The sequence below is a fragment of the Orcinus orca genome, chromosome 12 (genome assembly GCF_937001465.1).
Source record: "Orcinus orca chromosome 12, mOrcOrc1.1, whole genome shotgun sequence".
Lineage (NCBI taxonomy): Eukaryota > Metazoa > Chordata > Mammalia > Artiodactyla > Delphinidae > Orcinus > Orcinus orca.
The window spans coordinates 57,320,480-57,381,427 of record NC_064570.1 but is presented as its reverse complement, the minus strand read 5'-3'; the positions used below and the strand labels follow the sequence as shown (position 1 = coordinate 57,381,427).

Here is a 60,948-nt window from a genome sequence, read left to right as displayed (position 1 = left end):
GACACCTAACCGTGGGTGGGTCCCACTGGGTGTAGGAGCGCCTCCCCTCCCCCAGCAGCCCCTCAGGGGTGCTAGTCACAGAGGTCCGGCCTTTACTTTTGCTCCCCCTTCCCTCCCTCCCGCTCCTTCAGGACCCGCGTGGCTGGAGGGGGCCTCGGTGGGCAGAGGGTCAGGCCCGGGATCTCAGCAGGTTCCTGGGGGTCCAAGTGGGCAGGGGAATCCTGGCCACGCTCCCTTTTGATCCTCTGCCCTCCCAGTGGTTCCCCAATTTCTCCCTCCGGGCATGAGATCCCTTCCCCTCCCCCAGTCGCCTCTCAGGGACGCCAGTCGCATCTCACCTCCACTTCTCCTCCCCCTTTACTCCCCGCATGCCCCACGTCGTACCCAGTCACTGGGGGTTCCTCCCATCCCTAGGTGTTCGTGGTCCCCCACAGGTGCCTGGTAGGTGCCCTAGTTGTGAGGAGATGCGAATTCTGCATCCTCCTGGTACGCCATCTTGATTCTGCTCCCCCTTTACTAATTCTTAAATCTTTAGTCTTTGTTCAGGAGAAACTATATTAAGGAAATATGAAATAGTATTATATAAGAAAACCTTAAGAATAGAAGCTACAGGGGCTTCCCTGGTGGCGCAGTGGTTGAGAGTCCGCCTGCCGATGCAGGGGACACGGGTTCGTGCCCCGGTCCGGGAAGATCCCACATGCCGCCGAGCGGCTGGGCCCGTGAGCCATGGCTGCTGAGCCTGTGCGTCCGGAGCCTGTGCTCCGCAATGGGAGAGGCCACAACAGTGAGAGGCCCGCGTACCTCAAAAAAAAAAAAAAAAAAAAGAATAGACGCTACAAGCTAGAAATAAATTAATATACAGCAATTTTTATTCATTGATTTATATTAATCAATCAAAATTTAAATGAGTCACCTAAAATTGAATAAGCATAGAGGAGGGATACAGTTATGAGTTTACGTAATGAAAAATACCCAAGTATTAATTAGATATATGAAACTGATCATTAACTTCTCCTGAAAGTAAACATGTATACGTATCATGAGCAAAAATACAAAACACATAGAGAATCTCTGACAAACCACCTCTGCAAATCTGCATATATATGCTTATGCATAGAAAAGCTATATAAAGGCACTAAAATAAACTTACTAGTCACCCTTTTTCTTTTATACTTTGATTAAAAGCTAACTTTTTTTACAACTCTTAATAAATATTAATTAAAATAATTCACTGACCAATTTATATACTGGAATTGTTTGAGGCCTATTGGAAATGTTATTTTAAAAATGTCTGTTGCTTTAAAACCATTTAAAATTTTAAAATCATAATATTTTTTGTATTAAAAAAGACAAAGGAGATAAACCCTTCAATTTCTCTTCAATTATCAAATAATAACTTCTGTTTATGACCCATCGTGTTGGGTCCTCAGATGTCAGGGTTATTCACTGAACCCTGACTGTTGTACCTTAGAGTAGCAAGAATGAAGGCCCCTGGAATTATAGCCATGACACAGCTTTTGATGGAAACTATAAAGGAGCATACAGCCTCTGTGTGTAGCTCTGCAGACCTCAGTTACAGAACTGAAATATCTCAGCTGTGCCCTGTCTCAGTTTGTAGTTCTAATGCTGTTTACACAACCTTTCATCCAGATATGAATTTTGATATTACCGTGTTCCAAAATGGTCTCTAAAAGATCTAGAACCAAATGCATCGGGTTAAAAGTCATTTGTCTTGACAACTGAGATATAAAAATGGAGATCAGGTTATTAGAAACCTGGTCTCTGTGACTCTTTTATATAAAGGGCTGATGAAAAATCAGTTTTATATGCCCATGAAGCAAGCGGTTTTATATATTTAGATGAGGGAGGTGGGTTTACAGATTCATCCCCAAACAAAATAAAATATTTACCTTGTTGAGAATATAGACTTTAAAAGCATTTTTTCCTTACTGTATCAAAGTGAATGTTTTATACAAGCCACAAAAGGAAAAGACATAATGAACATCTGTGAAATTAAAAACGAATTACTTTCTGCAGCCTTGACTAAACATCCACTGTAACCTAAAGAGAATGTGTCTGAGTGTACTTGACGTCCTGAAGAATACTATTATACTATTAAAATGCAGATGCTGGTTTCTATCATTTGTAGGTATGAGAACAAAGCTAAATGCAAAAGAATATGCGTAAACTTATTTCTTTAAGAATATGAACTCATTTCTTTCAGACTTTAGTTCTTTTCCTGTAGGGGTGTAGGAGAAAGCAAAAAAACCAACAACAACAAAACCCAATTATTGGCCCTTTTCAGTATGATAGGTACAGGTTGCCAAGGGGCTGTAGTAAAAAGACAGAAACAGGCAGACCTGGATTTCAGCCCAGCTCTTATGTAGCTGTGCAGTGTTAAGCTTATCACTTAACCTTTCTGAGCCTTAGTAAACTGGGGTAATGCTTACCTCGAAGGTTTGTTACATGTAATCTTACATGTGGTATGTGTTCAGTACATGCTAATGGTCATGCTAACAGATGGAGTTGATTGTTGAAGGCATTAAATTAGACCCTATGAAACTGACATTTTTGTAGATTAAAAAATGGCCATACTTCAGATCTCATTGTAAGGTGGTCCCCTCTTAGGAGCCTCAAGGGCGCTGTTACAGTGGGGCCACAGTGTAGACGGCAAGGTCAAATTCCTTGGTGAGTTTTCAGTCGATGGTCAGGGATGGCCATATTCATCAGTGACTAGTTTATAAGATGCTGAAATAACATCCACAACCATGGAGCTCGGGTCTCTTCAGCTATCCCACTGCCTACTGCCTACACAGACAAATATTTTATGTTTCACCTAAGTTAGCGTGTTAAACTCACTGCATTTGAATGGTTACAGCACTATTCTAGAGTCACAAGGGCACAACAAGAATGGACACCAGCACACCGTTTTGCCCACCCTTTTTAATAACATCAATAACATAGGCAAGCCTGTCTAGACTTTTGATGATCCATGTACTCTCCTTAAAGCTCTATTTCAAGGTGCTTTCCATATTGTTGATTTCCTTCTCAGTCACTCTCCTTTGCCCTTGAGGCAGACGTTTCCAGAAATTTCCACTCAGCAGGATGTAGAGGAAAGGGTTGATGCTGCTGCCGGCATAGCTGAGACAGATGGAGAGGTAATAGCCCATATAGAAAGCCAGCGTGGGCTGCTCTGTCTGTAAGTTCACCAGTTGTATCACGTGATAGGGGGCAGCACTCAAGATAAAGACCGCCACCAGCACCAGCACCGTCTTCGTCAGCTTCATCACTCTCTGCCTTGGAACACTGGGATTGTAGCTGTAGTGGAAACATTTGGAGAGACAGGACACAAACAACCATAGAAATTATGGGACAACAATGTCTCAGAACTTTCTGGACAGTTCAGAATGGCTATGTAGTGAAATGTGAAGCTCATTTTTCTTCTTACTTATTTGGAGCACTGTGAAAATACTCTTTTTCAGCCCTGTGAAAAATTGCCTGAATTTTCCAAAGCTGGACCATTTCGAGAAACAAAATAAATTACATAGCAGTGAATTATAATCCAAAGTATCAAATAAAGATATATGAATCTGTACTGATATAAATGATTGAATAACATGGGAGAGAAGCGACAAACCTTCTTTACAGAAAAATTCCAAATAATATATGTAGATACTCCCCTTTCCAGGAGACACAGCTTAATTCTCACCCTCCTTTCCCTCTTGAGGGTGGGCTATACTTAATGACTCGTTTCCAAATAATGGAATAGAGAAAGGGATAAGTAGTCATTTTGAAGTGAAGAAACCTCGTAAACACTACCTTAACCTTAGAGTCTCATCGTGATACGTTATCGGACAAACCGAGACTGGGGGACATTCTACAGGATACCTGACCAGTACTCCTTAAGTACAGTACTTAAGACTACAAGGTTATGAAAAACAAGGGAAGAGTGAGAAACTGTCACAGACCAGAGGAGACTGTGGCGATGTGTCAACTAAATGCAGTGTGGTCCCCTGGATTGAATCCTGGAGCAGAAAGAGGACTTTAATGGAAAAACCAGTGAAATCCAACATAGGGTAGAGTTTAGTTAATAGTGGTGTACTAATGCCATTATCTTTGTTTTGACAAATGCAACATGGTAAGATGTTAATGGGGAAACTGGAGTGAGGAGTATATGGAAACTCTCTGTACTACTTATGCAAGTTTGACATTTGACATTTAACATTTTTCTAAAATAAAAAATTCTTAAATTTCCCAAATTTCATCATGTTATGTCATATTTAGACATTTACTAGAAATTTCTCTGGGACATGACAAGCAGATGAATAAGCCTGGGAAATGGCAGCTGAAAATCACTCTAAGATAATGATTCTTCTGCAGTTCATCAGAGTAGGCACCATCATTCCTCTAACTTATTGCATTTTTAGGGATAACTGGACTGTATGAACTTTGTTTTATAAGATGCTCTTAGCATTTCTGAGAAAGGTGTTGGGAGCAAAGTGATCTGATTTGGAGAACTGTTTTAAAAGGGTTCAAGCGTCCTCTCCAGCTGTCGATGTTGTAATATTCCATATGATTCCATTTCAACCTTCTCACCCGTGATACATTTAGAAGCTAATTTTTGTCTATAACTGTGGTTGCTTCTCTTTCCCATTCTAAATAGACCACTCTTTTTTTTTAAAATATAATAGTGTTTATTTATTTTTACTTGTTGACAGTTTGCTTTATTTATTTATTTATGGCTGTGTTGGGTCTTCGTTTCCGTGCGAGGGCTTTCTCTAGTTGTGGCAAGCGGGGGCCACGCTTCATCGCGGTGCGCGGGCCTCTCACTATCACGGCCTCTGTTGTTGTGGAGCAGAGGCTCCAAATGCGCAGGCTCAGTAATTGTGGCTCACGGGCCCAGTTGCTCCGCGGCATATGGGATCTTCCCAGACCAGGGCTCGAACCCATGTCCCCTGCATTGGCAGGCAGATTCTCAACCACTGCACCACCAGGGAAGCCCTAGACCACTCTTTAATAATGTAATAATTCCAAAGAATTTAAAGAAATCAGAAAAAATGTCATGGGCCAATAGAACACCTAAACCTTTGGTACCAGGGTTTGCCACAAATTTTGACTAATGGTGGTTACATTTTTCACATATTCTTTTTTTTTAAATCTTCACAGTGTTACATATGGTGTGTGGGGAAACCCCACAATCTTGTCTTCTCAAAAAAATACAGTAATTTATTCTAAAGACAAATTTTAATAATGATTTTTTAACCTAACATGTTGTATAATCACTGACTCATTTGAACAACTTGATATGTACAATTTCAAGTGGAAAATAATTTAGATTTATTCATATAGTTTTAGAGACAAGTATCATTAAAGGTCCTTCCTAAGTTTATTGTCTTTAGGTAAGTCTTTGGTTTTATTTAGTCCTAATTAACCGTGTTCTAAGTATTCAAATATTAATGAGATCCTCCTCCCCACACTACAAAAACCCCACAAAAATTAAAAGGTTATAAAATATACACAACATCTAGGATATTTACATATGTACACAACTCTGCAAAATGTACAAATAAAACATTTAAATAACAATGCTGATGACAAATACAAAATTATTCTTTAAACAGAGTCTTGAGTTCTGTTTACATTTTTATGAAACCATTACATCAGTGATTACAATATTTATCACTGAGAGATCCTCAAATAGCTGCTTCAGAACATGACTTATTTTCAGAAAATGCCTTATATAGACATTAATGCCCATATGTCTGAGCTTGGCATGTTTCAGGTGACTAATGCTTAAGCTTCTATTGTAGACATCTTAGATCTCTGAATTGTTCTTTTAACAAATAAAACAAAATAAGGCATACACTTACCATCTGGCAACCTTATTCTGTTGATACATCTCCCAGGTATAGCATAAAATTAAAATATAGCACACCAAAATCAAGGGCAAAGGGAAAAAGAAAGTTGTTATCGTCAAATACAGAGTATACCTGTAAAATGAGAGAGAAGACATGACTGTTACATTCACAACGCTAGGGACTTCTACAGTTTATGATTCTGTGATTTTTCAGGGCCCAGAATAAAAGTGCTTGGGGGAAAAGTTAAGGCTCTCTGGGTACTTTCACATACAGAAGTTCTGCTTTTCATTATTCATAGACAACGACTCTTCTCTAGCCAGCTCTTCTCAGTAGCCAATGCTACTGCAGAGTGAGTACTGCAGAGTGGGTGAGGGTGCTTATTATCATTATATTTAGTGTTATTAACAACAACAGGCAACAGGTGGCATTTGTTATGTAGTAGGCACTATTGAGGGTGCTTTACAGATTTTAACCCATTGAATCTGTGCATCCCCAGGAGTACAATGCCATTAGCATCTTCATGTTACGGAGGAGGAAACTAAGGCACAGAGGGGTTGAGCGGCTTGCCCAAGGTTACTCAGCTAGTAGGTGGCAGAGGTGAGATTTGAACCCAGATACTCAGGCCAGCTCCAGAGCTCACGCTTGTAACTGAGACTCCAGGTGGTCTCTCAAAGGGCACAGAAGAGGACCTGTTGTCAAATCAGCCGGTCATTTTCTCAGTGCTCCACCGGGGGGAACCCTTGGGTGGGCCAACTCTGTTTCTGCCCAGACACCGGGTATCCTCCTTCCGGGGCAAAACCCTTGTGTGGAAGAAGGCAGCTGGCATTGGGTGGGTGTGGACTGGGTGGCAGAGAGAGCGCTCCGGAGCCAGAGGGCCTCTGAACGTAGCACACGAGTCCCAGTCTCCGTTCACCGTAAGGACTTAATTCTGGCAGGAACAACAGAGGCCAGAACCTCAGAATATCCCTTACCATAGCCAACCGAAAAGAGCAGGAACAGCTGTCGCTGCAAAAGAGTCTCTGCTTATGTGACACAGGCCAAAGTCATGTAGTCATATAGTGAGCTTCAGGTCCTGCTCTCCTTTCAGACCGGGTGCGGCCAGGTTAATTTATCAGCCCGCGGTGATTAACTATCATTTCACCTTTAGATGAGCTGACGCTTTCTGTCTGTGAGTGGAGCCACTGCTGTTGTGAGAAATAATGAATAAACAATCATGGTATCGACGTTGCACTCCTCTGGAGACTTTTTTGTTGCTGGATTTGTAGCCTTGCTGGGCCTCTACCTCCATCCCTCTCAGACTGTGTCTATGTGATGCAGAAATGACTCATCTATTTGACAAGTGGTAGACTGGGAAAAAGGGATCTGCCAGACTGACTTGCCATAATGTATGTTAAAAGCACCTAGCACAGTACCTGACCCTTAGCAGGCGATCGAAAACTCTTAGTCAGAGATTCTAATGCTGTGTTCAAAATTTCAATCAGAAAAATTTCGACTTAATTTTTCTTTTCAAATTAAAATGTAATAAATGACTATGTTGGTTGCTGTACTAGTTTCCTGGAGCTGCTGTAACAAATTACCACACACTGGATGGCATAAAACAACAGAAATTTACTGTCTTACAGTTCTGGAAGCTGGAAGTCTGAAATCAAGGTGTTGGCAGGGTTGGTTCCTTTTTGGGGTTTTGGGGAGGGAGTATGGGCTCCAGGACTTTTCTCCTAGCCTCTGGTGGCTTCTGGCAATCCTTGGTGTTCCTTGGCTTATAGACACGTCACTCCAGCCTTTGCCTCTGTCTTCACATGCATCCTCTCTGTGTCTCTTCAAATCTCCCTCTCCTTATCAGGAACCAATCATCAGATTTAGGGCCCACCCTAATCCAGTAAGACCTCATCTCAACTTGATTATATCTGCAAAGACTATTTCTAAATAAGATCGTATTCACAAGCATTGAGAGTTAGACCTTGGATATATCTTTTCGAGGGACGCGAGCTGCGTCGAGCAAACTCCAGCTGCATATCGATAAGGTGTGAGTCTCATAACTCCTAGACCCTTTTGGAAAGTCTGCCCCTCCCTTGGTTGCTGTGCTCCTATAGAATCTGGCTGCCATGGATCTTTAAAATCCACATTTAAATATATTTGCACCCACTGAGGTTACATGATTAAACTCAGAATCTTCTTCTAAAGGTTACCCTCTCCTTAAAATCAACCTATCAACTTGATGGTGGGAAGCAGAGAACTAAGTGGGGAGACCTGCCCGAAGAGGATCCCCAAGGACACCCTTCGCGGTTGCTCACGTGTTGACAAGGAGTATGAAGCACTTCAAGATTTAATTCAAGTCTATTCTTCTTAAGTTTTAACAACCTACTAGAGTACATCGTCAGGGGATGTTAAATCAAAGTACAACTCTCAACGCCGTCATTAAATCTGATGACCTTCGAGTAGACCCAGTCAGGCAACGCAAGAATAAAGGAAGCTGCCCAAAGGCCCAGATTGATGCGGCTTGTCTTGTACCTTGTTCTCCAACTCGTCAGTCTCGGTTGGACGAGAGCCAAGTACCTGCAAAGCCGGTTAAGAAGGGTTTGGGAACAATCAATAAAAGCACTGAGCTCCAAGGATGAAAGGTTCATGACAAGAGTAAATTATTAGTATTATTATCCTCCCTGAAGCACACCTCTATCAGGGTGAAAGAAAGTTATGTTTTTTAAGAGCTGGCTGGTACCTGTAGAGAAAACAATTCTTGACCCCGTAAGTCTGAATAAACCACTCACTGATACACAGCTGTCACTTACATGAAGACCCTGAAAATGGTAAGATTCTGCTGTGCAAACTTTTTCTTTACAGAGGTACTTTCCTTGCACAAGAGGCTCTGGAAAACTTTGTCTCTGAATGGGGATTTCCTCCAGGAGGGCAGGACAGGAGGGAGGGTGTACCAATGTGGGACAGGAGGGACGGTGGCTGATGTAGGACAGGAAGGAGGAAAGTGCGTTGGCTGGTGGGAGAATCCCCAGCAGCATGAGATTCAGGCACCTGGGACAGACATCTTGCTCAGATGGCTTTAGAGTTAGTTCCCCAGGCTCTTGGGGGCTTAGTTCACAGAAATCACAGTGAGAATTAACAAACGTGACTAGCAGACAATACAAATTCCTCAGGAAACGTAGGCTGGAGGGGGTATGTGGACTAATTTCATGGGGAAGGGGTTCTCTCTTTTCTTTTTTCTATTTGGATCCAGAAAAAAGGATAATCATTAATCAACCTTGAAATCCTGATATATCAAACATATTTGGTCCTCCAGCAAATCCAAGAATAATTTTTCAGACACAGCTGAAAGCTAAAGCATGAAAAAGAGAGCTCAGATCCAGAGGAGGTATTTGAGAAAGCACAGTTTTGCTGGCAGTCGGGGGTGTAGGAAAGCAGCATTAGTAGACATTAAACAAATGTCAAATGTGGTCAATGGTCCTTTAATTTTCTCCAAGATTTTGTAGAGCTACTTAAGGAAGATTTATGAAAATGGAAAATTCTCCGTCTCCTTGCTCTTTCAATTTTGCACAAGAGGTAGGACGTTTTGCACTCACTTAGGGGACCCCTTGCCATGCAGGGACAGGCTTGTGACCCCGGGTGCCTCAGCCACCCCTCCTTCCCCACACTGCACCTGCGTTACCTGTCGCCAAGGTGAGAAAGCTCCCTTCCCTTCCTGCTGAGGAAGGGAATGAAGTAGTGATTGTACAGCAACCCTGCCATCATTCTGTCTGGGATTAAAGATGATGGAGTCATGGCATCAATCGGTTAGGGAATCTTCTCTCATCATCTCCCCAACTGAAAACCCTTCAATGGCCTTTCTTTGTCTTTTAGATAAAATTCAGAATTCTCACCATGACCCTTGACGTCTTTCTCCCTCCGGCCCTCCCTGTCACTCAGGCTGAAGTTCGTGCCAGTCTCTCCCTGGCCTTCCTTCAAACTCTGTCTCTTTCAGCGTCAGGTACATGCTGTTCTACCCGCCTGGCAGGACGTGCCTCTCCTTCCTCCTGCTTCTACTCTGAGTCCCCATTTAGGTCTCCCTCTCGGAGAAGCTTCCCCTGACCACTCGCTCTATACGAGGGCCCATGACTATAAATGCGGATCGTGGGGCAACTCTACTTTTCCTTCTAGTAGGTATCATTGTGTGGAAATACACATTTACCCGTGTGACTCTTCACGGTGTAATGTCTGTCTGCACCTCTGGAATGGAAGCCCCATGAAGGCAGGAGCCTTGGCTATTAGTTTAATGCTGCTGTACCTCCTGTGTCTGGCATCGTTCCTGTCATACAGTCTGTGCTCAATACATATTTGGTAAATGAATGAATGGGGAATTTTGGCTCCTACTTACTGACTTTGTTGTTATTCTAGAAAATTTACTAAAGAAAGTAACCACTAATGAAAGTCTAGGTAGCTTTCACCTAGAGGCAAATATTTTTCATATTTTGGATGTTTATAGAATTTTTTGGTATTGCTTTAAAGATAGGAGCCCTCTCTTAAAATATTCCACACACTTGCAGTTATTAATTAATCAGAGAAAGAAAAATGAAAGAGTTATGGGAAACACTTGAGTTTTATGATCCATTAAATTGACAATTCAAATAAATGTATAAACAATAAGGCATACTGGTGGCACTGACATTAAGTGCTGGCATTACAGAGAAAACTTCATTTCTGTTTTACAGAATTATAGATTTTGTTGAATTTTTGTGAATTTAGTAGAGTTAGAACTGCAAGAAATGCCACGGGCTGGGGGAAAGGTTCAGTTTTACAAAATCTTTATTTGTCTCTGGCCACGTGATCCTCTAAAGTGAGGGCAGGGAGAAGGATAAAGGCCTGAATGTCTTAATTTGAAAGTAAAATTTTAGCATTCTGTGTCCATAAGGTTAAAAGAAAAATACACACTATTCAGTTGTGTAAGATACACACACACACACACACACACACACACACACACATACACTCAGAAAAAACCTGTGAACATTAGCAAATGTTCTGTGGTCTGTTCTAAGGCAGACAATGTTCTTTCACTGTATTTGCAGTAAGAGGTTTACCGAAGGGGTACAGTTTCCCCTCTTTAAAGAAAAAGCCGATACTCTCCTGCCTTCATGGTAGGTACATGGTATGAAGAAGCTTTTCTCCTTCTGAGAATGGGATCACAATGGTGAGGACTATACTTTAGGTTGCTTTTCTGCAGTGGTTCCTGCCCCGCGCAGGGCTCTGGTGTTGGAACCCTGGCAAGCTCACCAGGCTTTACTCCACACACCATCAGCATTGGTGGCATCAGCTGAACTAACCAGATCGACCTACCCGGCACGCAGATTAAAAAATGTGAAGCTAAGTATAAGTTGAGAAGTATACTCTACATATTTTGATAATTCTTTTGTAGAAAAGCAGCAGGATATAAAAACTGCATTAAACGTTACCATCATTATTCACGTCTGAATAATAATGATCCAGGGAATGATGTGTATGGACCCCGCTATCCCTTTGTTTATCCATCTGAAGAACTGCTCATCCCTTCCCGATCCCAAAGGCCCACTTGGAAGGGTGAGAGAGGCAGAGGTCAGGAAAGAGTCCTTGATGGACTCAGGGAAATTTAACACAGCCCTCAAGACTGACATTCACTCATTCATTCATCAGTAGTTTTTGAGCACCCGTGTGCCAGGCACTGTTACACAGACACTAGTGTAGTGACCAAAGACCCTGCCTTTGTGGAGTTTACATTTGATGATCAGGGAAGGCTAGACAAAAACAACACACATGCATATCTTTGTACACGAAATATATTAACATATGTAATATATTCGAAGCAAGGGAGAAAGAAAAAGTAGATCAGAGCAAGGGGGACCAAGTGTGCTGGGTTGGGCTTGGGGTGGGAAGAAGGTGGATAGAGATTTCAAGTGGGTTGCTCTGTTGTGCTTTCTACTGTTGTCTTCAGGGCTTGTTTCTGTTTGGGGAATGCTGCTAAGAGCTGGTGTGGAGGTCCTGCCATCTGGGTGATGCAGGGCACATCCTAGCTTGCACGCTTCCTAAAGAAACCAGGTGGTGAGGTAGTTGCCAGCTACCTGCCATCTCCAGAGTTGGACAGCCTGCCTCTGAACTGGGCTCCATCACTCACTGGCTCCACAGGCTCTGGCCATCACCATTATCTCCTTGAATAACATTAGCTTACATAGGTGGAGAATCTGGCTTTGGCATGTTCTGGGATACAGTCCAACAAATTTCTAATGATGTCAATGGCAGTATTTGCATTAACCAATCATAATGATGAGTATAAAGGATGGTCCTCCTGGTATTCTGACTTCTCTTCATAGCTGTTTAAGAGCCCACTACTCCACTGATTCCTTTAAGCTGCTAGGTGATAACAAGGGTGTGTGAGACATTGAACTTACCAGAAAGAGCCCTAGACAAGGAGTGAGGAGACCTACTTCAGTTCTCAGCTCTGCCACTGACTCTCTATGTGCCTTTAGCAAATCCCCTCACTTCTCAGGACCTCTGCTTCCTTCTTGCAAGAATGATGGGTGGTGGTGGGGCATTCATTCTGGTCTCCAATATTTCATGATTTTATGGTCTTTTTTTTTTTTTTTACATCTTTATTGGAGTATAATTGCTTTACAATGGTGTGTTAGTTTCTGCTTTATAACAAAGTGAATCAGTTATACATATACATATGTTCCCATATCTCTTCCCTCTTGCGTCTCCCTCCCTCCCACCCTCCCTATCCCACCCCTCCAGGCGGTCTATGGTCTTCTTTTTTCTTGCAGTCAATTGTAAATAAAACTGAGATAGAAAAAATGATTGGGAAAAAGGAGATGTTTAGTGTTTTAAGTTTTCCATGAAAAAATTGACCTCTGTGAAAGTTGGAAAAATATTACCTGATCTGTCCTACAATGAAACAAACAAAGGAAGAGGAACTTTGCTATTACAAACCAGCACTGATGTTGCTTAAGTTGGGATGACCTTGGGGAGGTACAGGCATCTCTGAATTATTATTAATTCATTAATATTAATGTATTTATTTATCATTAATGTATTTATTAATTATTATTAATGTATTTATTATTAATGTATTTATTAATGTATTTATTAATGTAAATATTAATGTATTTCATAGTCTCTTCACTTACCTGTCCACACTCATTACAGTCATGATGGCACTACAGGCAAACTGGTTGCAGGTATCCAGGGATGTGATGTTGGTGCAGAGAGGACCCCAAACACCCACTCTCCTCCCCGGGCCCACTGGTGAATAAGAAAAGGCATTCCCATGATGTGGACCAGATCAGCCACAGCCAGGTTGCAGATATAAATGTCAGGAATTGGTTTTTTTCCTGGACCTGAAAGAAATGGAGGGAAACCCGAGGATTGACATTGAAAGTACACACCTTTAATTTATGCCATCTCTTACAGATTTTCAATTGCTAACATTATTTTAAAAGTTAAAAGGAAACCGTCACAAATGCACATATGAATGCTTGTGTATATTCAGACGTTTTGAACTATTTGATAACTAACTGCAGTGGTTTAAAAATATGTCCACAACTTCTTTGATATTGCTTTCAAGAGCGGGGGCCTAGGGCTTCCCTGGTGGTGCAGTGGTTGAGAGTCCGTCGCCGATGCAGGGGACACGGGTTTGTGCTCCAGTCCGGGAAGATCCCACATGCTGTGGAGCGGCTGGGCCCGTGAGCCATGGCCGCTGAGCCTGCATGTCCGGAGCCTGTGCTCCACAACGGGAGAGGCCACAACAGTGAGAGGCCCGTGTACTGCAAAAAAAAAAAAAAGAGCGGGGGCCTAATTCCCTCCCTTTGAGTGTGGGTTGGACTTAGTAACTCACTTCTAACGAATAGGATGTGGTGGAATTGACAGTGTGACATTCAAAATTTGGACATAAAGGAATGGTGGGGTTTTCTCCTTGCTCTCTCTTGTATCACTTTCTCCGGGGGAAGCCAGGTGCCGTCTTGTGAGGTTACTCAACAGCACCATGAAGAGGTCCATGTGGAAAGGAACTGAGGCCTCCTGCCAACAACCAGTACCAACCTGCCAGACCTGTGAGTGAGCTCCCTTGGAGTAGATGCTCCAGACCTAGCCAAGCCTTTAGATAGTCCTCTAAAGATGGACAGACAGCTTGACCAACTTTTTGAGAGACCCTGAGCCAGAACAACCCAGCTAAGCTGCTCTTGGATTCCTGACCCTCAAAACTGTGTGAGAGGGACTTCTCTGGTGGCACAGTTGTTGGGAGTCCACCTACCAATGCAGGGGACACGGGTTCGAGCCCTGGTCCAGGAAGATCCTACATGCCGCAGAGCAGCTGAGCCCGTGCACCACAACTACTGAGCCTGCACACCTGGAGCCTGTGCACCGCAACAAAGGGGGGCCGCCACGATGAGAGGCCCGTGCACCGCAGCGAAGAGTGACCTTGCTCGCTGCAACTGGGGAGGGCCCGCGTGCCGCAGCGAAGACCCAATGCAGCCAAAAATAAATAAATAAAAATTAAAAAAACAAACAAACAAAAAACTGTGTGAGATAACAAATGTTGATTGTTTTAAGTCACTAAGTTCTGAAGTAATTTCTACATAGCAACAAATTATACCAACTCTAAACTCACTCAGGCAAAAGACTTTGTCTTTACCTAGCCCTAGCACCAAATGTAGCTGAATAGGGAAAATAAATGTTTCCATCTTGCAATGTTTTTTTTTCCCCCACTGAAGCTGTAAGTTCAAATCCTAACTGAGGCCATTGTTAAAACAATTTTCGACCATTACTTAGAAATATTCCAATAAAATTTAACTCAATAGAAAAGACTATTAATTAAGACCCTGAAATCCAGAGTGTGGAGTAGAAATCTGAAACGAGTGAATTGGTGGAGGGCACTGAGAAACATCTCCTGTCAAATGTTGGGGGAAGTGAAGGCAAAATAATTTTCTGAGAGCAGAAATTGAATTTAAAATTCAGTTGCTCCCTATCTTCAAAGAGTTGGGGCATTCAGTAATAAACAGGTATCATCTTTATCTGGGAGATGCTATTTATTAATTCAACAAACGTTTTATTGAGCACCAATTATATGTCAGGCATAATATTGTGCTTTGGGCTGCAAAGCTAAATCACCTAGAAAGTCTAACATCAAGGAGCTTATAGTCTAGATGTGTAATAAATGATCACGTTATAACGTGATGAAAGAAAGCTAGAGAAAGCACAAGGAGCGCATACAAATGGGCCTCTACCCCCTCCCCTGGGGGCAGTCAAGGCAGATTTCTTGGCAGAAGTGACATCTGTATTGAGGACAGATAAGAATTTAAGTAGCACATAAGAATTAGCCCTAAGATTGTGCCACAATTATTAGTTCACCCTGGATCCGGGTCTATTGCTCTGTTGTTTGGAAGCTAGTGTGTGTCTTCATTATTCAGGGACTGCAAATTCTACAGCCTGTGAACTTAATATTTAAGCCATCAAAGGCTCATGTGAGGCGTCAGTCAGGGCCAGGATATTTTACCCAGGCCATGGCAGCACACACTATATGGGGGAGTTACTGCTGTGAGTCCTTATTCAGCAACCACACTTTGGGCATTGTTGATGCCACTAATACAGCAGGTTGGTTCCTTGTCCCCAGGACGTTGGTGGCTCATATCAGAAAGACCAAGAAGGAGAAGAGACTTGAGAAAAAAAACATGTCAACCAAAAGAGATGCTAAATGACTGTCCTTGGTCTCTAATCCTCGTCCTCACCAGACCATTGGGAGTAGGAGATGGAGAGGGCTCAGGGGAGAGGAACTGATATTAGAGGTCAGCTGGAAGGAGTTCCACGCTAAAAAACAAAAACAGAAGCAAAGGGACTTCCCTGGTGGCGCAGTGGTTAAGAATCCGCCTGCCAATGTAGGGGACACAGGTTCGAGCCCTGGTCCGGGAAGATCCCACATGCCGTGGAACAACTAAGTCCGTGCGCCACAACTACTGAGCCCGTGAGCCACAACTACCAAAGCCTGTGTGCCTAGAGCCCATGCTCCACAACAAGAGAAGCCACTGCAATGAGAAACCCGCTCACTGCAATGAAGAGTAACCCCTGTTCGCCAGAGCTAGAGAAAGCCAGCGCACGACAAGAAAGACCCAGCACAACCAAAAATAAATAAATAAAAATAAATTAAAAAACACAAACAAAGCAAAAGCAATAATAAAAAACCCTATAAATCTTTGCCTATTAAGTAGATGTTATTTCCATTTGAATTGGGGTATAAACCACAAGTGGTCGCTTAGGTCCTAACTGCAGCAATTAGATCCATGGCCCTTGCTCTCCTCCAGGTAGGCACCCATCATTTACTGATAATGAATTATGGAAATTCCTTTGTTGAGGACAGTGCATGCCATTAACCTGAAATACAAAAGAATAAAATAAAAGTGTTTCTACATGATACTCTGTATAGCAAAAGAGAATTCTGAAGCCAATGATATATTTATCTGGGCATAAGGTACTAGGGTAATAAAACTAACACATTATATTTATTATTACTTTTTTAAACTGAAAGTGACTGCATAGAAATTAAAAATAATTAAATAGAAATGGTAAAATTTCTAACTATACCACTTGCATTCTTTTCTTAGGTCTAATTTATCTTCAGATTTCATGTTGCCAGACTTCATTAGATTTCTGTCTCTCATGAACCAAACACTAAAAAAAATATGTAAATCAGTGATCATTTCAGCTAACGTGTTTTTCATATGGTTAATATGGCCATATCTAAATGCTATGATAAATTAAGGTATACCACAATCCCATACAATAAATGATAGAGTTGTTACAAATCATACTTTGGAAGAATATTTAATCAAATGGGAAAGTACTTATTAACTAAAAAAAAAAAAAATCAACTATGTACGTAGTATGACCCCAAATTTATTTAGACATTTGTCTAAAAACATGCTGAAATAATATGTCACAGTAATCCCAGTGATTATCCACTTGGTAGTAGTAGTATGACTGATGGCGACTTTATTCTTTGTATTTTTTAATGTTTAAAAAGATTCTATTAAAAACATGTTTACCTTTTGCAATCAGAAACAGCGATATATGCAATGGGTTAAATAAAACTAAAAAAATATATATAACCCCACACAAGCAGGATGATGCCTTGCTGATCAGCCTACTCTCAAGCCCACTTTTCACCCTTCTGCACTTTGTTCCTAGGTCTTCTTGCCAACTGGCTTTTGTTTTGTTTTGGCCAATAGGAAGCACTATTGGAGGGAAATTGGAGGGTAAGATGAGAGGAGAGGCCAGGGTATTTCCTTCCCCTCTCTGCTGTTGGCATCTCTGGCAGTGGCTGCATCCCGCTCATGGCTCCACCTTCCTCCTGCAGTTCCCGCTCCATGGTCCCAGATCCCACTGTGGCTACAGCTTCCACCAGGCAGCCCAAACTTCCAAGATCTGTAAAACCACTTTTTTTCCCTCCATTCAGCTCAGGGCCAGGAGAAGGGTGGTGGTGTTGGGGCAGAGGATGGTGGTAGGACATGGTAGTACCTTCCTAATTTTGTTTATCTCTGGGTTGCCTCACGAGTCCTTGTTTGGCATTTAACTCTAGTTAAATTATATTCCTATTGTGAGTGTAAAAATTAATAAACAGAAACCTCAATTAAAATGGAGTTGGGAGGCCAGAAGCGGGGAGCTCTCATGCCCTACGATAGCAGAGATCAACAGAAGAAAGACTTCTTGCCTGGCAGGAGCTTAGCCAATGAGAGACTGTCACCACTCAGCCAGTGACAAGCCACTATATTTTGAACTCTCAATTTCTCCAATGGACTCTGTTTACTACAGCCCTCCCAACTTCCTTTTCCCCCTCTGTAAAAGAATCCTCCTCTCTCTGTTGGGTGGCACTTGCATGTGGCTTGCCATAGTTGCAGATCCCCAATTGCAATACTTTGCTGATCTTGAGTAAACTAATTTCTGCTTCAGAAATAACTGGTAGTTCATTTGTTTAAGGTCAGCATGAGGCAACACCAATGGATTAGTAGTTATTTCATAAAGCACTGTGCTGAGAAGAATTGTGAGTCATCACACAGGCGCTACTAAAGGACAGATCTGTGTGATTAGACATGACTGCCAAGGGTGGGAGAGTTTAGAGTAGAGTGACGTATTTGCCAACCCTGCTCTAGATACACAGTGTAAGATATATAAAGAGAACCTAATTGGAAATTCTAGTTTCATTTCTGTGCCCTCACTTATTGTGTCCTTGGGGAAGACATTCAACCCCTTTATACTCCAGAGCTGTCTTGGTGCATTGGACCATAGCAACAAGGGTCTCCAATCAACTTTCCAGTTCATTTGAACAGATGTGACTGGGAGGTTTTGTAGCATCTAAAGCATAGGGTATGTGTACAGCAAGGGTGTGGGTCAACTCCAACTCCAGCTGGCACCCTGAGAATGGTATAGGGCTGGGTCAGAGGGAGCACTAAGCTGAGTGGGAAAAAAGAAGAGGCCTTGTTCTAAGCATTTCCCATCTCTGTCTTAGCAACTGGTATTCCATCATTAGACCATTAGTATTCCTTCAGGAACACTCACTCTTCTTCCTGTAATCTCTGTATAAAATGTAGACACCATGGGGAGGGGTTAAAAAGTAAGATGTTTCAGTAATTCATGATTTAGTGTAAATTAGTTGACTTGACAGCCAGTTGAGGGCAGGGAATGAAAGAATGGGAACGTTTTGTTTATAGGGAGACAAGACATCCTTTAGAGAGCCTCTGCCCACTCAAAGCCGTCTGTCAGTAGACAGGAGAAAGATATGTCCAAAACATGGGGGTGGGGGACTAACGGAGAGAAACATCATCGCCTTTATTGAACGAGTTTCCCAGGACCCACTGTGGCCATGGATAATAGTTGAGTAATGGGGGTGAGTTCATAAGTCTCTCTCCCAAGAGCAAAAGGGGAAAATTTTACGTTTTAATTGGCCCAGTTTTCCTCCTACATTTTAAAATCTGGCTTCCTTTAGACCTGCTGTGAATTTAAAGTATGACTGAGTAGTAATATCTGGCTTCACTACTTTATAGTCACCCTCCTAATGCACAAATCGATTCTTAAAAAAAAAAAAAGTCACATAGGACACCTTATTCTGGAAGCTCCACCTTCCGTAAATCTATTCTTTCATACATTTTTGTAGTCTTCCTTTGGCAAAGTCAGAAGTTAGTTCATTTCTTGCTTTCCAGCATCACTAATGATCTTACTATTGTTCTATTCATTCTCTTTTGATACAAGTATTTATCATAAATGGGAAAGTCCTAAATCTTCTTTAAATGCATCTAGTTCTCCTTATTTTTAGTGTAGTCTTCATAGTTTGAGCAATCTATATGTTAAGAAGGTAACAAATAAAAGATCATGGCATAGCCAGACTCATCAAGAAAAAAAGGGATAAAACTCAAATCAATAGTTAGGAATGAAAAAGGAGAAGTAACAACTGACACTGCAGAAATACAAAGGATCATGAGAGATTACTACAAGCAACTCTATGCCAATAAAATGGACAACCTGGAAGAAATGGACAAATTCTTAGAAATGCACAACCTGCTGAGACTGAACCAAGAAGAAATAGAAAATATGAACAGACCAATCACAAGCACTGAAATTGAAACTGTGATTAAAAATCTTCCAACAAACAAAAGCCCAGGACCAGATGGCTTCACAGGTGAATTCTATCAAACATTTAGAGAAGCGCTAACACCTATCCTTCTCAAACTCTTCCAAAATATAGCAGAGGGAGGAACACTCCCAAAATTATTCTATGAGGCCACCATCACCCTGATACCAAAACCAGACAAAGATGTCACAAAGAAAGAAAACTACAGGTCAATATCACTGATGAACATAGATGCAAAAATCCTCAACAAAATACTAGCAAACAGAATCCAACAGCACATTAAAAGGATCATACACCATGATCAAGTGGGGTTTATTCCAGGAATGCAAGGATTCTTCAATATACGCAAATCAATCAACGTGATACACCATACTAACAAATTGAAGGAGAAAAACCATATGATCATCTCAATAGATGCAGAGAACGCTTTCGACAAAATTCAACACCCATTTATGATAAAAACCCTGCAGAAAGTAGGCATATAGGGAACTTTCCTCAACATAATAAAGGTCATATATGACAAACTCACAGCCAACATCATCGTCAATGGTGAAAAACTGAAACCATTTCCACTAAGATCAGGAAAAAGGCAAGGTTGCCTACTCTCACCACTATTATTCAACATAGTTTTGGAAGTTTTAGCCACAGCAATCAGAGAAGAAAAAGAAATAAAAGGAATCCAAATCGGAAAAGAAAGTAAAGCTGTCACTGTTTGCAGATGACATGATACTCTACATAGAGAATCCTAAAGATGCTACCAGAAAACTACTAGAGCTAATCAATGAATTTGGTAAAGTAGCAGGATACAAAATTAATGCACAGAAATCTCTGGCATTTGTATACACTAATGATAAAAAATTTGAAAGTGAAATTAAGAAAACGCTCCCATTTACCACTGAAACAAAAAGAATAAAATATCTAGGAATAAACCTACCTAAGGAGACAAAAGACCTGTACGCAGAAAATTATAAGACACTGATGAAAGAAATTAAAGATGATACAAATAGATGGAGAGATATACCATGTTCTTGGATTGGAAGAATCAACATTGTGAAAATGACTATACTACCCAAAGCAATCTACAGATTCAATGCAATCCTTATCAAACTACCACTGGCATTTTTCACAGAACTAGAACAAAAAATTTCACAATTTGTATGGAAACACAAAAGACCCCGAATAGCCAAAGCAATCTTGAGAATGAAAAATGGAACTGGAGGAATCAGGCTCCCTGACTTCAGACTATACTACAGAGCTACAGTAATCAAGACAATATGGTACTGGCACAAAAACAGAAATATAGATCAATGGAACAGGATAGAAAGCCCAGAGATAAACCCACGCACATATGGTCACCTTATGTTTGATAAAGGAGGCAAGAATATACAATGGAGAAAAGACAGCCTCTTCAATAAGTGGTGCTGGGAGAACTGGACAGGTACATGTAAAAGTTTGAAATTAGAACACTTCCTAACTCCATACACAAAAATAAACTCAAAATGGATTAAAGACCTAAATGTAAGGCCAGACACTATCAAACTCAGAGGAAAACATAGGCAGAACACTCTATGACCTAAATCACAGCAAGATCCTTTTTGACCCACCTCCTAGAGAAATGAAAATAAAAACAAAAATAAACAAATGGGACCTAATGAAACTTAAAGCTTTTGCACAGCAAAGGAAACCATAAACAAGACCAAAAGACAACCCTCAGAATGGGAGAAAATATTTTCAAATGAAGCAACTGACAAAGGATTAATCTCTAAGATTTACAAGCAGCTCATGTGGCTCAACATTAAAAAAACAAACAACCCAATCCAAAAATGGGCTGAAGACCTAAACAGACATTTCTCCAAAGAAGATATACAGATTGCTAACAAACACATGAAAGAATGCTCAACATCATTAATCATTAGAGAAATGAAAATCAAAACTACAATGAGATATCATCTCATACCGGTCAGAATGGCCAACATTAAAAAATCTGGAAACAATAAATGCTGGAGAGGGTGTGGAGAAAAGGGAACACTCTTGAACTGTTGGTAGGAATGTAAATTGATACAGCCACTATGGAGAACAGTATGGAAGTTCCTTAAAAAACTAAAAATAGAACTACCATATGACCCAGCAATCCCACTACTGGGCATATACCCTGAGAAAACCATAATTCAAAAAGAGTCATGTACCAAAATATTCATTGCAGCTGTATTTACAATAGCCAGGATATGGAAGCAACCTAAGTGTCCATCATCGGATGAATGGATAAAGAAGATGTGGCACATATATACAATGAAATATTACTCAGCCATAAAAAGAAACGAAATTGAGTTGTTTGTAGTGAGGTGGATAGACCTAGAGTCTGTCATACAGAGTGAAGTAAGTCAGAAAGAGAAAAACAAATAGTCTATGCTAACACATATATATGGAATCTAAGGGGAAAAAAAAAAAAAGGTCATGGAGAACCTAGGGATAAGATGGGAATAAAGACACAGACCTACTAGAGAATGGACTTGAGGATATGGGGAGGGGGAAGGGTAAGCTGTGACAAAGTGAGAGAGTGGCATGGACGTATATACACTACCAGACGTAAAATGGATAGCTAGTGGGAAGTAGCTGCATAGCACAGGGAGATCAGCTCGGTGCTTTGTGACCACCTGGAGGGGTGGGATAGGGAGGGTGGGAGGGAGGGAGACACAAGAGGGAAGAGATATGGGAACATACGTATATGTATAACTGATTCACTTTGTTATAAAGCAGAAACGAACACACCATTGTAAAGCAATTATACTCCAATAAAGATGTTAAAAAAATAAAAAGAAAAATAAAAGATCATGGCAAGGCATGATAAAAATATTAATATAAATTGTCTTACATTTTTTGGAGAGCAATTAAAAAAACTGTTAGATAAATTCCAAGCTGAAAAAAATTAAAACTAATTTACTTTCAAATACTTTTGAGAGATTAATAAATTTTTGAAGAGTAATTTGCAAAGAAAAATATCAACATCCTAGCAATAAAAATAAAAATTCAGTTGCTTCAGATGTTTTTTGAAAGATTAAAGGATTCATCTTAAAGGTTCCATTAACATATATCTTCTTACTTATTATCTATAAAATTGTAATGGTGTGAAGAAGTAGCAGATTTTTTCACAATCATTGCAAATAAATTTGTCAGTATTATGGCTCAGGTTTTCTCTCTTTTTTTTTTCCAGTTTAATGACTATTTGCTTTATGTTGAGAATCTGTCTCTGGGAATTATAGCTCAGTATTGACTTTTAGAAGAATTCACATTCCACATTTCTTTTTTTTTTCTTCAAGCTTTGTCTCCATATGAGTGGGTGGAATCAGGCCATTGTCTATTGGTGTAACTTGAGGGGGACCAAGAAGTTTCTCTGGCTCCAGATATTTCAACAGCCTGTCACAGGGCCTGAATTTCACACTGACCAGTCTGCATATAAAAGGTGTCTGTAAAAATGCAACCATTTCTGGAGGGCTACACCTTCTAAGGACTTGGTTTCTCAACAGTGGGACCAAGGCTCTCAGGCATGAGGCACACTGCTTGTATCTTTAGGAGGGGACAGCAAAAATACTGAGGGGCAAGAGAGAAAGATGGAAGGAGAAGTGAGCAGGTGCAACAGACAAACAGGGTGAGCTGGAAACATTCCCAGGTCTCTGACTGTTAACTTTCTACTTCACATTATTGCCTCCTGAGGCTTTCTGAGAATATTTGATTACTTTCATCTCTGTTCCTGGAACTTGTTCTTTGAATCACCTTTTTTCACCCACTTGTTTTTAATATCTTGTATTATTTTTCAAATGAGTTAATGTATTTAAATCTTGTCTTCTCCAGTAAACCATGAACTTTTTAGAGTCAGATGCTACCAAATTTCTTTGGTATTTGCATAACTCTTAGAATAGTTCTGGGCATGCAATAGGTGTTTAGTAATACATATTGAGTGGAACTGCTTCTAGTACTTACAAAATAATTTTAAATGCTTGATATTCACAAATGGTTTTACAGGACACAGTAAGGAATGTCTGAATTCATTAAGAGTAGAGTTCCAGTATACCAAATAAATCTTCAATTATGAATGTCATAAAAAAAATGCCATTGATACACTACACTTAGCTACAGAGATAATGACAATAAAAAGTTGAGAAGCCAGCTGGGGCAAGTGACCAGCGATGAGCTTTCTCAGGGATAGTGAGTGTCATCCTGTCACTCTCCCGAGGGCTGCTCGGGCTTTTAATTGGTCCTGTGAGGATTCTTCCATCCACATGGTAACTCCAACCATCTTTCTAGTTTTGATGATTTATTTGATGTTATTATTATGGAGGATATAGCCTGGAGTTTAGAATCATGGGATCTGAGTTCAAGTGCTAGGACTGTTACTTACCAGCTGTGTGATGCTAGACAAATTATTTTCTCTCCTGGGCCTCTTTCCTCAAATGAGTATTGCCATTTTGAGGAGTGAATGAGTTTACAACTGTGCTCTGTAAGTGTAATATGCTACACAAAAGTTTGTTTTAGTTATGTGTTAATATAATGCTGAAAACACCTTTTTGGTAGTAAGTTAGAATGTGTTTTATAATTTATAAATATGGACAAAAATCTTTTAAAATCGTGGCTGTAAGTATGATCGGAGACCAGGACAAAATTTTTTTTAACACCTTATGTGTATTAAAACAAGTAAACCTTAAATGTGAAAATAATCAGGATAGCAAAGGTATCATGTAGTGATGGGGCATGTGTACACTAACTCTAAATCCATTTTTGTCAAGCCAGTAGAGGACGAGTACAATGGTCCCTCAGTATCCATGAAGGATCGGTTCAGGACAGCTGCCCCCCACCCATACCAACATCCACAGATGCTCAAGTTCCTTCTATAAAATCGTGTAGTGTTTGCACATAACCTATACACATTCTCCCTAATATTTTAAATCGTCTCTAGATTACTTATAATACCTAATACTATGTAAATACTCTGTAATTAGTTGTAAATACAATGGAAATGCTATGGAAATAGCTGCCGGGGCATAGTAAATTCAAGCTTTGCTTTTTGGAGCTTTCTGGAATTTTTTGCCACATATTTTTGACGATTGCTTGAACCCCCAGATGTGGAACCCATGGAAACAGAGCCCATGGGTACTGAGGGCTGACTGTAATCTGTTCTTATGCTCCAAGTTAAACCTTAGGCTCTAGGTTTGAGAGGAAGCAGGAAATTAGCTGAATGAAGTGGGGGACATGAAGCAAAGGCGAGAGTTACTAGCGAGCAGGTGCCTCTCAGTTTGGCCCGTACTGGGTGGTCCATACTGAGGGGAGCAGCCCACCACGTATGACTGCCTGAATCTTTGGCAGTAGGTCAGGTAGAGTATCCCTCTTGTCTAAGTGAGTGCAAAAGACCCTCTTTTACCAGTCAGGCCAGGTCAGCCTCTTAGGGTAGCTCTTATTGCCGGAAAATAAAATGGTTGCCTTGCAGTTTCAGTTCTTGCCTGGGCTCCACTGCCAGAGATTCTGAGTTAATTGGTCTGGGGTGAAACTCTGTATTAGGATTTTTAAAAGCTCTGTGGTGATTCTTTTTTTTAATTTTTAAATATTTGTTTATTTTTGGCTGCATCAGGGGCATGTGGGATCTTTTGTTGCGGTGTGCGGGCTTCTCTCTAGTTGTGGTGTGTGGGCTCAGTAGTTGTGGTGTGCGGGCTCAGTAGTTGTGGTGCACGGACTTAATTGCCCTGCGGCATGTGGGATCTTTGTTCCCCCACCAGGGATCGAACCCGCGTCCCCTGCATTGAAGGCAGATTTTCAGCCACTAGACCACAAGGGAAGTCCCTGTGGTGATTCTAATATGTAGCTAAAAATGAGAATCACTGCTCTAAAAATTCACTGACTCAACAGTAAGCACTGACATTTTGACGTCTGCGACTCAGATGTTACTTAATACATGATGAAAATATCTGTAGAACTTCTTTAATTACCTTAAGCAAATATTTCCAAAACCTGATTTCATTAAGAAAAATCCTACAGGGGGAAAAGGACTCATTGAAGGAGTATAGCATGTCCCTAAATTACAGAAGAGAAAAAGAAGCCCTTACCTTATTATAGTGAATACAATGAGGATGTTGCCAACCAGCCCCATTGAACAGATAATCCCAACCATGGAAGGGAGGATGGCTGTATCCACCATGCTGAGGGTTTGATAAGCAAACTCTGGATTCCAGGATTTGTTCAAAAGTTCAGCAGAGGTGTTACAACAGGATGAGTGAAGTGAATTCATTGTTTATGAACTTCCAGAGGTTAAAGCTGTGAAGGAATAAGACGTGATTTATTTAATGAAAATTTGAGGCAATTCCTTCCATACAGATTTTCTTTAATTCAAAAAAATATTTATTGGGGCTTTCTTTGCACCAGGAATTCATGCAACACAAGATTCCAGGGTGAGTATGATTGCTCCCTGTCCATATGATGTGACAGATTACTCAAATTATTGAACAGTATACTATGATAGTGTGCACATGTTCTCCACCTGATTGTAGTACACGCTTCGAGCATAGCTAATACTTACTCAGTACACACCAGTCCTGGTTGTTTACAGCTGGCATCTGTTCTTACTGGCCTGCGTGTCTAGTCATATTAGCTAGCACCCCGACAATACTTAGGTTGTTAAGTATACCTTTTCTGTCTGCTATAAAGTGTATGGGGGACACCAACTATGATTGTTTAGGAATGCAGTGGGATAAGACTTCCTAAGATGATTCCTGGTCTGTCTTGAAGGATGAGGAAGAGTTAGATCAGGAAAGGACACTGTGGGAGGGAAAAGTGTTGTAGAGAGTCAGGGAACCATGCACAAAGAAGAATTATGGCACAGGAAAAAATGCCCACCAACCAACCTAAAAATAAACAAGTAAACAGATGAAACCGATGGAACGGGAAAATTATTTGCTTGGCCAACCATCTTGATAAAAGACATTTAAAAAATGCCATCTGGGCTTCCCTGGTGGCTCTGTGGTTGAGAGTCCGCCTGCCGATGCAGGGGACACGGGTTCGTGCCCCGGTCCGGAACATCCCACATGCCGTGGAGCGGCTGGGCCCGTGAGCCATGGCTGCTGGGCCTGCGCGTCTGGAGCCTGTGCTCCGCAACGTGAGAGGCCACAACAGTGAGAGGCCCGCATACCGAAAAAAAAAAAAAAAAAGAATCCCAATGAGATATTTTGTCATACCTGTTTGGGTGGCCACTATGAAAAAAATAGAAAATAAAAATTGTTGTCAAAATATGGAGGAAAGGGAATCATTTCGCACTGTTGGTAGGAATGTAAATTAGTGCAGCTACTATGGAAAACAGAGTGGAGTTTCTTCAAAAAAAAATTAAAAGTAGAACTACCAAATAATGCAATAGTCCCACTCCTGGGTATACAACTAAAGGAAATGAAGTCAGTATCTTGAGATATATGTACTCCCATGTTCATTGTAGCATTATTTACAATTGCCAAGACATGGAAGTAAGCTAAGTGTCCACTGATGGATGAATGGATAAAGAAAATGTGATTCACACACACACACACACACACACACACACACACAGAGGAATAATATTGAGCCCTAAAAAGAAGGAAATCTTGCCTTTTGTGACAACATGGATGGACCTTGAGGGCACTATGCTAAGTGAAATAAGTCAGAGAAAGACAAATACTGTATGTTCTCACTTATACGTAGCATCTAAAAATGCTGATCTTATAGAAACAGAGTAAAATGGTGGTTACCAGAGGCTTGGGAGTGGGGGGAGAAATGGGGAGATGTTGGTCAAAGGGTATAAACTTCTAGCCATAAGATGAATAAGTTTTGGAGATCTAATATACAGCATGGTGACTTTAACAGTATTGTATCATATACTTGAAAGTTGTTAAGAGAGTAGATCTTAAATATTATTACTATAAAATTATTATAAAAAATGGTAATTATGTAGGTGGATGGAGGTGTTAACTAACCTTATTGTGGTGATTGTTTTGCAATATGTACATGTATCAAATCATCATGTTGTATACCTTAAATATGTTATATATCAATAATATCTCAGTAAAGCTGGAAGAAAAGAAATGTGGTATATACATACAATGTAATATTAGTCAACCATAAAAGTGAAGGAAATCCTGTCATATGCTACAACGTGGATTAACCTCCAGGACGTTATGCTAAGTGAAATGAGCCAGTCACAGAAGGATAAACACTGCACGATTACACACATATGAAATATCCAGTGTAGTCAAACTTATCGAGAGTAGAAGGTGGTGGCCAAGGGTAGGGGTATGGGGAAATAGGGAGCTGCTGTTCAATGGTAATAAAGTTTTAGTCATGCAAGATGAAAAAGTTCTAGAGATCTGCTGTACAGCATTGTCCTTATTCAATATTTAACACGGTACCATTCACTCCAAAATTTGTTAAGAGGATCGATGTCATGTTATGTGTATGTGTGTTTTTATCAGAATAAAAAAATGTACGTGAGGACAAAATGAGTGCTTGAAAAATGTGGCAGAGTGAATGTTTCATGTTCTAGATGGAATATTCCAGTCAGTAGCCTGTTGGTAAAATATGTTCACACACAAAAAAGTAATGTCAAAACTGAAAACAAAAAAGGGAGATATAATTAAGATAGCAAAAAAGCAAGGCTCACAGGATATTTCTAAGACATATAACCAGCAAAAGGCTCTTGTTCAGAATATATAAAATATGTATACAAATCAATCAGAAAAATGTAGACAATTCAACAGAAAAATGGCCAAAGATTTCAATAGGCATTTATAGGTATCCGACAGTGAATAAACATTTTCTAAGGTACTCAATACTCATTGGTGATGAGGAAAAGGCAAATTAAAAAACACAATATACCCTCAGATTGGTTAAAAAAAAAAAAAAAAAAAAGTCAAGTTTGAGAGTTCCAAGTGTTGGCGAGGATATGGAGCTGCAGAAACTCCTACCACTGGCGGGGGTATGAATTGTTATACCACTGTGGAAAACAGGGAAGCATTATTGATTAAAGTTGAATAATTACATATTATCCTATGACCCAGAATCTTCCCCCTAGGTGGGACATAACTAGAGATACACATGTTTATATGGACCAGGATAAGTGCTCCACAATGTCCACAGAAATATTTATTTTAAATGTCTTAAACTGGGCTTCCCTGGTGGCGCAGTGGTTGAGAGTCTGCCTGCTGATGCAGGGGACACGGGTTCGTGCCCCGGTTCTGGGAGGATCCCACATGCCGCGGGGAGGCTGGGCCTGTGAACCATGGCCGCTGAGCCTGCGGGTCTGGAGCCTGCGTGTCCGGAGCCTGCGCTCCGCAACAGGAGAAGCCACAACAGTGAGAGGCCCGCGTACCGCAAAAAAAAAAAAAAAAAAGTCTTAAACTGAAAATAATAAAAATGCCCATTAACAATGGGATGGATAACTAGACTGTGATATATTGTTACAATGAAATACTGCACAGCATTAGAAGAGAACATACTATAAAGACACACAGTAACATGGATGAATCTAATAACTTAAGGTTGGGCAAAAAGCAAAAGTTCATGAAGTATGATTCCATTTAGAAAGAATTTTAAAACACAGGCAAAACTAATCTATGTTATTAGGGATACATATAATAATGATAAAAATATAAAGAAAAACAAAGAATTGATAACTGGAAACGTCAGACTGATGGTCACCTCTAAACAGAGGGTTCTGTGGATGGCTCTGCAGGTTATATTAATAGAAAAATAGCTTTTAAAAAGCAGTCTAGGGCTTCCCTGGTGGCGCAGTTGTTGGGAGTCCGCCTGCCGATGCAGGGGACGTGGGTTCGTGCCCCGGTCCAGGAGGATCCCACATGCGGCGCAGCGGCTAGGCCCGTGAGCCATGGCCGCTGAGCCTACGCGTCCGGAACCTGTGCTCCGCAACGGGAGAGGCCACAACAGTGAGAGGCCCGCGTACCGCCAAAAAAAAAAAAAAGCAGTCTAATACAATTTTATGAATGGTGTGTGTGAGACTAATTATGATGAGCTCAGGTGTGTGTACTGTAAAGCAGGACGTTGCTACTTGAATAAGCAAAATTGCATCTAAATGACAATCCACACAATGAATAGCTAGTGGCCATAAAACATCTTCCCTAATCTTAAAAGTAAATAAATAAATAAACAAATAAATAGTCTAACATCTGACCATGTGGTTTCAAGGCAATAATCTAAATTTCTGCTCTTTCTTTTTTATTAATACTTATCTTCCTCTTAATTTTCTGTTCTCTTTTACTTTTCTATTCAGTTCCTTCAAACCTTAAAAATCAGCTAATATAAATGTTAACTTTGTGTTTTTGTTATGCTGAAATTTGATGCCAAAATGTATGTAAAAAATTAGCAAGAGAGTTATTTTCAGGCAAAACAGCTATACGTGACTGACGGGTTGAACTCACTGAAGAATTTCATACAGAAAAACAATTACAGTCAGTGACCTCATGTTGTTTTTTTTATTTTTGAATTTTATTTTATTTAGTTTTTTTATACAGCAGGTTCTTATTAGTTATCCATTTAATACATATTAGTGTATATATGTCAATCCCAGTCTCCCAATTCATCCCACCTCATGTTGTTTTATAAAAAACAAACGTGGCTATTTGAAAAAGTCAAGATGATTAGTTTATTTCAGCCTTCATTCTGTTATTTAGATCATGAAAAACCATGATGTTTAAGACTAATTTTGGGGGATACACAAAATCTAGTGTTCAAGAGGTGAAAATTTAACTTTTATGACAACTGTTTTTTAGCATTTCCACAATTTTCAAAAAGAAAATATGGATTATATATTCAAATTAACAGGTTTGGCGAACATATGCACTTTTGGAAATGATGATTTAAGTTTAAGATATAGGCAAACTTTTTCCAGTGAATTACGTATAGCAATCCATTATCTCCCAAATCATTTATGTATTTCAGTATCTCTTCTCCAAATATAATCTACAGGAATATAACTCCCCAAGGTTTAGCCAACATTCCTCTGTGTGTTTCTAAGACTAACAACCTCACATCTAAGATTTGGGAGTATAATCTATTATATGGCTATATGTTAATTTTTTTTAACATTTAGCAAATGTTAAAAACGTTATTGACGACTCCTGGGCTGTTTGAATCTCAACCCAAATCTTTTCGGCCTCACCCTTCCATCTCTCTGTGTCTCTTGCTTTATTTATCTCCCAGCTCTCAACTTCTCTGAGGAAGATGGGAACTTCAGAGAGTGGGAAAGGAAGTTATCTGTAAAATAATACTATGTGTGGAAAGAGCTCTGAAAGTAAGCTGTAACCTTTAATCTAAAACCTTTACTCATGTCACTAAAAACCTGACAGAGTAAGAGCCCTGTTACCTTGGCTGTGACTGTTTTTCCTGGTATCAATCAAAACCTCATGCTTAGCATCTGCTGTAAATGTTAGAATTAGAAGTAAAGACAAATTGATGCATCTATGAAAATTCTAAGTAAAATTTTGTGAATCCCTCTGTCATATTTATAAGAAATTTCTTATTTTATCAGTTCACTTAATTTCAGACTTGAGAAATTAATCAGTTGAATAATAAATCCATGTCAAAGAAAATAATCTACTCGTTCTTCATCTTGTCTTGTCAGCTGTGGCAGGTAGTGGCCTGCTTGCCCTCCAGGTATATGACTCCTAAACATGAAAAGCTAGTGTCCAACAATCTTTGGTGTTTCACCAGGTTTACAAAGTACTATATACCTATATTTCTGTCCTTAATAGACACTACTCATTAGTTAAATATATAGGAACAAAATATTAATTCACTGATGGCTGCTATATATAGCTGTTGAAAAGTTTCAAGCATTATTATTAAATTGTTCATATTTTAAATGTTACTAATATTTACTCAGAAGGTTATTTTTAAGAATCTTTTAGATAAAGAATGTCTCAATTGTTAAGTATGATTTCATTATATCTAAGGGCCTTTTTCATCCAGGTCAACTGCCCTCTAACTTTACAACAAAAGCCAATACTTAAATAAGACTAACAATAAATACTCTTTTGCAGGAAACCCCCTGTGCTACCTCTGTCTGTCTTCAGCTGGTTCCTCCGGAATGAACCCATCCACCCAGGTAATAAATATTTTCCCCTGAAAGTTTCTGGGTATAAAACTATTTCTCACTTATTAAATTGCAAGTTTTGGCACTTATTTGGAATATAACCCCAGAAAACTGGTCTTAAGTAGTTGAGAATGCCTTTTTGTGGAAGGGTTTTTTTTCTTAAAAAAAGGAAATTTATGCTTGTGAGGTTGGTGTTGAAAGAAGACTGACAGTGTCAGTTTAATGTATTCTGCTTCCCATCGTTTATATACACTGGTGCCTTCATACATACACAATTTATTCATGATGACTAGGACAAGAAAAAGGAGGAATGAATTTCAAGGAAATTAGATTTTTTTTTAAGAAAAAAGAAAGTGTTAAGAAGTCCGAAAAGTGATAAGAAAACATATATGGCAAAGAGGAGCATGATGTAGAGAATAAATCAAAAGAACTAACAGATGATGAGTGTATTTACATCAGAGTGATAATATCACACAATTTTGATATTTTAAGAAATAAATCCTAAAATAATAATCCTCAACTACTTTTCAGTAACCATAGCCATGATGATGGAATTAAATGAGCCAGCTTTAGGGTTACTTGTTACTATTTTCAAGTTAAATATCAAAAAAAAAAAATCATCTGGGGAAAAAAGCCTGCTGCTAATAACTAGTAAAGTCATTAAGGATGTTTCAATAGCCACAAAGCACAAAATATAACAATTATGTATACCTGCCTTAACCCCTGCCCATATATCCACACACACCTATGGGTCCCAGTTGTATAGATTTGCTCTCCAAGTTATGGCCCAACTAACTGGAGGGTCTCATTGTTTTTCACCTGATCCACCCATCTCCTTCCATTCTACCAAACCTCTCTGGGGAATCTCTATCTTAATGATCTCTAGGCATGCTCTACTTTAAGTCATTCATTCACTCAACAAACATTATAGTGTCTATAGCAAAGAACAAAACCAACAAGATTTCCACCTCCTGGAGTTACATTCTAATGTTTAAGGGTTTATGGTTATGTAAGTGTACCGCACTCTGCCACTTGCAATCTGTGACTTTGGTTAAGGAATCTAAGTCTCAGTTTCCCCATTGGTAAAACAGTAATAAGAACAGTACATATCTCCAAGTATGGTTGTGATGATTAATGGGATAATATGAACAAGTGCTAAGAATAATGTGTTCTAGTAAGTGTTCAATTAATATCAGACATCATCATCATCATCACCGTGCAGGAGAGTTTGCTTACTGGGGTATAGGACACTGGGATGGGGATAGAGTGGGAAAAGTTGTAGGAATACGAGTTGTGAACCAAGACAGGGCTGAGGCTGCCACTTTCAATCTTTAATCTACAGTGAGTGGGTTTAGAAACTTAACAGATAAACTGAGGCATATTAACTTTTTTTTTTTCAAGAATTTATTTGAGCAAACATCGATTCAAATCAGGCAGCACCAAACTGACAGTGGTTAGGAGTGCTCCATTGACAGGAGCTAGGGATTTTTTTTAATAGAGAAGATGCAGAAGCAAAGCAAGGAAATGATTTGATTGACTATAGCTGAAGCGATTGCCTTATTTGGGAAAGCCCAGTTGGCTCTTTGTGGCTGGTTGTTTCATTTTCTTGGATTCCAGTGCATTAACTCTGGCTTCGTTTTTGGTCTGCTTATGTAGGCTACCACGGCATTAGAGCCACCTCCTTGTTTGATTACTTTAACAAAAAATACTACCATCTTTTAGCTCAAAACACCTCAGAGAGTCGAGAGGACCGGAAGAAGGAGGATCACTCTCATGACCCCATATCTATCTATTGACTGTCTAGACAGCAGCTACAATAACATGATGTAGACATGGGAAAACCAGGCTTGGTCACCTCTCACAGGTAGAAAGAAAACTTCCTGGGGATCACTCTACCTCTCACTTCACAGTTTTCAATATACCTCTGAGTGAAAAGGAGAAGTTGGAGAGAAGAGACTAGTGAAGTTTGTCTTGATGAAAACATCATGATTTGATGATGCAAAAATACGATCAAATTGGCTGGGAGAGTGGTTTTTTGTTTTTTAATTAAAGTACAGTTGACTTGTGATATTATATTAGTTTCAAGGGTACAACATAGTGAATTGATTTGCTATTTTTATGGATTGTACTCCATATAAAGTTATAAAATATTGGCTACATTCCTTGTGCTGTACATTACATCCTTGTAACTTTATTTTATACCTAGTATTCTGTACATCTTAATCCCCTTCACCTACCTTGCCCCTCCCTCAACCCCTCTCTGCTAGTTTGCTCTCTGTACCACATGACCCTGCAATTCCACTCTTGAGTATTTATACAGATGAAAACACTAATTCGAAAGGATACATGCATCCCAATGTTCATAGCAGCACTATTTACAATAGCAAAGATACGGAAGCAACCTAAGTGCCCATCAACAGATGAATGAATAAAGAAGATGTGGTATATATATACAATGGAATATTACTCAGCCATGAAAAAAATTTGCCATTTGTAACAACATGGATGGATCTAGAGTGTATTATGCTTAGTGGAATAAGTCAGACAGAGAAAGACAAATAATGTATGTTTTCACTTATATGTAGAATCTAAAAAATGAAACAAATGAACAAATATAACAAAACAGAAACAGACTCACAGATACAGAAAACAAACTGGCAGTGTGTTTTAAACATACCCATCAGTTTATTTCTGCTGCTCACCCATTTCCTTAGGATAAGTAGTAGCTGAACACTGTAACCGATGTAGCCTAAACAACTGAACTTTATGCTCACCTTTGATACAAAGCCATTTCACTTTTAATCCCAAACATTCACAGCATCCTTCACTTAAATTCCTTTGCTAACTAAGCAGAGAGAAGTTTTTCTCCACTGAACAAATGCAGGAATTGGATCTTACATTTGGTGGGGCGGGTAGACAGTCCGGAGCTGATGCGGGAGACTTGTAGGTCCTTAAGTTTATACAATGGCGGAGATGCTCTTTAAGAAAAACACAAAGTTACAGACGACTGCAAATATTTATTTAGAATGAGAAAAGACAGGATAGCACATTATAAATATTAAATAGCTAAAAATACCCCAAACAGAAAATCCAGGAAAATAATGTGATTTTTTTATTCATTTCCTAACAAACTTCTAAAATACTCTTCTTCTGTGTGTTTTGGTAGCATAAATTTAATTATCTCTTCAAATGACGATGCTTATAATATATCATCTATTCTCCGAGTTGAGAATCTATAGCCTTAGGAAACCATGTGATTTTTCACAAGTCTCAATCTTTTTATGTCTGAGTATTTTCAACCTATATGAAAACAAGTTATAATCTGGTGGGCGCCTACTCTGTGTGGTTTTGGGGCATCAACAAATGGCATTAGTGCCCTAGGAGATGAAGCCACTGCTGGTGATTGATGGGGTGAAGGGGCAGGGCTGCTCTAGGCTCTGCTTGTGTAAACAGGGCTGCCCTGCAGCTCAGTCCTTCAAACCACCGCCTACCCAGGCCCTTGTTCAAAAAACGCTACCGCAGAGTGGCTGCTGCTAACGAGCCAAATCTGTCAGCTTTAAGAAAGGCTCACCTGTGGCTTTCTGACAGCGCTCCCCAGCTACGTCATGTTTGCCGACGCACCCACCTGACCTCCAGGTGTCCTCAGGCCCCTGTGTCTTACTTCAGCTCACCTTCTGGCAGTTTCTTTTACACCAGCACCTTCCAGTCTCTGCACATGGACTCCTCAAGCCCTGCTAAGGTAAGAGGTGCTGGCTGGGATCAGGGCATGTTGCTCAAATTCCAGTTTTGCTTTTAAGAGATGTGCCTCCTTCTTGCCTCCGACACTTGCTGGCTCCTTGCTGCACACATTTCTTTGTTAGCAGCTTACACATTCCACCACATCCAAAGCGATCTTAGGCTTATAGAATCCATAGTGCTGATGCTTACCTGACGTTGATTTCCTTTTGACTTTTTTGAATCATTCTTTTTTTCTTTTAATTAATTAATTTTATTTTTGGCTGCGTTGGGTGTTCATTGCTGCATGGGCTTTCTCCAGTTGTGGCGAGCGGGGGCAACTCTTGATTGTGGTGCACAGGCTTCTCATTGCAGTGGCTTCTCTTGTTGTGGAGCATGGGCTCTAGGCGCACGGGCTTCAGTAGTTGTGGCTCGCGGGCTCAATAGTTGTGGCACATGGGCTTAGTTGCTCCGCGGCATGTGGGATCTTCCCGGACCAGGGCTCAAACCCGTGTCCCCTGCTTTGGCAGGTGGATTCTTAACTACTGCACCACCAGGAGAGCCCCTCCTTTTGACTTCAATTTCACTTTTATTATGAGATTATATTTTGGTGATTTGGTTTGATGTAGGCAAATGCTTAACTTCTTTTTTTTTCCAAATTTTATTTTATTTATTTTTTATACAGCAGGTTCTTATTAGTCATTTATTTTATTTTATTTTTGCCTTTTTTTTAAACATCTTTATTGGACAGACTCTGGGTCCATCCACCTCACTACAAATAACTCAATTTCATTTCTTTTTATGGCTGAGTAATATTCCATTGTATATATGTGCCACATCTTCTTTATTCATCTGTTGATGGACACTTAGGTTGCTTCCATGTCCTGGCTATTGTAAATAGAGCTGCAATGAATATTTTGGTACATGACTCTTTTTGAATTATGGTTTTCTCAGGGTATATGCCCAGTAGTGGGATTGCTGGGTCGTGTGGTTGTTCTATTTTTAGTTTTTTAAGGAACTTCCATACTGTTCTCCATAGTGGCTGTATCAATTTACATTCCTACCAACAGTGCAAGAGTGTTCCCTTTTCTCCACACCCACTCCAGCATTTATTGTTTCCAGATTTTTTGATGATGGCCATTCTGACCGGTGTGAGATGATATCTCATTGTAGTTTTGAGCAAATGCTTAACTTCTGATAAGCAACTAAGGTCTGGGATACAGTCTGACACGTTATCCCACTTATTCATGAATCACTCTCATAATGTGTGAACAAAAATTAGTTTTCCTCTGCTCAAGCAATATCTCTCATTTTAATTAGCACATTCGAAATCTCCTTTGACCTTGAACTATATTAGCTGGAGGGCATTTTCTTTGTGGATTTGAAAGCAGGTTAGACAGCCTAGATCTCACATTCTAGACATTCTTTATCTATGATTCTTTAGAGTCTTAGGAAAACTCCAGCTTATCATCTTGCTAAAGAAGATTTTTTACAATAGTTGGAGAGAAATCCTGAAGGAAATATACTCTTTGCTTAGGAAGAACAGTGTATCTGTGAGACAGTTTCTGGGAGTTGTGGTATTGTCCAGAGAAGGGCTGCATCATTAGTTTCATGGGTCTTAGATAACTTTTACTTTCATGAGCCAATTCCTCCATAAAAAATATTAAAAATTATGTTTTACAATTGTATTGGTATAAAGTTGAATGTAATCTAGCTTAGATTATATTTATTTTTCTTCCTCAATTTAAAAGAAATCAAACCATTTTCATTGGCCACTAAAACTATTGTGGGCCCTGGGTGCTGTGGCTTCTTTGCCTAATGGATAAGTCAGTTTCACATACCCTTACAATGAAAAAAAATACAGCAAAGTATTGAATCAAAAACCCAAAATTTCATACTATTTCCTAAGCTTTGGAATGAAGAAGGACTCATTTGAAAACAAGGCTATTACCGGTTAATTAAAACACTTGAAGTTTACTGGTTGATAAGTATCATTTATCATGCCAATCTTAAATCAGAGGCCATAGCATTACTTTCCTGGAAATAAATGTAAACAATGTAAATACTTGTAATATGTGGTAAACCCAAGGCTTACACCCACAAATTGAATAGGCAGGGAACCTATTCGGTTCTTGATTCTTCAAGAACACTTGAAGAATCAACTTTAGCAGAGATTTCAATGTTATATGGCAGAGGTATGGAGAAATGTGAAAAAAATCACAGCTGATAGCCCTGTCTGGCAGGGTCATGACCAAGGCAAGGTAGGTTTCCACTTCATTAACAACATTTCAGCCATGACAGGACAGGAAGATGCCCCTCCTCTTACTTGCTTGATGATGCTTGAAATTAATTTAACTGAGAATGTAGACTTTTATCGCATGGTATGAATGCTGCTTATAATGTGAAAACCCCTTAGAAAATGAAGTATTGTATTAAATGTGTGATGCAGAATTCAAGACTGCCATCTGAACCTTCTCTGAAAGCAGGTTGTGTTAAGGGGGAATGTCCTGATTCTGCCTAGCTTTTAGAATCTACGGGAGGCTATGGGAGGTCAAGGTAATTCATTAGAAGTATAGGTTATCCATTGGCCTTTCTTGAAGGAGGAAGGTAGCACGTTGGGGGGTTATGTGTGGAATACAGATAAAGGAGGCCAGGATACAAAAAAATGTACCTTCTTCACAATTTGTGCTAGCATCACGCAATGGAATTTGTGAAGTAGTATTACAAAGTCCTGTTTTTCTGATGTTGGTTGGAATGCAGGCAGGGATGGAATTGGGAAGAGGAGAAGTGCCATGGCCAGAATTAGGTTAAGGGAACCAGCAGGGCTTCTGGGACAATTGTACAGGTTGTGCACTGATCAAAGGTGCTGCATCTAAGGGAGGGTTGTTCATTTACTTTGTAGGTATCATAGGTTTAGATATTTATTAAAACATTTTTCTGGCTGATGGTAGTAGAGTATCTTGTTTTTTTTTTGCAGTACGTGGGCCTCTCACTGTTGTGGCCTCTCCCGTCGCGGAGCACAGGCTCCGGACGCGCAGGCTCAGCAGCCATGGCTCACGGGCCCAGCCGCTCCGCGGCATGTGGGATCCTCCCGGACCGGGGCACGAACCCGCGTCCCCTACATCGGCAGGCGGACTCTCAACCACTGCGCCACCAGGGAAGCCCGAGTATCTTGTTTTAATAAAATTGGCATATTATGTCCATTTTCTGACAGATGGGAGTCAAGGCACTTGGGGAAGGAGAGAATCTCTAATTTGCAGAAAGGTACAAATAGGCTAGTAGTCTTGGACCCGCTAGGAAGGTCCCCAGCTCAAAAGAATTCCTGCATTTTGCCCTCATGTTTTATTCATCATTTTTTCCTATGACCTAATATAGTAGCACAGTATGCATGTGAAATTGACCTTTCCCTAGCACCACACAACCACAAGCCACATGTGACTTATTGAGCACTTGAAATATGGCTTGTCTGAATTGAGATGCACTGTAAGTATAAAATACACACCAGATTTTGAAGACTAAGTATAAAAAATATAAAATAGTGCCTTAATTACAAGTTTATCTTGATTACAAATGGAAATGATAATTTTTATATAATGGGTTAAATAAAATATATTACTAAAATTAATCTTACCTGTTCCTTTTTACTTCTTAAATGTGGCTACTAGGAAATACATATGTGGCTTGCCTTGGTGGCTCATTTTTCTGTTGGACAGAGCTGCCTGAGAAGGCTGATTAGAGAAAATGTCCTTGATAATTTATACAATAGTTGTTTACATTGTTATTCATTTAATGCCTTTTAATTAATATAATTCTTATCTACCTCATATCTGTTTTAAGAATTATATGGGGTATAATCCTAAATAGGATTAAAGAAGAAAATTTCTGAAAAATTTATGTTCCTTCTTGGCAAAGACAGTTAAATTTAAAAAAGAATAATTTTTTTATGACTTGGCATTTCACCCAGTTGATCCATAAGCTTTTATTTAGAGAAGAGAGTTTGTTGCTGAAAATCTGCTAGTGTTATTTAAGTAGTCTCATATGAACATAGTGGCTTATGTTTGGTATAGATTTTGATTAATTTGATCATTTCAATTTACATACTGATTATTCTGTTTTGCAGTTTATCTGTAAATTAATGAGAAAGAAAGCATTCTAAAAGCACACTGGCAGGCTTTACTCAACCAACTGTGGAGCTTTGTGACATACTTGTTTCCAGGTGACTTTTCCTGGCACCACAGACTCTCCCATGCGGATGAGTAAGACGGACCAAAGGCAGGTCAATATACTCCATCATACTCCATTGAATCTGGACCGTTCCCATGATAAGGAGAGATCACTTTACCTGGGAACATCTGGTTGCCAGGGCAGGGCAGGGCACGCTGAAACTGAGGCTGCTTTTGTATGGAAGTGTGTGGGTATGTTGGTGTGTGTGTGTGTGAGTGTGTGTGTGTGTGTGTGTGAGAGAGAGAGAGAGAGAGAGAGAGACAGAGACACAGAGAGACAGAGAGACAGAGAGAGAGAGAGAGGGAGAGGGAAAGAGAAAGGGAATTTTCTGATATAAGATTCCCAAAGACTAGACAGTACCACCAATAAAATACCATCTACATTGGGATTTTCAGGGATGAATCAAACCCTGGCTGACCTAAAAATTGGTAGTTAGGTATATAATAGCAATGAGAATGTGGAAAAATTCTTTATTTGTCAATATTCAGTGTTCCACTGACAGGTACTGATTACATAAAACTAATTTCCAAAACATCAAAGAAAAGATATATCAATTCAATATTAATTCAGATGGTACAACCCCAGAAGGGGTGCATGAAAAACTAGTATTCATTTATGCTGCAGGTTTTATGATAAAAAGTCATTACGTATTTGAGTGGATGTCAAAGGAAAGCCTTAGATAACTTAACGCTTCTCACAGATAGGTCAAATGCTCATAAAATAAGAGATATTTTAGTTTGACAATCAGCAATCCACTACAGTGAAAACAGTGGTCTTCCTAGCTGCTAATCCTTAACTTAGTCATCAAAGATAATACTTCATTTCCTTATTTACTATCATCAATATTATTTTTAATATTCTAAGTACAGATTGTCCTAAGCTGTGGTCCAAATAAAAAAATTAGCAATTCATGTATCTATTACTTAGTATTCTATATTGAAGCCAAAAACAAAGATGTTTTATTTTTTAAAAAATCATGGGCATCTGAACACTTCCACCCTAGGCACCTGAGCGCCCATCCTGGAAAGAAAAAAAAAAGTTGCTTGTTGCTGAAAATCTGCTAGCAGTATTTAAGTAGTCTTATATGAACATAGTGACTCATGTTTGTGTTTTGTCTTTTTTTGTTTGTTTTGAGCCCATACTTGGTTTTCATCCCAGACTTCTTAGTACTTGACCTTTCTCTCTCTAGAGTGAATTGAATGGTGCCCCCGATCAGGAGTGTTTGTGGGAAAGAATGTTTGATACGAACCCAGCCATAGCCCAGAAAATATTCCTTAAACCACTAACATATTAAAAAAAATCACAAAGGAATTAAGAGGACTTAGAGGTTTATGTCATGATTAAGAGTGTAGGCTCTGGAGTCTGAATGCCTAAGACTAAATCCTGGCTCTGACATTAGCTGTGACCTCGGGCAGGTCACTTCATTTTTCTGTGCCTTGGAATATTCATTTGAAAAATGGGGGATAACAGTACCTACCCTCATAAGGGTTGTTTTGAGGATCGAATGAAATAATGCATGTAAAGCATTGTGCCAGACATATAGTAAGTGCTCATAAATAATAACTACTACTTAATTCTACAGTGCCTCACACTTCTATGCCCATAGTCTTTAGTATTATTTTTTTTATTGTATTTTATCTTTTGGCTGCATTGAGTCTTCCTTGCTGCCTGCGGGCTTTCTCTAGTTGTGGCAAGCAGGGGCTACTCTTCATTGCGGTGCGCGGGCTTCTCATTGCGGTGGCTTCTCTTGTTGTGGAGCACGGGCTCTAGGTGCTCGGGCTTCAGTAGTTGTGGTGCACAGGCTCAGTAGTTGAGGTACGCGGGCTCAGTAGTTGTGGCGCACGGGCTTAGTTGCTCCACGGCATGTGGGATCTTCCCAGACCAGGGATCAAACCTGAGTCCCCTGCATTGGCAGACGGATTCTTAACCACTGCACCACCAGGGAAGCCCAATGTTCTTATATTTTAGATACTTGTTTTGTCAGCTTGAATAATGTACCGTTCGACTCACATAGATGACACATGAGGCCATAAGTGAATTTACTCTACCTCCTACCTTCTTTCCCTCTTTCTCTTCTAATTTTTGATAGGTGTGTATTTAAAAATGTTCAGGGCATATAACATGCCATCCTACCCTCTACACTTGTTTTGGGATTGGCTCTACAGTGAAATACATGCCATGCTCACCACCCTTACTTTTGCTTTAGGTTAAGGAATTTTCCAAAAGCTACACAAAAAGTAGGTGGTAGAGCCAGTATTTAAGCCAAAGTTTTGTACAAAATTTCATGTTTTTACCTTTACATCATGCCTCTTGAAAGTAGAAATACACACACCCATACTTAAAAGATAACCTATACTGAAAGCACAAGAGATCAAGACAGTACATGGAAAAAGTAAGCACAAATATAAAAAGAGGTAAAAAAAGAAACATAATAAAATAGAAATAAATGGATAAATATGTGAACGAGACTGAAAGTCACTTCACTGGCATAAAATATGCAAAAGTAAAAATCATTTAACATTTTTACGTGGGTACAAAACATGATATATTTCTTTATACTTGTAAGCCAATAATATATAAAATGAAGTAAGAGTTTAACAAGCCTAGAGAGAGTTAATCTTTTTTTTCAAAAAGGCATTAAAATAGACAATAGATTAGGGTAAAAATCATTAGAGTTCATCTGCATTCCTTGAACAAAGGCAGCTATAAACCCCAGCAGAATATTGAACCCATGTGATCTCTCAAGGGTAGGTTTCTTACAAGAGATTTCTGGTTTGGTTTCGTTTGGCTGATGTGGAAAATCATTTGAGATGCTTTTAACTTCCAGTTTGAGAAGAACCAACCCTAAATAGCTTAACCCTAACAGAGAAGTCCAGAGATAGGGTGGTGGTTCCAAGACTGTTCATTTCAGTGGCCTAGTGGTGACGTCGGGCTCCAGGTCCTTTCCATCTGTCTCCACTGCAGCCGCCCTTGTCAGGTAAGCATTTTCCAAGGCTGGTCCCCTCAGGGATACAAGATGGGGACAGCAGCTTTAAACACCACATCCTTACGTAACCACAAGACAGCAGCCTTAAACACCACATCCTTACATACCCACAACAAAGGCCAGAAAAGAAACCATTCTTTTTTTGTAGACATTTTAAAGAATGTGCAATCCTTTCTGAGCAGCCTTTCCTGCAGACTCCCCTCAAGTACTGATGGCTGGAAGTGCTACATGCTCATTGTTAAACCAATGAATGCTAAAAGGAGTACTAATTGCAATTCAGCGATTGGTCTAAAATAATCTAGATTCGCCCCTGCCCACCCTGGGGCTGGGGTTGGATACATTGTCCCCTGAGGCACACAGCCACCCAAACCCAATGCCAGGAGAAGGGAATAATCAACCAACAGCTCTTGTCATAGATGGAGACAGAACAGAAATACTTCACCCTTTACTCTGGACCAGCCCTGCCTCTCACTTTTGACTTTTAAATGCCAGTGAGGATCAGGATGAAGACACAAGTCCATTTTTTTGCACATAGCTTGTAACAGCTGATTGGGGCACGAGTTGGTACCATTAGGTATATAGTCTTTCTCACCTAACGAATAACACACTGGGTACCTCTTCAAGAACAGCCATAATAAATATTTGCCCTTGGCTAATGTTAAATTTTCAAGGTATTTATGAGTCAATGAAGAAATCAGGCTTAATGTCTCCATAAGCTAGATGGTATTCACACATACACACATAAGCAGTCACACTCACAAACACACCTGTGACTCCCAATGAGAAAAACAAACATAAAACACGTGTTAAAAACAAGCATTTCCAATGGTCGAAGAGGGTCCAGGATTATATGTACAGAAGTACGCCCTACATTTTAAATGACTGCCTAGATTTTCATGAAAAAAGGGAAGCCAAAACCCAACATAGACAAGTAGAGTGTCAATTATCATAATAAACAAAATTCGTAGAATACTCTTAACGTGCCAGACACTGAACTCAGCTCCTTATTATGTTATCTCATTTAATTCACACATAACATTCATAGGCAGATATTACTATTATCTTCATTTTGCAAATGGGGACACTGAAGCTAAGAGTATGAGGCCATGGCTCAGGTCACCCTGTTAGTGAGTGGTAGGGACAAAAATTAAACCTAGTTCTGTCTAACTCCAAGGCTGTGTGGTTGACCTTTGACCTCTACCCTGAAAAGATGGTGGAAACAATCACACACGGTCTCCCTGAAATGTTTCCTCTCTCTTTAGGGGCCCAAACTGCTCCTAAGAGCTGCTTGGACTTTGTGTTAATAGACTATCATTGTTGCTTGAAGAGAATCTAACATATTTTGACAAAATCACATGTAGAAGCTCTCTATAAAGAACAAACTGTATAAATTCCCCTTCTAGATCTTGAAAATATAAAACATTTTAGGTGGAATTTATGCAACGAAGTGCTTTAATAGTATATACTTTTATACTATTTCTATTTGAAAAAATGTTTTTATATGTGTTCTATGAAATAATCACCACCAAAGAGAGCAGCTTCTCTTAAATTTCTGAAGAATTTTGTTGGAGGAAAGAGTCACCTAGACTTTATAAAAGAATGGCAATACATATTTTCTTTACAGTTTCAAGATTATAGGACATTTTTCATGCAAGTATATTTGGAAGTTCATAGGCTTAAAAAAACTCCAAAACTAAGTTCCATCTTAGTGAAACTGAATGATCAGAGTATTGTAAAACGAGTAGCCCAATTATTTAGACGGTGTGGGATGTCAGGTTTACTTAGGACAGTGTGGGACCCAGGTGATGAGACTTTAGTGTTTTCAGTGCTTTGCAACCCAGTGGTAATTAACTTACTTTGAAATTGGGGTAATGAGCTGCTACATGTATGAGACTAGAGTTCAGTGTGGCAAAAGCTCTGCCAATGTTTTACATGCTTAATATACATCCTCAAGGATAAAATTCCTTCTTATGAAGTATGGTTTCCATCCAGGTCTCTCAGAATGTCGCAGGACAAACACACTGTTTACTCTGTGTGTGTGTGTGTGTGTGTGTGTGTGTGTGTGTGTGTCTGTGTGTGTGTGTTTATTGCAATGAGTAATCATGCCAGATACTGGGATCCATGAGCCACTCTATTAGACTTGAGTATACAGAGTTGAGAGTTTTATTATTTTAATTAAATAAAACATACCAAAGTTATTCTGAAATTTAATGAAGTAACACAACTGTTACTGTGCTGTATGGTAATTAGCTGTAAGTCACAGGAAATTTTAAGAAGACTGTCATTTTTGTCAGCATTAATTTTTACACAGTCAAATCTAATTTTTCAAAACTTCTCTATAATCATAAAGTTTTCCCTGCGTAAGAACCATTCTCTCTCTCCCTCTCTGTCTCTGTCTGCTTCCTTTCCATTTGTTCCTTCCCTTTCCAAAGACAGTGGGACCCCTGAGTCTGGCTAAGCATTCCCAGTCATCCCCCCGCTCACCATTCCCACCCTCAGCAGGGGATCCAGCTCCTTGGAAGCACCAGGTCCTGGATTCTGTAGACCTTGAAGCCACACTTAGTCTGGGCCCTTAGATGTGCATCTCCTGCTTTATTCTGAGGGATCTTTATAACATCCCCAATTGTGTTAGTGTGGGATAGAAAGAAGAAACCCAGGTATGGGGCAAAAGGGTGGTACACCAGGGAGAGAAAGGATATACGCCAATGGTTCTGGAACCCTAGCGTTTGGTAGTTTGGGGTGAGAGAATGCAGGAATGGAGATAGAGGATGCGGAAAGGGGGGCAGCAGAGCCGTCTCTGGGGTCCAGCACCTCTATAAGAGACCCCAGGTGTCTGTACTACCCTGGGGCACAGCTTCTGGCAGTTTTATTCCAAGCCCCCCCTCCTCAGGAAAGCTGGGAGCTAGACAGACAGAGAGAACAGAGGCACATGGGCTTTCCTCACCCGTCCTCACAGGTCAAGCACGCCACCTTCCTGGAGGAATCAGACAGCGTAGGGCCTAATCTGAGCCCTGTCACTTTCTAGCTGTGTGACTTCAAGTAGTCACTGACCTCTCTGAGCCTCATTTTTCCCAGCCATGTTTTCCCCATGGGTGAAGTGGCAATAATACTCTCTACTTTACATAGTGCTTGTGAGGGTTTGATGAAATGAAACACTCAAACCTTGTGTAAAGCAGAGTAGGCTCTTGACAAAAGTTTTTTCTTTTCTTTCCTTCAGCTGAGGCATGAAGAAGGCTTCCCCCTTTTCCTTCCCCATCTCCAGCTTTCTTCAATTTCCCCCACCTGTATTTGTTTCATTTCACTTCTGAGGATCAGAATGTTAAAAATAATTGCACAGGGGGTTGGGGGTGAGTAAGTCTGAGACATAAGGTAAGTGATAGCCTTGGTTCCCTCCAGGTGGGTTGCAGCAGGGGGTGTCCTGGTGACAGGCAGAAGCATCTCGGTGTCTTCAGGGTAAGGGAGCATTTCCCATCCTTGGTCTTTTGTGGAGTGGGGGCTGTGACTCTCCTTCCCAGGGCAGCTAGGGCCCCTGACCAGCCACTGCCTTGACCGTTGGGTCTAGTGGGCTTTCAGAGGTTCTGTAGAGGGAAGCCCCATATCCTAGCCTGGGACCAACCTAGTTAACCGGGGAGTTTGGGGTGCCTGGTAGGACAACTGCTGCACCTTGCACATTTAGCCTATCACTTGTGTTAAGAGGTACAGGCTCAACTCTCAAAATAGATACTGGACTTATCACTATATTGCAGTCATCCTACCCCCAAATCCATTTCTGGTGTTTGAGGAAAGCAGACTGACGCCAAACATGAAGTTGGTTCCCTCATAGCATGTTGGACCCATAGGACTATTCCTGGCTCCTCTTTAAACTGCCTGGTGGTTTCCCTTCCCTACTCAATCTCTGTTTAACAATCAACATTAATATTTCAGAAACATTAGGTGGCCTGTGCATTGATGTACTTTATTCCCCAGGCTAGAAAGACTATTTCCTTGGAATTGGATTGCTTTGTGCAGTTTAACAGCCTGTGCTAGGCTAGGAGTCAAACAATATTGTCCTCGTAATTATCTTATCACAACCACGAGACAATAGGTGAGGGCATGTCTGCTTGGCAAGAGGCCAATTCCATTGTGACATGAAACAGATGTCATGATCGGAGTGAAAAACAAATGATGGGCTACCAATCCAATCATATCCAGCCAGTCGGCACCCCCTCTCCACATCTCTACCCACAAGTTATAGTAACAAACAGGTTAAGTAGAAAATGCAATATTAAAATGTTAGGAGACATTCACTGAAAACACCTGGCCCCCAAATTTGCACTGAGATAAGTTCAGTGAAACTTCTGTGCATACAGGAAATGAAAACAGTTGCATGTTTATGCCTGTTTCTTTAGTAGTACATTCAGGGGCATTTTAATAAGATTCCACTACAAATAAAGATATCAGACTTTGGAGCAAAACCTTATTAAGAAGTATAAGAGAACTGATTTCTCTCTCATTGCTAAAGAAAGAACTTTTAGAAAGAGTTTCCCAAAGGCTCTGAGAAGCCCCGGGCTGATGTGCAAAAGCCCACGCTCCCTTCTCCCCGCTCTCCCCAGTTGCCTGACAGCTGCTAACTTCCTAAGGGCATCGGCAGAGTTCAGACGACGTTGCACCCACCATGTGACAGATGAGTAATATAAGGTTAACCAAGTGCCCAAAGGCGCGAACACGGGATGTGGGCTGAGGGGGAGAGCGGCATCAACTTGTGTGAGGAACCGTATTTGGCTTTTCTAGTTCAGAAAAGGCACCCGGAACCCCTGATTAGGAAAACATAACCCAGTGATCCATGCCTCGCCTTCGCCACTCTATTTAAGCATTTTTCCTCCTGGAAAGACGCGGGATGCGTGAGCTCTGCGCGCTCCAGCTTTCTGAGACGAGGCTGCTGCTTCCCTGAAAGCCATCCTGCCTTGCTTTTCCCACCTATGTTTCCATTTTCTTTACTGAGTATGAAACCCGCCGGCCACCCGCCCCGCTCCGTCCCTCCGGCGCCTCCGCAGAAGCCCGCTGTGTACCTTCCGGGGCTGGAGAGAAGATGCTCACAGCGATGGGACACCTGTCGGTGGACCCGCCCTCTGGGAGGAGCGGCGGGTGGAGCTGGCACCCGACGGTCCCCCGCGCGGTCCCCGGACCCCAGGAGGGCCCAGTGTCGGCGCCCCGGCCCTCGAGTTCCGGCCCCCGGAAACGTCACCTGTGTCTTCCCCCCGTGGAGTGAGGGACACGGCGGCCAGCGGTCCGAGCGCCCTTCTCCGCACGACTGGAGTCCTAGTAGACAAGCCCTGGTGGCAAAACCGCGCGCAGCTGCTTCCAGCTGCGGGGAGGTGGGGAGGAGTGGGAGGGTCTGGATCCCGGTCCGCGGTCTAAGACAGGTGGGAAGCCCACCCTATCTCCATTTCCAAAGGGAGTGTCGGGACCAAGAAGCGGCCAGAGGCCCAGAGGGCCGGCTAGCCCTTGCCACTTAAAGCAGGCTTCATCCAATCAGCACATCCTTATTGAGCGTCGGCTGTGTGCCAGGAGCCCTTCTAGGAGCTTAGAAGGCTGTAGCGAATAAAATGTTAAAACATCTCTGCTCTCGCAGAGCTTGTTTTTTTTTAAAGTCACTGATAGTCACATAAGTTCCTATGAACATTTGTAGGTGTTTTCAGCTAAGGAGTGAAGGAATAGATATTCGAGCTTCTTTTTATTTCAACAAATGTTTATTCATGTTCCAAGGATTTAAAGGAAAGAAGGGAGGGAGGGAAGAAGAAACTTATAATACCACCAAGGAACTAGTTTCTTTTTAGAAACTTTGGCTTAGCCTGTTTAAATTTCTTTGATATTCCCCGAAAAAACAAAAACAAAAAACAAAACGAAACTATTAATTCAGCCCAGAAAAACTGCTCGATAATGACGTTGAGCTTCGTGTTTTCTCCTTGATCAAATCGGCTGGCCTCAGTTGCTAGTTAGCAAATAAGGTGACATTTATGGAGCTGGAGCTGGATCACTTCTTCTTGACCAAGGGAGCCTCGTGGGGTTTCGAAGATAGGCAGCCCTGATGCCATCCCAGCATTGTCATTTACTCTTAGGCAGTTTTCTCGAGCAGGTTCCTTAATGTCTCTAATCCTCAGTTGCCCCTTCTGTAAACTGAGGATTGTAATAATTCCCTCCCATGGATGCTGGAAAGCTTCCTTGGGATGACATATGCAAAAGCATTTGAACCAGACCTGGCTTGTAGTAAGTGCTCAATAAGTGTTATGATAATGGCAATTACAGCACCTTTTAGAATCTTTCCTCCTTCTCTAATCTGGGTGGCCAGAGTGGCGTGGTGAAATGTCATGTGTTTATACCTTAAATTAGAAAAATCAGAAAAACTTGAAAGATTGGAGAAATTGGCTCAGAAATTCCGCAGATCAGCCTTTTTAAAAACAAGTGTACTATCACTGATTATACATTTAGAACTGAAGTTGCCGTAGAGTTATCGGTGTATGTAAAAAGATATTGCCTTTAAATGAGTACGTGCTCTAAAATCTCTCATAGAAAAACCAAGGGCATGAACACGGGAAAAATAACTTAAAGAGAGTGTAAAGTGGGAGACTTAGTGGCCAAGATCCTAGAAGCATGTGAGGATTGTTAGTAAGTGTGACAAGTGAGATTTCATCGTGACACCTTTGAGGAAAGAGAAAAGAAACCAACCAGCTGATTCATGCCTTAGGTTGATCTCGTCTGTTATCGAAACTTCTGCCACAAACCCTTGTTGAAAAGCATTTTCTGTTTCTCTGATAATATAGAAATGTAGTCCGCTATGAGTTCATAAACCTTACCTTTTCTCCAAGTTAAATTCTTGAAGTTTATTTCTCTGTTCAAGTTTTCTATCCCTGACAAGATTTTGAGTCTTTCCCATGTAAACCCAAGGGTAGCTTGTCTTGCAGTTCTTACGTGGAGGCATCTATCTTAAAAAAGAAGAGGTCTCTGCAATAATAATATTTGCCGCTCCAATTCTTTGTTCCAGTGATTGATAATGATGATGACAATCAAATTCTAATTGCATACTCTAAATGAGGGATGAAGAAATTCTTTTTGTTGTTGCCATATTGTAAAAGCGAAGAAACCATTTTTTTTAATAGCTCAATATGTTGCATTGTGTTACTAGGTGTTGGTAGCTAAAACGCTTGTGCGTGAGACCGCTTAATTGCACCCTTGCTTATGTTTGACAGTTTCCGTAGATGTTGATGATGGTTATATGGCCTCATCTTACATTATGGTGGCATTTATATATATATATATATTTTGAAGTGTCATTACATATTTATTTTTGTAACAACTCTGGAAGGTACACAGAATGGGTGTTATCTCATTTTTACTAATAAAGAAAGTGAGGTAAAAGTTAAAGTAGGCAATAGGCAGTGAAGTAGAATAGAATCCCATTCATTTCTCACCCTAAACTGTGAGTTCTTTTGATGACGTCACCTGCTTTAGAGAGCACCAGGGGAGCTGGAATTCAGAGTTAAAACCTCGCCCCGAAACATTAGTGCCTTTTTTTCTAAGCTGGAAACTGGGCTGGTGGTGTCTGTGGGAGCTGCTGCTGACCTGGCTTATCCCACTCTGGACACAGACTTCTGACTATGCTTATCAGATAAACTTTCATCTGCTTCAAGAATTTTTGAAGGGATTCATTGATTCTGGTCTTATAAAAATAACAAAAAGAATGAATGAGATGATGGACCACACACGCTGATTCGAATGAGGTTCAATTTGTTCTACACATGTGCATACATGGATTGCAAGGGCACACAAGGGGTCCTGGTGTCTATTCCTCTATATTAAAGGACTATTCGGGAACATCTCCATGCTGACCTTGTGTGGCTTTCTCCTCAGGACCCTAGCCTGGGCTGGGATGTCACTTCTCTCCCAGATCCACCTGCTGTCAACTTGGTCTTTGGCTCTACACTTGCTCAAGCACAGCTTCTGAGAACTGAGTCGTAATCACCCACTCCTATAGAAGGATCTGCCTCCCTCCGAAAGGCTTTATAATGTTCTGGCTGGGGCTGTCGAGAAGTGCTTTCTTTCCAAACTGAATGCATTTTTTTTTTTTACATCTTTATTGGAGTATAATTACTTTACAATGGTGTGTTAGTTTCTGCTGTATAACAAAGTGAATCAGCTATATGTATATATATATATATCCCCATATCCCCTCCCTCTTGCGTCTCCCTCCCACCCTCCCTATCCCACCCCTCTAGGTGGTCACAAAGCACCGAGCTGATCTCCCTGTGCTATGCGGCTGCTTCCCACTAGCTATCTATTTTACGTTTGGTAGTGCATTGTGTTCATATTCACTCTAGGGGTTGAGTTCCTAGTGAGCTGTGACAATAGGAGGGATTTAAAGTCCCGTTAAGTGGAAGATTTTTTTCTGTTAGGAATCTAGCGGTTGCCCATTTAGATTGTGAGTTTTAAAAACATCTCTCAGACTGCTGCATCTCAGGATGTTGCTGTTTAATGTTATTTTGTTCCCACTAATATGAACATTGCACAAACACCAGTGAGGTATAGCAATGTTTCTGAAAGTGTGTTCCATAGAACCCTAGTGCCATGAGATGATCTATGAACAAAGGGTTCTATGGTTATGAGAGGTTGGATTATTGGTTTCAGTTCTTTGACTCCTCCTTGGATCTACTTCCTTGAAATGACATCATTATGGACAGAGCATATTTTATCACTCCTTTACTTTGGTCATGTGACTTGCTTTGTCCAGTTGAATGTGGGTTAGAGAGACAGTGTGACAGTTCTAAGACTTGCATTTAAGAGGTAGCATGTATTTTCACTGCCCCTTTTGTACTTCTGCCATTGTCTGAGAAGAACATGTTTTTGGCTAGCCTGCCAGGCTGAGGAGAGCAAGAGGAGTGTGGAAGACCCTGATCCACAGACCTGCAGCTTGAAGCAGAGCTTCAGTCAAACTGCTGATCTGTGAGAACAAGTGATGGTTATTTTAAGCCACTGAGTTTGGAATGGCTTATCATCCAGAATTATTGTGGATATAGATAACTGGTATAATGGTCAAAAGAGTTTGGGACACACTGTATACTAGATAACTCCCTCACTCCTTCTTTGAGAGTCATAATCCACTGTGATACATTAAAGGCTCTGAGAAGGACTGCATTAACTCATGTCTTTCCAAACTCATTTCATTTTGGTACCTTTATATCATAATAATATCCTATAGAACATATACCTTGGAATTTAAAAAATTTATTAAGGGCAATTTGTGTAAATCCTAGACTTGCTATTAAGAAACCTGAGATGAACTCTTAGAACAATTGACAGTGATTTTCAGGCCTTACCAATCAATTAAATTCTCTCAAACTTTGCTTATTAGTAAGTCCCCATTTACCTTCTCATGGCTGCTGACTTTCACATCAATGACTTGTATTGTGTGGCTCCAAATTTCTAAGTGATTAAAAGTTATTGTCCACTGCTGATGCCAGCCCTATTTTAGAATGATTTTATAATCAGTATAAGAACATTTATTTTTTAAATAAATGACCAATGAATTAAACTGATCAATTTAAATTACTTTCATTGGTTTTTTTTTCCAAACATCACATATCTAATATTTACCATTAAAGTTACTATTAAAGTTACTCAGAAGCCATGTTGGTGCCCAAACCAAGAATGAATAACCTGAAATACTCCTCAGTTTTGAGAAATGTGGAGCACACACAGTAGAGCTCTTTTTCAAGCTTAGTCACAATGCCAAGCACCAAAGAAAACACAGGGCTTTCGGGAAATATGTAGGAAATGACTCCCTTTTAATTTATTTTGGGGACTCTGAGTCACTGTTGACATTTGTTTATATTCTTTAAGTGGCCTTGGCATTTTCATTCATTTCAGACACTCACAGGTGCTTATGTTTAAAACTCACGATTGGCAATGAGGTCCATGGAACAATTTACACTTTATTTTTTTCCAACTTTTTGAAGAATAAACATAGATTATCATGTATGCTGTCTTAGCACCTATAAATCATTATGACCAAGAATGTCTTAAAACAAAGTGAAAAATCGGTTGACCTATTCTGGCTTTTCCTTTTCTTAGGTGAAGTTCTTTCTTTACACTATATTTGCTCATAACTGGTTGGTCTATGGTAAGGTGTTATCTGTTAGAGTGTTAGTAAAGCTTCATTATCCTTTTTAAGTGGCATTTAAGTGGTATGTTTAAGAGCATGCTTAAAGACATCCATTTCCAATGACAAAGTAGTCAGAGACTTGAAGAAAGTAGTCTATAAGGGTAGAAAGACAAGTGATGAACTTGACAGTGTTGACAATATTCTGCTCAATAATCTCTCAATCATTATTTTTTATTTATTTATTTTTTTTAGTACGCGTGCCTCTCACTGTTGTGGCCTCTTCCGTTGCAGAGCACAGGCTCCGGACACACAGGCTCAGCGGCCTTGGCTCACGGGCCCAGCCGCTCCGCGGCATGTGGGATCTTCCCGGACCGGGGCACGAACCCGTGTCCCCTGCATCGGCAGGCAGACTCCCAACCACTGCGCCACTAGGAAAGCCCTCAATCATATTTTTGTGTGCAGTTGGCAAGCCTTGGCAAATACTCATGGGGATAGTCTATGCCCAAATTGGGATTTTATACCTTACAGGAGTTATAATTTTCTGCTTAAGGGGGTTATGATGAGCTACTTTATTTCCTTTTCTTGGGATTTTGTGGTATAATGAAGTTGTACTAATATAAAGTTTTGGAAATTTTTAGAATGGACAATTGCAGAAGTTAGTTTTAACTATTTAGGAATTTCATATTTTATTAAAGGAGATGTTCGTTTTAACTTGAAATTCTATCTGTAACATAAAAATCATTCCCTAGAATAATTCAGAGGCTAATGGGTTGAGTATTTTCAATTTACCTCGAAGACTGTTTTACTGTCCAAACTAATTCACTCATTTATTTGATTCAACAACCAGTCAGCCTCCCAGATATCAACCAACCTCCCATTTAATCACTTAGCCAACCAACCCATCCACAAATCAGCCAGATAATTAACCAATCAATCAATCAACTAATTAGCCTGTCAGCCAACCGGTCAAGCAATAAATTGGAAAGAAACCAACCAACCAGCTAACCAACCAACCAGCTAACCAACTAACTAGAAAACCAACCAAGCAGCTAATCAACCAGCCAACCGACAAACCAAACTGTCTGCTACACAGCAATAATTATTCCAGGCATTGGGGGTACAAAGATGGACAAGATGTCATCCTTGCCAATGAGGAGAGATGTTTGCAATATTGTGGGGAAAACGAACAAATACAGTACAGTGTGAAATGGATGTATGATATGCATTTCCAGATAGAAGTAAAACATGTTAATTCAGTATTTTTGAAGGAGATCTACTTTAATGAGTTTGCTCATTTGGGGGACCAGGATTTTGAATGATCAGTGAGGTAGAAAGCATTCAGCCTAGCTTTCATTCTTTGCTCTAATTTCGGTTTTAGAAAAGGCAACCACAAAGACTCACTGTGGACCATTGCCTTTAATCTTTGGAATGAGAACTACATACTGTGTACTAACCAGTTACCCTAAGCATAATTTTACATAATAAACCATATATAATATAGAAAGGGAAGGTGGATGTTAATGTCCAACTCCATCCTCAAGAACTTGTGAAAAACTTCGACAAAGCAAATTTAAGTGAATTGAGTGGTTTAATCCAGTTGATAGTTCTCCTGTTGCATCATGTTCAATAACCCTCTGCTATGTCTCCAGTGCTTCTTGGGTTGAGGTAGAAATGCCAGAACCTTGTTTTCAGTTAATTCACTTGCACAAGTTTTACTTTGATTTCAGTGTTTGTAGGGATAATAACCTTCTAAAATGATCTGAGAAGTGCATGATGCTTACTACTCAGGTTAACATATATCTTAGTTTGCTTGGGACAATTTCATTAATGCCTTTGTCCCAGTGTGATTATCAATAGTGTCTAATGCCACTATTGTTAGCCCCGGGGGCAGCCACCTATGTGCCCTACTTATCCTATGGGGAAGGAATGGGAGTGTTATGGTCTACTCCCTTTGCCTTCAAAATTAGTTATAAACTAGAAACAAAGCAGACATGTGGGTCCCATGATACTTCCTGTGGGACATGATTACTATCTCCCTTGGAGGCAGTAGCTCAGAATTCTAAGGTTTTACCATTTATCATTTCCCCATCAAATGAGATTCATGAACACACACACACAGACACACACACACACAGACACACACACACACACACACACACACACACACATTCTTTGAGAGCATAGAAAAAAGCATGACTAACCATGTGGGAGGGCTCTGATAAGACTTGGCCATGATGGTTAGAGCTGGGTTTTGGAAGGTAAGCAGAGAAGAGGGCAGAAAAAAACCCATTTTATCTCATGGAACAAATGTATGCAAGACAACCATTTGGTTGTGTTTCCTTAACACAAGTTGGAACATGTATGTCACTGCTTATAAATCATAAATGTGCAAACTTACAACTGGTCAAATAAAAATATACTTGCAGACATGCACTCATTGGTAAAGTTAGCAGTCTGGATACCCAGAAGGGTTCTCTGCAGTTCCAGCCCAGTAAGTCCATCATCAGTGAGAACAACCTCACTCCTCCAGGCTTTGGGCAGACAATTGGAGCAGTCATTTTGCATGTGCTCCATTGAGTAATACCTCTCCAATCTTGGGTTTTTTCATGATTCTGTTTTTAGAAAGAACATAATTCTCAATTTTGTTGTAGTAAGCTATACTGAGTTCATTTTTAAGAGAAATTATGAAATGTTTAAGGATCCCATTTTTATATTTCCAGCATTTATGTTTTAAAATTATTATTTTAGTAGTTTATAAACACCCTTCATTTTTGATACAGATACTCAGAAAGTGATTTAATTTATTCCAGTTTTAGTAAAGAGTCACTCTAAAGCCAAGGGGGAGACTGGCTCACTGGTTTACAATTTGTTTCTCAATCCTGGCAAATTTCATCTCTTCTTATTTCAAAGGTACACTGTGTCCTCGTGTACTGAGCAAAAATAACTCCACGGTACAGTAAAAATGTCATAAGACACTTGACAAGTTCCAGATTACAAAACATGTTTATAGCAGAATTGATATTAAAAATTAGAGGAGCATGTAAAACCAGTCTTAATAAATATAATCTTAAAAAAATTTATGGGGGGGCTTCCCTGGTGGCGCAGTGGTTGAGAGTCCGCCTGCCGATGCAGGGGACATGGGTTCGTGCCCCGGTCCGGGAGGATCCCACATGCCGCGGAGCGGCTGGGCCTGTGAGCCATGGCCGCTGAGCATGTGCGTCCGGGACCTGTGCTCCGTGGCGGGAGAGGCCACAACGGTGAGAGGCCCACGTACCGCAAAAAAAAAAAAAAAAAAAAAAAATTTATGGGAGCTGCACAATAAGGAAGGCAGATCTAAGTATGAGTCTAGCTGTGAACTGGAATCAAGTCTAAGGACCCCTTTTACAAGTTGTGTGCTTTGTGGAAAGTCATTTAATATTTCTGAGTCTCAACTTCATCGTGGATAAAATGGGAACAATATAACTTGCCCTACCCACTTTACAAGGTAAACAAATATGATTAAATATAGGAAAGTACTTTATCAAGTGGAAGTACTTCACTTCCTGCAGTCTATTTGGAGGTATTGTACTCCTGGGAGAAATAAAATATATCCACCTGCAAGGCTGAGCTTCTTAGTCTGTCTCTCTTTCCTTTGACAACGTCACTCCCTCTTTGCAGACCAAAGTCAAATAAGTTCAGGTCAACCAGAAATTCTCAAGACTGTCAGGATATAGCAATGAAGGTGAAGTGGCCAGGGGTGCTAGTCAATGGACACTTCAAAGATGCTAGTCTTTGTCAATTCTACACCACTCGTTCCTCCTCTTGCCAGTGTCTGGTTTTTTGTTGGGCACAGAGATAAGTAAGACATAGTTCCTGCCCTAAGGAGCTCACAATCCAGTGAGGGGGACAGACACACAGCTAGACTAGTTAGAATCTAATGCAGTGAACAGTATAATAAAGAGACAGCCACAGAGGAACATGGAGGCACTTAGCTAAGTCTGACTCTCATCAGGTAAGTTGAAAGACGTATTTTAGGTGCGAAGGATATCGTGTGTGTCAGAAAGCCTCTGTAAAAATCATTACGGCAGACTTTGCAGGACTTACAGTTGGGACAGTTTACAACTCCTTGCTTGTAGTGTAAAAATAACAAGCACGGGTTTTGTGGTAGGACGGACCTGTGCCTAAAACTGTATTTGTCAATTACTTGTTGTATTTCTGAGCTTCAGCTTCTTTATCTGTGACCCAGGGGTAATAATATCTACCTCAGTCCACTGGAATGTAAGCTCTATGAAGGCAGGGATTTGGGGTTCTTTTGTTCATTACTGTATCTTCATCACTCAGAAAATGGTAAGCACTTACCTGGCCCATAGTAAATGCTCAATAAATAATTGCTGAAGTTGTTGAATAAATGAAGGAAGCTATTCAGCTTCCAGTTTTTACTTTTCAGCTAGTTTTATTGAAAAGCCACAATAAAGTCAAGGAGAGGTTGGCGAGGACCTAGCACCAAATGCAGTTCTCCCTACTGGCCACTTGGTGGCAGTGGCAACTAAGCACCAACTGAAAGAGGTCAGGGTACACCCAAATGTGTTATTCCTAACTTCTCTTTATCCATTCAAATTTTAGGACCTACAAGAGGCGTTCGGTCAGTCCCATGGGTTAGAATAAACTTTGCTAATTGAAAAAGAGACTATAGTAAAATTTTTAATAAATTTCTTACTCTAGTTTATGACAATAAGACAGGCCCATAGTTAGATGACACCCGGAAAGGCGAATAATGAAAATTTCCACAGTGTCCTTTAATAAGCTTTCCCTTCACTCCACATCGGTCACACGCTTGGGCCATATCCCAGAACTAGTCATCACCCTGAACTTCTCCACTTCTGAAATCTGAAACTCTGCTTTCTGATCACACACGCCTATTTTCTGCTTTTCGCTGTTACAGCAAAGGCTGTATATTCTCTCCGAGACCACAGTCTCTCAAGTCCTTCTCTTTACTCCTTGATTCAGTCCAGGCTCCAGGGTCCATCCTGCAACCCCTTCCTACATTAACCTCTTTGTCCTTCTTTGATCCCCTTGTAACATTGTAGACCCCCCTCCAATCCCTCTCCTCTCCTGTATTTTCTAGTGTCCCTTAGCAGGGGGTGGCCATAGGACTAAGTTCTCACCAATGACTGTGAGTGAAAGGGATGTCTGCAGATCCTGTTTGCAGTATATGGAATGTAACACCTGGGTAAGCCCTGTCCAAGTGCTTCTGGAGGAGATGCAGGCACAGAGTAGAGCCCCTCCTCTCTCACGCTTTCTCCCTTCTTGGGTTCCTATCTCCTCAAATTTTTATTTTGAAGTATTTAAACCTACAAAAAAGTTGAAAGAATGATATCATAAATACTCATGTTTCTTTCACTAAAGAAAATGAATAATAATTCCTTATTTTGGAAAATGTACTCACAGTTTCCCAATTGTCTCCCAAATGCTTTATTGTATAGCCTTTTAAAAAATCCTGTATCTAATGAAGCTTCATGCACTGCATTTGTCTGTGTTGCTTTTAGGTCTTTTAATCTAGAACAGTCCACTGCCTTCTTTTGTTCATTTTTTACATTATTGACTTTTTTGAAGAGTCTTCCAGAATGTTCTACATTCTGGAATTGTCTACTCTTCAAATTTTTAAAATGTTATAAAGTGAGTTAAGAACATGTGGCCAAGGTTCCTTTTATTTGACCAGGATGTTTTAGAGAACTGGGCTTTTAAGCATAAATGCCAGTCACAATGTAGAGAGATTTCATCCAACATGAGGACAGAGCATCTCCTCTCCATACAGTCAAGGAAAAACCCAGTTATTTTCATGAAGAAGTAATCATTTAGAATTTGTTGATAATTTCTTCTTTTCAAAAAATATTAGGTAAAATTCCCATTAATTTCTGAAGCACAAGAAGTAGATTTGAAAAGAAACATTTTATACATTTAAAGCACGTTGCTTTTAGTTAACGTTTTCAGCAAACATTACACCTGTGCACATTTGGAATAAAATGACCTGTTGCCACATGCTAGTTATGATTTATGCTAATAAATAGCCAAATAGGGTGATAAAGAGGTACTTTTAATTTTAGTCAATATTCCTACACAATATAATTTTGGGGGGATTACTCTTGGTAGATAATTAACTGCATTGTTTTTTTTGGCAGAGAATAAAGCAGGCATAGGCATCAATCCCAGTTAATTCTCCTTTCATTTAAACTGACTGGTTTGTATTGAGTCAGTGAATAGCATTTGTTTGCTTTTACTGCACTAAGTGCTGAGAAAAGATAAAGAGAACATAGCAGGTATGGTTCTTGCTTTGGAAGATATTATTTTCTAATGGTATAAATAAGAGAAACACACTGATATATGTTTTTCCACTTTCCATTTTTTGCTATATATGTATTATATATGTGGTGTATGTATATATATGTGTGTATATATACACATAAACATTAACTTTTGGGAATATTAAATTTTATTTTAAATGCTTCATTTCCATGGCCTTATATCAACCATCTTTCAGCATCTTGTGCAGAAGATGGTAGGTGCTGAATTAGTGCCTTTTGCACAAATGAACTCAAATTTCTTCCATGCATATTGCTATTTTCAAATTGCTGTCACACATGGTCTGGGTGAATTTCATCTGCATTGAAATTTGGAGGAAGCTCTTGACAGATGACAGGGTGGGTCCCTGCAGTGTGAGAAGAGAAGCCGTGCCAGCCTGGAGGAGAATAACGTGACCTTAGAGCTGATCTTGAAAGACAGGGGAGTGTGTGGCTCGCACAGCCTCCCCGGCACCTTGGCACAGGGCAGTGTGTCCCTGGATGTACATGGGAGAAAACAACAACTCCATTAAGCACCCAGAGCCGTCCACAGCCAAGTGCTGCCTACTCCAGTGTTGTCTGCAGACAGGAAGCCTGGGGATCTTTGGAGAGATTTTATGATAATTACGATGCCAGTTAGATGCTCATCCTTCTCTACAACATTGCTCATGAAGTAACCACCTAACCCATTATGCTGTGGTTAGAGGGTGACAAAAAAATTAAAATTACCCAATTTCTTTATTTACATAGAAGTCTCACCCAGTAGCATACATTTACATTCGTTTAGATAAAATGTATCCCTCTGGCACTGAATGGTGTTGGATCAGTCCCTTCACCCCTCTGAGATTTAGTTTCTTTATAAGCAGAGGGGGAATAAAAATATCCTCTCTGTTCATCTCTCAGAGTTACAGAATCAATGTGTATGAAAGTGCTACAATATCTATTATGACCCCTCTTACTGCCCCACCCATGTGTATTTGACCCACATAAATGTATGGAGTGTGGCCATCAAGAGTGTCCACATTCAAGCAGAAACTGAGGTAGAGAGTCGGGGTGAGCAGAACAGAATGCTGGGGGTGCTGAAGGATGAACGTTTATTTCTTGGGCTCAGAAAGTTTCCCAAGAAAGGCCTGGGACTCTTTAAAGCCAGGAAAGAAGACTGTGCTGATGGCTTCCTTAGAGGAGCTTTCTTACTCTCTCCATCCATCAAAACCCAGCTCAGCATTTCTGCATCGGAGTCTGCGGTGAGCATCCCTGCCATAAAGACATCATGGTGTGGTGGAAAGACTGTGAACCCAGAAAATGAAAAACAGGGCTGGAATTCCAACTCTCCCCCTAATTTGGTGTGTGACCTTGTACACGATACTGAATCTCTCAGAGTCTTGTTTTCCTCGTTTGTGACAGTCTTAGTATTGTCATGACAGTTGTGTAACATAGAAGGTGTGAAGCAGCACATAGTGGGCTTTCAGAAATTGTAGTTTCCTTCACTTCAAATCTTCAACCCATCTAACCTGAATGAATGTCTCTATTTTCAGAATGGGGATAATACTTATCTTATGGAGGTGCTTTCAAATTCATGAGGCAGTATTTGTAAAACCCAGCACAGAGTCTGGCGCATAGACTGTAATGAATTTATTCAGGCTCCAACCTATGATGGTAATATAGTGAGAAGGGTCTGGGGAGGAAAACTGGAGGGACTTGTACCTTAAATAGAGGCCCAGATCACGAGGGAAATTATCTGAGTTATGTGTAAGAGTCTGCATGATCAACAACTTCTGGGTGTGACACATACATTTGGTTTCTCACTTCTTTTAAAAATGCCAACAAATGCCAATCATTAAATATTTTGACATGTGACTTGTCTGTTGATATTGCTGCCTAGAAGGGATTTGTACTGAAAAGCAGAGAGGCCTGTTTTCTGGTGCAAGTTGGCTGGGAGATGAGCGTGCCACTCACAGTGTTCTCCTGATGTTAACTT

The 60,948-nt window shown here is 40.3% G+C and overlaps 1 protein-coding gene across 1 annotated transcript; it reads right to left on the bottom strand.

The window, feature by feature from the left end:
* Positions 1–847: 847 nt before the first annotated feature.
* Positions 848–35,977, bottom strand: MCHR2 (melanin concentrating hormone receptor 2). The gene is given in 9 exon segments (XM_004264859.4): positions 848–3,318; positions 5,871–5,990; positions 8,221–8,254; positions 8,257–8,411; positions 12,998–13,085; positions 13,088–13,201; positions 23,445–23,449; positions 25,575–25,782; positions 34,493–35,977. Coding segments are annotated over 8 exon segments (1,005 nt in total). The 5' UTR covers positions 25,757–25,782; positions 34,493–35,977; the 3' UTR covers positions 848–3,011.
* Positions 35,978–60,948: the final 24,971 nt, after the last annotated feature.